Source organism: Cetorhinus maximus, chromosome 19, assembly GCF_964194155.1.
Source record: "Cetorhinus maximus chromosome 19, sCetMax3.hap1.1, whole genome shotgun sequence".
Lineage (NCBI taxonomy): Eukaryota > Metazoa > Chordata > Chondrichthyes > Lamniformes > Cetorhinidae > Cetorhinus > Cetorhinus maximus.
The window spans coordinates 29,090,771-29,162,859 of record NC_135897.1 but is presented as its reverse complement, the minus strand read 5'-3'; the positions used below and the strand labels follow the sequence as shown (position 1 = coordinate 29,162,859).

At 44.0% G+C, this 72,089-nt stretch overlaps 1 protein-coding gene across 2 annotated transcripts; it reads left to right on the top strand.

The window, feature by feature from the left end:
* Nucleotides 1-56,182: 56,182 nt before the first annotated feature.
* LOC144693706 (uncharacterized) lies at nucleotides 56,183-71,578 on the top strand. 2 transcript variants are annotated; one of them, XM_078563620.1, is made up of 3 exons: nucleotides 56,183-56,291; nucleotides 67,053-67,403; nucleotides 70,812-71,578. In XM_078563620.1, exons 2-3 carry the CDS (start codon nucleotides 67,088-67,090, stop codon nucleotides 71,330-71,332), a joined length of 837 nt encoding a protein of 278 aa, XP_078419746.1. In that variant the 5' UTR covers nucleotides 56,183-56,291; nucleotides 67,053-67,087; the 3' UTR covers nucleotides 71,333-71,578. The 2 variants fall into 2 exon arrangements, with proteins under 2 accessions (XP_078419746.1, XP_078419747.1); XM_078563621.1 differs by lacking the exon at nucleotides 56,183-56,291 and adding an exon at nucleotides 58,539-58,623.
* The last annotated feature ends 511 nt before the right edge of the window (nucleotides 71,579-72,089 follow it).

Here is a 72,089-nt window from a genome sequence, read left to right as displayed (position 1 = left end):
TTTCCTAGAATATCATTGAATATCAGAGCATTTGGAGTTTGCCTAAATCCAGGAGAGAGGGAGCAGCTAAATGTCAAAAAAGTCCTTGTGGCTCACTGTGCAGGAATGTGGGTGGAAACTCATGCTTGGATTGAAAAGATCAAATTTGTGGGGAGCTAAAACAAAGTATGAAGATTCACCTAACTTGGCTAGAGGCAGTCTCTCGGAAAAATAAAATCTCACTGTGAAAGGCAATTCTAAAATTGCAAGTTACCAAGCTGAGAAAAGAAAAGAACAGGAATAAACCATTGGAAGCTAAAAATCACCTTGGATTGATTCTGGGAAAATTGAATGTTTACATAAAGGACAGTGTATTGCGTACCCTATGAAGGAAGTTGCTTCGGTTGGGTTAAGAATAAGAAGGAAGATATTCCATTCAGTGGTTTAAAGTATAAGTTGCCAATGAATATATGTTTAATTAATAGCCACTCACCATCCTGACTTGGAAATATATCGCCGTTCCTGCAATGTTGCTGGGTCAAAATCCTGGAACTTCCTCCCTAACAGCGCTGTGGGTGCACCTACATCACATGGATTGGGGCGGTTCAAGAAGGCAGCTCTCCACCACCTTCTCAAGGGCAACTGGTGATGGGCAATAAACACTGGCATAACCAGCGATGCTCAAGGGCAGAATTTTCCCCCCGTTGCGGGGGTTGTGCGGGGACGAGCAGGAGCGACTGCAAAACCGACCGGGCCCCCGATCGGGTCCGTGCCGCCATTTTTTGTCGGCAGGCCAATTAAGGCCCACCCAGTGTGATGTGCACCCAGAAGCACTGAGCGCTCCCTGTATGGGCAGTGGGGGATTCCCTGAGTCGTGGCCTGAGCTCTTTCACACATGCACGCGAAAGAGCGCAGAAATCAACCCTGAGGTTAAAAAGTGCCTCAGGGAGATTAGTTTAAGTTTTAAACATCTAAATAAAGAACTTAAAAACTTTTTAAAAAACACTTTTAATGTGACAGTGTCACATGAGCTAGGACATGTCAATGAATCTTTTAAAAAAATTTTATTGAATTTTTAAACACTTCATGAAACCTCATCCTGCCCGTGGATGAGGTTCCATGAAAAATGTGAAGGCCGCCTGAGCTCTTCGCCTGCCTGCCAACCTTAAGGTTGAACGGGCAGCTCTGTTTATTAATTCAATTAGTTTTTAACAGGCCTTAATAGGCCTTTGACAGATCGGCGGGTGCACAGCCGACTCAGCCCCGTCCCCTCTCACCGACCCGAAAATTCTTCCCCAAGTGTTTTTATTCATTTATTGCAGTCAACATCTTATAAGGCGAAATCTTGATGTGTCATTCTTTCAGATATTAATTGGAAAGTTGAATTTCTTTTTAAAATTTATCAGTCTCTATGGAGATCGTAACACTTGTCAGTCACCCATTCCTCTTCTAATCCCATTCCATTTAAGTCTCTCACCATCACATCTTTCCATCTGGTCGTAGGCTTTCCACTTCTCCTTCTGCCTGGCAGTCCCATCTTCAGCAGATTTTCTTTCTCTCTCTACAACAGATCACCAAACCGTTTCATGAAATCTCTTCTCGGCTACTTTCTTTGATGTTGCATAATCTTCACTGACCCCCTGATGTGTGCATGAAAAAGAATTTATTGATATATTTAAGAGTGATATCCTGGTGTAGTTTTATTAACATACCTGAAAATGGGTTTGTCACAAAAAAAATAAGCAAATAAACAAAGTGCTTTTGTCCACCACCTATAATACCATAAGACCATAAGACATTCGGCCCATCGAGTCTGCTCTGTTATTCAATGAGATCCTGGCTGATCTGATAATCCTCAACTCCACTTTCCTGCCTTTTCCCAATAGCCCTTGATTCCCTTACTGATTAAAAATCTGTCTTTCTCAGCCTTGAATATACTTAACGACCCAACCTCTACAGCCCTCTGCGGTAAAGAATTCCACAGATTGACTACCCTCTGAGAAAATAAATTCCTCCTCATCTCTGTCTTAAATGGACACCCCCTTATTCTGAGATTATGCCCACTGGTCCTAGACTCTCCCACAAGGGGAAACAACTTCTCAGCATCTACCCTGTCAAGCCCCCTAAGAATCTTACATGTTTCAATAAGGTCACCTCTCATTCTTCTAAACTCCAATGAGTGCAGGCCCAACCTACTCAACCTCTTCTCATAAGAAAATCCCTCTATACCCAGGATCAACCTAGTGAACCTTTTCTGGACTGCCTCCATTCCCAGTATATTTTTCCTTAGATAAGGAGACCAAAATTGTTCACAGTATTCTAGATGTGGTCTAACTAGTGCCTTGTATAGTTTTAGCAAGACTTCCCTATTTTTATACACCATTCACTTTGAAATAAGAGCCAACCTTCCATTTGCCTTTCCTATTACCTGTTGAACTTGTATGTTAGCTTTTTGGGATTCATGCACAAGGACTCCCAAATCCTCAGTGACTGTCTCCGTCTCCGACTTACCCCACGTGGATTTCAACTGAAGATCCACCCCTCATGTTTCGAACTCATGCAGGATTACAGGTGTCTCTCGGACATACAGCGCTCCTCGGACTGCTGTTCTCATTGCATCCGGAGATCCACACTCAGTGCCATGCGCCGCCACATGAACACACTCAACCTCTCTGTCCAGCAGCACCACCGCACCCTATTTCTAAGCTGCCCGTGCCCTCAGTTTCATTTTATTCTTCGTCTCATCCGACGCCTCAACAAGAAACTTTGTCTCTTTAATTCAGGTGCAAAGGAACACAAGCTCCAACAACTCATCAACACCAAGCCCATCCAGGACCCTCCACCCCTGCCCGTCCCTCTGTCCCCATCCCGTCTTCCAATCCCAGCCCTGGCCATGTATTCACCATACCCCCTGACCTTCCCCTCTCTGATGCTGAACGTTCAGTGCTCAGCAAAGGACTCAGTTTCATACCCTTACGCTCTCATCTCAATGAATTTCGGGCTCGGCACGATGCTGAACTATTCTTCCGTCACCTTCGTCTCCGTGCTCACTTCTTTGGGCAGGAGTCCTCTCTCCGTTCAACGGATTCTTTTACCCACCTCCAATATTCTCCCTCCACCTGGACCCCTCCCTCTGGATTCTTACCTTCTCTTGATCTTTTCATTAAGAACTGTCGGCGTGACATTAGTCTTCTCTATTTCTCTGCTCCTCTCACCCACTCTAACCTCTCTCTGAACTTGCTGCACTCCGTTCTCTCAGGTCCAACCCTGACATTGTCATCAAACCTGCTGACAAGGGTGGTGCTATTGTTGTCTGGCGCACTGACCTCTACCTCGCAGAGGCTGACCGTCAACTCGCAGACACTTCCTCCTACCTCCCCCTGGACCATGACCCCACCACTGAACATCAAGCCATTGTTTCCAGGACTGTTACTGACCTCATCTCCTCTGGAGATCTTCCTTCCACAGCTTCCAACCTCATTGTCTCCCAACCTTGGATGGCCCGCTTCTACCTCCTACCCAAAATCCACAAACAGGACTGCCCTGGCAGACCGATCGCGTCAGCCTGTTCCTGCCCCACGGAACTCATTTCTTGCTATCTTGACTCCCTTCTCTCTCCCCTTGTCCAGTCCCTTCACACCTACATCTGTGATTCCTCTGACACCCTACATCATATCAACAATTTCCAGTTCCCTGGCCCCAACCGCTTCCTCGTCACCATGGATGTCCAATCCCTCTACACCTCTATCCCCCACCGGGATGGTCTGAGGGCTCTCCACTTCTTCCTCGAACAGAGGCCCGAACAATCCCCATCCACCACTACTCTCCTCTGTCTGGCTGAACTTGTTCTCTCACTGAACAATTTCTCCTTAAACTCCTCTCACTTCCTCCAAATAAAAGGTGTGGCTATGGATACCCGCATGGGCCCCAGTTATGCCTGTCTCTTTATGGGGTATGTTCTTGCTTGTTCCTTATTCCAGTCCTACTCTGGCCCCCTCCTACAACTCTTTCTCCGGTACATCTGTGATTACTTCGGTGCTGCTTCATGCTCTCGTCTGGACCTGGAAAAATTTATTAATTTTGCTTCCAATTTCCACCCCTCCATCATTTTCACATGGTCCATCTCTGACACTTCCCTTCCCTTCCTTAACCTCTCAGTATCAATTTCTGGTGATAGACTGTCCACCAATATTCATTTCAAGCCTACCGACTCTCACAGCAACCTTGACTACAGCTCCTCACACCCCGCTTCCTGTAAGGACTCCATCCCATTCTCTCAGTTCCTTCGCCTCCGTCGCATCTGTTCTGATGATGCCACTTTCAAAAACAGTTCCTCTGACATGTCCTCCTCCTTCCTTAACTGTGGCTTTCCACCCACGGTGGTTGACAGGGACCTCAACCGTGTCTGGCCCATCTCCCGCACATCCGCCCTCACACCTTCCTCTCCCTCCCAGAACCATGATAGGGTCCCCCTTGTCCTCACTTATCACCCCACTAGCCTCCGCATTCAAAGGATTATCCTCCGCCATTTCCGCCAACTCCAGCATGCTGCCACCACCAAACACATCTTCCCTTCACCGCCCCCGGCAGCATTCCACAGGGATCGTTCCCTCCGGGACACCCTGGTCCACTCCTCCATCACCCCCTAGACCTCAACCCCCTCCCATGGCACTTTCCCATGCAACCGCAGAAGGTGCAACACCTGCCCCTTTACTTCCCCTCTCCTCACCGTCCAAGGGCCCCAAACACTCCTTTCAAGTGAAGCAGCATTTCACTTGCACTTCCCTCAATTTAGTCTACAGCATTCGCTGCTCCCAATGCGGTTTCCTCTACATTGGAGAGACCAAACATAGACTGGGTGACCACTTTGCGGAACACCTTTGGTCTGTCCACAAGCATGACCCAGACCTCCCTGTTACTTGCCATTTCAACACTCCACCCTGCTCTCATGCCCACATGTCCGTCCTTGGCCTGCTGCAATGTTCCAGTGAAGCTCAACCCAAACTGGAGGAACAGCACCTCATTATCCGACTTGGCACTTTACAACCTTCCGGACTGAATATTGAATTCAACAACTTTAGATCATGAACTCACTCCTCCATCCCCACCCCCTTTCCGATCCCCCTTTTTTCCAATAATTTATACAGATTTTTCTTTTCCCACCTATTTCCATTATCTTTAAATGTATTTCAATCTATTGTTTTATCTCTACCTTTTAGCCTATTTCGATCCCTTCCCCCCACCCCACCCCCACTACGGCTATCTGTACCTTGCTTGTCCTGCTTTCTACCCTTAATGTCACCTATTAGCACATTTCTTAGCTAATATCACCACCGTCAACACCTCTTTGTCCTTTTGTCTGTGACATCCTTTGACAATCTCCACCTATCACTGGCCCTCTATCCAGCTCTACTTGTCCCACCCCCCCTTTTTAAACCAGTTTATATTTCACCTCTCTTCTATTTTTCCTTAGTTCTGTTGAAGAGTCATACGGACTCGAAATGTTAACTGTATTCCTCTCCGTAGATACTGCCAGACCTGCTGAGTTTTTCCAGGTATTTCTATTTTTGTTTTTTTGTGACTCCCAAATCTCTCTGTGCTGCAGCCTTCTGCAGTCTTTCTCCATTTAAGTAATATTCAGCTTCTCTATTCTTCCTGCCAAAGTGCATCACCTCATATTTTCCCACATTATATTCCATCTGCCAAGTTTTGCCCACTCCCTTAACCTGTCTATACCCCTCTGTAGACTCTTTGTGTCATCCTCACCATTTGCCTTCCCACCTATTTTTGTGTCATCCACAAACTTGGCAATAGTACATTCATTTCCCTCATCTAAGTCATTAATATATATTGTAAATAATTGTGGCACCAGCACTGATCCCTATGGCACTTGTCTAGTTACATTGCCATCCTGTGATTAACCAGATTTTAAATAACTGAAAATTACTTAAACAAAAACTACAGAACCATTTACTAGTTACAGTCATGTTCAATAGTCAGTTTCTTGGTAAACTAAAAAACATCTGAAAAGTTTTATCACATACCTAATACTGCCCTGGCACCTAAAAATACCTTCCTTAATTTTGACAGCCTTGTTGAAGCTTTACAAATGAGCACAATTAGCAGAATGTCGCAATAGTGATTAATTTGATCCAGGCGGCATAGCCAGTTTTTTGGTTGGGGCTGTCTTCTAATACAATGATCATTAAACTAACACAATAGATTGCAGAAACCCGACTTGTGCTGGGCATAATTTACAGTTGAAATTCTTCAATCTTTCGCACTAGTTTGGTCGCTTCTGGGCAAATTGGACTGAGAAAATGGCTCCCTGCCACCATGTTGAGTTGCAGAGTAAAATTTCCTCTATTCTGCCCAATATTGTGCTTCATCCCAGTCATACAAGGACACCTCTACTTCTCCAGAGAAACATTTTCCCATTTTCCACACCAGCAATCCTGTGGCTCATTTGAATAAGATTTGGGCCACATTAGAGTTAGTTTTGTGTCATAGGTCCATTATGAACTGATGAGAATGCTGAAATACATTCTGTGTTTCAGATCAAGACTTTCATTCCATCAGTTTATTATGACTTGAACTAAAGTTAAATAAAATGAAAGATCAACATTAAACTATTGAACGGTCCAGTCCTTTCAATTGGTTATTTTGGAATTTTTGCTGCACCCCATGTTAAACAGTTTCTGAAGGCGTTAGTGCGTGGCATTCCACTTGCAATGTGAAGGTTGAATCACAACAATTTGATCTTCTCTATCATGCTAATTGGAGCAATGAAAACCTGTATTATCTAATGTGCCTTTCAAATCTAATCGCTACCGGCTCTTGCTTTTGATGACTGCACCTTTAATACTTCATAAACCATTGACTATTTTGATCTCTCTCTACCTACTTTGATCTCATTCTTTTTGAATTTTGTTTTTGTGATATCAGTGTCACTGGCAAAGCCAAATTTTCATTGCCTATCCTTAGTTGCCCTATGGTGGTGATGGTGAGTATTCTCACTGAACTGCTCCATATTTATCACTGAGCAGAAATGAAGGAATGATAATACATGTCGAAATCAGGACAATGTGTCACTTGGAGATGATTCCATTCCCTTCATCTCTCTGCTTTCCTTTGTCTTGGTGGCTGAGGTTGCAGAGCTGGGAGATGAATGACTAGAAATACAAAAATCTCATATCTCCTCTTTTTCTGAAACTGCCTCAAAGAAATCTTTCTTCTTTCATGCCGAACACTGCCCTTCCCCCTCACCAATTTCTTAGAGGTGAAGATGGAGAGGGAAGAGAGTAAGCAGTTTAGAAAAGTGAAGAGAAGGAGATGGTGATGAGGGAGAATACATTGCACATGAGCTTTTAAAGACAAAAATCTGAAATCAGTGAAGAGGTGGCAGCCAGATAGCAAAGGGAGGCCAAAAGGGAAATAGCTTGGACAGCTAGCACCAGTGAGTGGCACAGGAGGACAATGGTGGGACCAAACTATCAGAGACGAGACGGGTGGGGGTGGGGGTTTGGAGGGGCGGTGAATGACAAGATCAATAACAACTGGTATTTATATAGCATATTTAATATACAAAAAGAGTGCCAAGGTGTTTTCACAGAAACATAATGAAAAAATTGTCACTATAAAGTTGATATTGGGGCTGGTGACCAAAACTTAAAGGTGGGAGCAGGTTGGTTGGGGTAATGAACTAGAAAGGTTTAGAGAGGGCATTCCAGAACTTGGGGCTTAAGCAGCTGCAGATCTGGCCACCAATGATGGGGCGAAAGAATAGAATGCACATGGGGTTAATAGACAAGCAGCATTCAGACATTCATCATTAATGTGCACAATAAACTCTACTCCTGACATCATATATTAGTTTGTTTCTCTCTATGTTGTCTGCAGAAATATAATAGTTGCAATAGTTGTGGCTATGTTATCTCCAGACTCGTCTATTCCAATGCAGTCCTGGCTGACCTCCCACATTCTACCTTTCAAAACTGTACTGTACATGTGCTCACTCAAATCAAGTCCTGTTCACCTATTACCCATATCTTCACTGACCTATAATGGCACCAGGTTAAGCAACAGCTTTTAAAATTCTCATCCTTGTTTTCAAATCCATCCATGCCTTCCTCATCTCTGTAAATCTCCTCCAGCCCCACAGCCTTCCTGGGTATCTGAACTCCTCTAATTCTGGCCTCGTGCGCATCCCCAATTTTAATCACTCCACCGTTGGTGCCTTGTGCTGTCTAGGCTCTATGCTGTGGAATTCCCTTCCTAATCCTCTCACTCTCTTTCCTCTTTTAAGACAGTCCTTAAAATCTACCTCTTTGGCCAAGCTTTTGGCAATCAACGCTAATTTCAACACACCTACACACAGAGAAACTAATCCAAACCCTACTACTAACCTACCTTTGCATTAAATTACAAAAAATTATGAAAATTATTATAGTTTCATGACAGTCAACAACAAACTGTAAAGGTGAATATTCAGTTAGGTTGCCAAATCTAGTGTAAATTTATATTATATATTATGTTATATTTATAATATCTCCTTTTGTGGCTCAGTGTGAAATTTTGCTTTATAACTCTTTATGACTCTTCTGTGAAGTAACTTGGGACATTATTTTACATCAAAGGTGCTAAATTGATGCAAGTCCTTGCTGTTAAGCGATGAGTTGCTATCTATGCAATTTGTATTGTGTCAGGAATCAAACAGAAAGCCTAATTATTGTACTTCAGCTTTCTGATTATATCACATATACTCAAGTGATCTACCTTGACTTCAGAATATAGTAAAACAAATAGTTAAGCAAACTTTATTTTATGTAGACTTTGTGGGCGTCTTTTTCTGTTGCTGCTCATGCAGAAGGAGATTAAATTGTTTGCTCAAGCAAACAGGGCATCAGTCATTTGCTTTCGACATCTATGTACGGCTGTAGGCTTATATCGTTTTTGTCTCCAGTAGAAGGCAAAAGTTTATCTTGAAGCATAAATCACTGGTAATGCTGCACCTATGGTGGAAATTGGTTCTAAGTTTGGCCAGAGTACATTGTCATAACTGTGCCAGAGTTATCCTGTAAATCTCAAGCACGTTTTGACAACAGTACAGTAGTGCTTCAGGACTTAAACCAAGCAGATTTATTAAACTATAAATGGGTAACTGAACAAAAGCAATCCCACAGTATAAATTTACATTAGATTTGGCAACCTAACTGGATATTTATCTTTACAGTTTGCTGTTAACTTTCATGAAAATATAGTAATTTTCATAATTTATTGCAAAGGTAGGTTAATAGTAGGTTTTGGATTAGTTTCTCTGTGTGTGAATTATAGACAGCTGGTCTAGGTGCTTTGATGTATCAGAAGGGAAACTAGGTTTGAAATGTTAAATACGTAAACATGACTGAAGTTTTAGAATGTGAGGTGTGAAGAACATTTGTATTTTAGATAAACCAGAGTAATTAATTTCAAAGAGATGGTAAGGTGTTATGCCCAGCCAACAGAGGCTAAGCCAAACAGGGTGTTTATTTTCCCCAAACATTACTGATAATATGAATAGTATGAAAGATTTATGTTATGGAAAAAGTAAAGTTGCAAAGACATATTGGAACATGGGATTTACATTAAAAAGGGAGAAACATGTATAAAGGAGATGAGGTTATGTGTAAGGAAGGAGGCATTCTAAGATCCAGCAAGTGTGGAAAGCCTCCAGCCTCTATGTACCAAGCTGCTGTCTCCAGGAACCAAAGTTAAGAAAATTCATTTTAAATGTCACTATCCAGGGTATTTGCCTGGGTCTGTTGAAATCTTTGTTGTTTTACCGTTGCCCTAATGGAGATGTAACTGGGAGATAGATTAATAAAGTGATTTAGGAGTTATCATAGTAGTAATTTGTAGACATGTATATGTGCTTAAAATTATTTCTTTTATTAATAAATGTTTAATTTAGTTTTGTTAAAAACCTCTAAGACTTGGTGGACTTATTATTGCTGAATTCAAGGCACGCATCTCAAAATAAAAATACAAATTGCAAAATAGTTGTGGAAGCTGTTTCAAGTTTCCCTCTAGGATTTGAGCAGCTTAACATTTACCATCCGCTGTGCCATAACATTGATATAGGCTTTGTCTTTTGCCAATGGCTTCAGATAGTTTGCACATTTTTTTCAAAATAGGCTTTTTAGAGGAAGATGAGAAGGACCATTCAGGGATTGCTGACATGTAAGGCTGCGCCAAAGGCACTCCACACCCACCTGCCAGCACCCCACCCCCCAAACAGAATCTACAAAGAAAATAAAACTAATCTGCATTTTTGCTGATTGTTGCTGGCTGTGAGTGGCCTAGCATGTGTTCCATAAAAGTGCCCCAAGAGACAGCTGGAAATCCTTCATAAAAGGGGCAGGAAAATGCTTAATTTCCATTTTGGTGGGGCCAGGTGAAACAGGAGCCCTCCGCCTTGGCGAAAAAAATAAAATCAATGCTCAGATTTGCTCACGTAAGATTTGTCAAAACAGCAATGTGTGCAAAGTCTGACTTACAGGGACACATTTGACACATTTATACCAATATGCCCTGACCAAACTTAGAGCCAATTTTCTCCACAGATGCAGCACTAACAATGACCCTGAATTTTTATGCTTCAAGATACATTTTGCCTTCAACTGAGGACAGAAAGAGTGTGAACCTATCAACATGTACATAGATATATAAAGCAAATGACTCCCTGTTTGCTTGAGCAAACAATTTAATCTCCTTCTCCATGGACAATAAGCAGCAACAGAAAAAGAAATCCACAAAGTCTACACTGAATCATTCTTAAAAAAATGTACTATTTCTACATTTTTAGTAAGAGCAAAAGTTACGTGAGTAATGCCGTTCATTGCATTGCAGGCAATTTTGTTACTGCCTGCTGTTTTATATGAGCGTGCTGTGCAATCCGCACTATCAGCACATTTCATTGACTGCATGTATCAGCTTAGGCCCTGATATCATGAGTGACTAGTGCTACATAAGAGGGCAGTACGTTGTGGCTGTAAGAAGTAGTGGGAATCCTTTGAAAAGTCAATCTGCGCCGTGATCCTTTGAGGAGTGGCTGACCACATAAGAGACCGGACACCAAGGCTTTCAGACAATGGAGCAGAGGCCTTGGTGCCAGACATGGAGAGCAGGGGAGATATCTTATATCTGCCATGGGGCAGGAAGTTCTGAAGAGACATTGGGATAAAGCCGCGGTGGAGGTCAACGCCAGGAATGTAGCTCCAAGAACATGGGTGCAGTTCAGGAGGACGTTTAACAATCTGGCAAGGCGAATGAGATCAATTTTCAAATAGTATATGCTACCAAGTGCCCAACTAGCCTCATCCGTTGCTCAATTATTACACCTCCCTCACCCGTCTACTAACAATTTCTGGCAATACTCAACTGTTCAATTCATATGCTTTACCTCACTCGTATACACTTAGCATTGGTGCAAACCTGGGACCACTCACCACACCGGGATCTATTCAATCATGACAGCCACATCACCCAAACATATTAACATAGCACTCATTAATTTACTTCCTGCTTTCATGCAGGAGAAAGTGGTTCAAACAGCCAGCAGCAGCAAAGAAGTGCAGGAGGACAAGCGAACCTGCATGTTTTAAACCCTGATGAAAAAGGTCATTGGCCTGTAATGTTAACTCTGTTACTCTCTCCGCAGTTGCTGTGAGACCTGCTGAATATCTGACTTCATTTCAGCAATTGCAGTGCTGTATTCCGCTTTTATACAGGAGACAGCTGATGGGTGTACACAACCAAATGTTTGGGGCCCTGGGAACCTTGCAGAAAAGCTACTTTCAATGTGAAGGAACATGGATGAGTCAAGCATCAACTTGACACAGGGCTTTTCACAGAGCTAGCAGTCCATCCTACCCAACATAGAATGGGTAGTCACCTCCAACAGCACACTTGTGGAACCCAGCAAGATGCAGCATCCAGTGTTGTCACAGCTTCCATTGCAGCACAAACAGCTTCCATCAAAGGTCTAGTGTTGCAGAGGAAGCTTAGGCTGCTGCATTGTAAACACCATCAAGGCTCTAGTTACCAGTGTTCAAAGGAACTTCCAGGGCCTCACAGTGGTCCATCAATCTGTTTTTCAACAGATCAGAGGAACTGTTGAGGCACTGCCATGGAGCACAAACTGTTGTCCTGCTCCAACACCTGCCATTCCACAAGTGCTTTTGCTGTTGTCTGTCTTGCAGACTGCTGTAGCCAGGCTGGAGCAGTCTGAAGCTGGGTCCTTGAGGCCCAGAGATACTTGATGTTGCCTGCCACAGTAATCTACAGTCTCCTCAATGGAAGGTCAGCAGCCAAGTTGCAACCAATGATGAAACACCTCCTCAGAGCACTATGACGAACAGACACATGTAAGACAGGCATTAAAGGAATGATACAAAGCTGATTATGCAAAGAATGAATTTATAAAATTGCAAATGTGGAATTTCTGGTTGTTTAATTTTTGTATTGTGGAAAGAGGCTGATACGATGGTTAATGATAGAAGAAAGGTAAGGAGCTTGGAACTGTTGCTGAATGGGGAAGTGTTGTTGAGGTTAATGGTACTGCTCATGAACAGTTTGATCTAGTAGAACAGAAAGGGGCTGTCTAGTTTGTAGCCTCCCTTTCTCTTCCTATTCCAATTCTTTCACTTTCTGTTGCATTTCCTCCTCCAGGTGGTGGAAAGGGCCAAGTTGTGCAGCATTTTTAGTTTGTTGCCACAAATCTTGGCACCCACTCAGCTGAATACTCCAGAGCAAATGTTTTGCTTGATAATATGTCCTCCTGCTGAGAGCTCTTCCCCATCCTCCCTCTTTTAGCAGTTTGTCCTGCCCTGCATGACCTCTCTTCATTCTCCTAATCAGGTTGAATTCTAAGAGGAAGCTTTAGCAGGCCACCCGTGGCTGTAAGCAACTTGTTTCAGGACAAGATTCTAAATGACCAAAAAAATACTTCAACACCAGCCAGGCCACTCCACATAGGGGTGAATTTTTCCTATGGTGGGTGGGCTGTTCAGGAGCGGGCACGGGTGGGTGCGGAGCCAATTAACGCCCACCTAGCGTAATGTGAGGTCGGTAGCGCTCAGCGCTTCCTGTGCGGGTGGGGGGGAGGAGGGAGAGTCGGGGCCTGCGTGAAAGAGCACAGCAATCTCCCTGAGGCACGGAGCTGCCTCAGGGAAATTAAGTAGATAATAAAACATTTATAAAAATAGAGTAAAAAATTATTTAAACATGTCCCCTCATGTGAAAATCTTACATGAGCTGGGGTCATGTTTGTGAAGTTAACAAAACTTATTTAATTATTTTATAAAATCTTCAGGAAACCTCATTCCGGTCGTGGATGAGGTTTCCTGAAAAACGTGAAGGCCGCTCGGGCTCTTCGCCTGCCCACCAACCTTAAGGTTGGACGGGCATCATTGTTAATAAGGTAAATTATTTTTTCAATGGCCTTAATAGATCGCTGACAGTTTGGTGGGCGCACAGCCACCTCCGGCGCCGCCCGCTGAACTTAATATCGAAATGACGCACGATGACATCAGGACGCACGCCCGATGTCATCTCGCGTCATTTTATGCATCGGTGTGTCAGGCTCGCCCCCGCATGCTGATGGCAATATTCTGCCCATAGTGTAGCGAAATTTTAGCCAAGTAATGAAAACTTCAAAAACATGCACAATTGTCTCAGCAGTCAAAAGAAATAATTCATTAACTTCCCTGTAAGTAATTCACAATCCCTTTAAATAGCACTGATGGGAGGTTGTTCATTTCATTTAATTTCATGTCTAGCTGTACAAGGCTAAGAGAGGGTGTTGGTTGGAGTGTGGAATTTGAAAAGGGGAAAACTGATGTTAAATCAACATTCCACATTGGTTTATATCACAATCTTACTGCTTTGCAAGTTGGTAGTTGTCATTAGGCACATGCACACAAACCCAATTTTCAAGATGAAACCCTGCACCACCTCCCATCAGAATTGGGCAGCACATCTTGGACCTCATTTTAAATCATTATTTGGCCACATAGTACCTAAAAATTGGACATTACTTGATGCAATGTATCCCCCAGTGTGACCAAAGAGAATGAACCAATGTAGTGTAAAGCAATAAGAATTTATTCCCCATGGAGTGTAGCAGTATAGAGACATTGTCTTTTCTCCTCTTGGATCATGATCAATTCTAACTCAGATTGAAACTGTCTAGCTCTACAAGCTCTGGAGTTCCTGTGTGGACTATTATAGGTTCACAACTGAGCAGTGAATGAGTGGCGCTATCCATTCATTATACTTACACTTGCCCACAGGCTTCCTGAGAGCTTTTCATTGGATATTGTGGATATTAAAAATCTGTGCGAACAGGGCAAGGAATGCTGTGTCTCCTCTACCAATTAGATTGAAGAAAGAATCCTTGCTGAGGCATGCAGAGTCTAAATCAAGAAGCGTAAATTAGAATATTTAATTCAGGGTGACCAACTCCGAGGGAAAAGTGTAAAGGTCACTTTGGCTATTGGAACGACTCCAGGGGCTGGTGAACCTGTCAGAACATGGTTGGGGGAGTGGGAGGATGGTGTGCTGGCAGCCATTGTGAGCTTAAAAAGCACGGAGCTGCCTCAGGGAGATTGCTGTGCTCTTTCGTTCTTAATGTTTTCTAGTGAGCTTAGTGTGCACATGTCATGTAAGTACCCTAACTTCACACTGTTCCATGTATTTCAGTGGTGACTCTGTATGTAAGATCCTGTTATAACAAAGCTTCTATGGAGGGAAACTCAGACAACAACTTCTGATTTATGTGGTTTAACTGCACATGTGTGGGACACCGGAAGTTGCTGGCTGATTTCCTCAATAACAACTTGAGTGCTGTTAACTTCAATGTTATCTTTACTGCAAAAAAAACCCCAATGTTTTCAACAGCTATAAAAACAAAAAACTACTGCGGATGCTGGAAATCCAAAACAAAAACAGAATTACCTGGAAAAACTCAGCAGGTCTGGCAGCATCGGTGGAGAAGAAAAGAGTTGACGTTTCGAGTCCTCATGACCCTTCAGCAGAACTGAGTATAGTTAGGAGAGGGGTGAAATATAAGCTGGTTTAAGATGGGGGGGTGGGGGGAAGAGAAGTTGAAGGGGGGGTGGTTGTAGGGACAAGCAAGCAGTGATAGGAGCAGATAATCAAAAGATGTCACAGACAAAAGGATCAAAGAGGTGTTGAAGGTGGTGATATTATCTAAGAAAATGTGCTAATTAAGAATGGATGGCAGGACACTCAGGGTACAGCTCTAGTGGGGGTGGGGTGGAAAGACTGACAAGGTATTAGTTGTAGATTTTAAAATAATGGAAATAGGTGGGAAAAGAAAAATCTATATAAATTATTGAAAAAAACAAAAGGGAGGGGGAAGAAACGGGGTGGGGATGGGGGGAGGGAGTTTAAGATCTAGAGTTGTTGAATTCAATATTCAGCCCGGAAGGCTGTAAAGTGCCTAGTCGGAAGATGAGGGGCTGTTCCTCCAGTTTGCATTGGGCTTCACTGGAACAATGCAGCAAGCCAAGGACAGACATGTGGGCAAGAGAGCAGGGTGGAGTGTTAAAATGGCAAACGACAGGGAGGTTTGGGTCTTTCTTGCAGACAGACCGCAGGTGTTCTGCAAAGCGGTCGCCCAGTTTGCGTTTGGTTTCTCCAATGTAGAGGAGACCGCATTGGGAGCAACGAATGCAGTAGACTAAGTTAGGGGAAATGCAAGTGCAATGCTGCTTCACTTGAAAGGAGTGTTTGGGCCCTTGGACGGTGAGGAGAGAGGAAGTGAAGGGGCAGGTATTGCATCTTCTGCATGGGCATGGGGAGGTGCTATAGGTGGGGGTTGAGGAGTAGGGGGTGATGGAGGAGTGGACCAGGGTGTCCCGGAGGGAACGATCCCTACGGAATGCCACCAGGGGGGGTGAATGGAAGATGTGTTTGGTGGTGGCATCATGCTGGAGTTGGCGGAAATGGCGGAGGATGATCCTTTGAATGCGGAGGCTGGTGGGGTGATAAGTGAGGACAAGGGAGACCCTATCATGTTTCTTGGAGGGAGGAGAAGGCGTGAGGGCGGATGCGCGGGAGATGGGCCGGACACGGTTGAGGGCCCTGTCAATGACCGTGGGTGGAAAACCTCGGTTAAGGAAGAAGGAGGACATGTCAGAGGAACTGTTTTTGAAGGTAGCGTCATCAGAACAGATGTGACGGAGGCGAAGGAACTGAGAGAATGGGATGGAGTTCTTACAGGAAGCAGGGTGTGAGGAGCTGTAGTCGAGGTAGCTGTGGGAGTCGGTAGGCTTGTAATGGATATTGGTGGACAGTCTATCATCAGAAATTGAGACAGAGAGGTCAAGGAAGGGAAGGGAAGTGTCAGAGATGGACCATGTGAAAATGATGGAGGGGTGGAGATTGGAAGCAAAATTAATAAATTTTTCCAGGTCCAGACGAGAGCATGAAGCAGCACCAAAGTAATCACCGATGTACCGGAGAAAGAGTTGTGGGAGGGGGCCGGAGTAGGACTGGAACAAGGAATGTTCCACATACCCCATAAAGAGACAGGCATAGCTGGGGCCCATGCGGGTACCCATAGCCACACCTTTTATTTGGAAGAAGTGAGAGGAGTTTAAGGAGAAATTGTTCAGTGAGAGAACAAGTTCAGCCAGATGGAGGAGAGTAGTGGTGGATGGGGATTGTTGGGGCCTCTGTTCAAGGAAGAAGCTAAGGGCCCTCAGACCATCCTGGTGGGGGATGGAGGTGTAGAGGGATTGGGCATCCATGGTGAAGAGGAAGCGGTTGGGGCCAGGGAACTGGAAATTGTTGATGTGACGTAAGGTGTCAGAGGAATCATGGATGTAGGTGGGAAGGGACTGGACAAGGGGAGAGAGAAGGGAGTCAAGATAACGAGAAATGAGTTCCATGGGGCAGGAACAGGCTGACATGATCGGTCTGCCGGGACAGTCCTGTTTGTGGATTTTGGATAGGAGGTAGAAGCAGGCCGTCCGAGGTTGGGCGACTATCAGGTTGGAAGCTGTGGGAGAAAGCTCAACAGCTAACCTGATGCAACAAAGCAGAGAATTGACAGAAATTATATGCACAACTCTTCCCTGTTTCACTTCCCGACTTACCCAAAAAGAGTCTCAGAAGGAAAAAAAACAGTTTGGACCAATACTCTTATTTCTCAGTTTTACTGGTGTTCCATTTTAAGGTATACAAGACCAGTTCAGACCAGTATTCTTATTTCCCAGTTTTTACTGTTATCCCTTCTGGGGCTGACCAAACAAACACTTCCACGAAGACTGGGCCTCTTTAAACACAACTCAAGCTAAAACCAGCGATTTGAGGCACAACTTCAAGCTTCCCTACCCATGAGAGCCAAAAACCCGGTCAATCCCATAAGTGAAATGACAATGTATCGGAGCACGAATAGACCCCAACATGTAACAGGTGGGATGTAGATCATGATTTCATACCTACAATTCCCACATCTGAAAATTTTCCAATCATAGCCAACATGAAACGGGGGAGCAATTCACAGCCACTTCCCTAAGCCATTCCCGCTGACTTCTTCAAGTCAAAGACTGGAAACAGCTCCATAGCTTATCTTCCCTCCTATATGGACATTTGACTGAAGCGTAAGGATGCTTAAACTGTGGAGAAAAGAGAGGCAGACTTCCCCAACAACAACTACTTGCATTTATATGATGCTGTTAATGTATGAAGAAGAGTTTTTTCAGACACTGAGTGTGGACCTTAATATTTATCTTGTAGTGGTGCTTAGTTTCAAGAGGAGCCAGTCTATTCTTGACTCTTTGTGCCCAGAGGTCAAAACTAGACTGCACAGGAAGACTTATTTACAATCTAATCAGTTTTACTGCTTCTATACAACAGCTACAAATGCTTCAGAACAATTAAAACCATTGCTTGTAAATCCAACAGGAAAGACAGAAATCAGAGACAAAACCAAACTTAACATAACACAGTAACAGCTGCCCCCAAACAACAATCACACATAAATAACTCATAAATCCAATTCAGCTACAAGAATTATTCACACCACCCTCCTCAGTCATTCTTATCAACCGCACAGTCACAAGGCCTACACATGAAGACCCAACAGCAATTCTCCGAAAAACATTCAAGATTAATTGTTGTTTGTCCATAAATTATATTTTGTAGCATTTATTCAGAACATACACAAGGTATACTAATCCCTCAAGCACCAAAATAAAATTTGCTATCCAGACCTTTCATTGTAACTTTCCAAACACAACTCCAAAAGCCTAACTTTGTTTACGATGGCCAGCATTCTGTTTATTCCCGCTCTCTGTCCTTGGGGTTGAATTGAGCTCCAAGTAATGATGTGAAATGAGATGGGAAGTTCTCATCTTACTCACACTGCACAAGGATCCACAGTACTGAATGAATCACAACTAAGCATATAAAAAATAGAAAATGCTGGAAATATTCCACAGATTAGACAGCATCAATGGAGAGAAAAACAGTAATGGTTCACATCTGCACAGGCTGAAAGGTCACAGTCCTGAACCATTAACTCCGTTTCTTTCTCTATAGATATTACCTGATCTGCCGAGTATTTCCAGCATTTCGGTTCTATTGCAGATTTCCAGCATTTGCAATATTTTGTTTTTACAATTTAGCACACATTCACAAACTCACCTCAAGGTCTGCTGGTCTTGCGGGGTCAGGCTTGAAGGCTGGAATTTCACAGAAATTGGCATCAGGTCAGCAGGTTGCATGATCCCCCCTCTGCGTGATCTTCCCACTGCCACAACCTTATAAAGTGCAACTCATGAACTTAAAATTAGATGCACTAAACATTGTTTTATTACACCTGAGCTGAACACAAAACAGAACTACCTATTTGCCAAAAGCAATGCGGTCACAGCGGCAGAGGGGGAAATATTGGGCTCAAGTAGTTCTGTTCCTTGGACACTACGAAGCTGCTTAAGATTCCAAAATGACCTCCATGGTGCACATGAATGCTGCTGGGTGCACCTGGAGTGCAACCTTATGTCAGGACCAGTGACCATGGGAGTCGTCCCCAGTTTGCCTGTAGATGGGGTCAACCTGCTCCTCGGCAATGACCTGGCAGGATCAAAAGTAATAGCATCCCCAGTTGGTCTCAGAGAAGCTGACTAAGGTCATATAGACAGAACAGCTGCAGGAGAATGTGCCTGGCATTTTTTCTGACAGTGTGGTAACCCGGCCAATGGCCATACAAACTCCATCAAAGGAAGCTGATGTGGCACAGCAGACAGAAGACCCTATGGTCTGGTTATCTGAAATCTTTATTGGGAGTCTAGAGAATCCTAATGAGGTAAGAAGTAGGCCTTCCTTGGTTGTACTCAGCAAGCCGACCCGTTGTTAAATCTCCGACTGCCCAAACTGAGGCTGAGGCAGAAGCAGTCCCTGCTTCTCATTAAAAATGAAGTGCTGATGAGGAAGTGGAGACCCCCTTCACAGACTTGCAAATGAGGAGTGGACAGTGATGCACCAGGCAATGGCACCATCAAGGTACCCTGGAGAAATATTACAACTAGTACATGGAACTCTGACGGCTGGGCATGTTGGTGTACAAAAAACCCAAGCCCGCCTCAGCCAGCATTTCCCCATACCTGCCAGACTGTGGGGAAACCCCAGCCTCAATAAAACCTGTACCTATGGTTCCCCTGCTGGCTTTTGGGGAACAATTCAGCAAGGTGTCAGTGGACTGTGTGGGGCTCCTGCGCAAGAGAAAAGGGGGCTGCATATATCCTTACCATCATTGACGTGGCTACCCACTTCCCAGAGGCTGTCCCCCTGAGAACCATATCTGTCAAAATAATAGTGGGTGAATTAACACAATTATTTACCCTGTATGGACTGCCCACCGAGATCCAGTCAGGTCAGGGCTCAAATTTCATGTCCCGCATATTCCAAGAAATCATGACTAACCTGGGCATGACCCTGCTGTTATGAAGATATTAATGTATATAATGTTATTGGAAATTATTTTTTTTAAATAGAGATTTAGTGTGGGTGTGTCTGTGTGTTTTAATTGGATTAACGGCAGCTAGCCTGGGTGCTTTGACGTAGAGTAGTTTTGAGATGTAAACACAGAGGTAGAGGACATTTGCATTTTGTTGAATAGAGCATTCAAAGATTGGAGGTGAAATCTTGCACTTAGCTAGGAGACACCAAGCAATATGTTTATATTACTAATAAAATTGGTACTATGAAAGGGGTTTTGTTGTTAGAAGAGGTGGAGTTCAAAGGGCATCGTGATACAATGAGAATTTATATTCGAGGAGAAGTGCTGAGTATAACCTGAGGGGAGTTTGTGTTTGCAGGGCAGAGGCATGTAACAGCAAAGCAGATGTATGCCTACAACTATCTGCAAAGGAACAAAAGTGAAAGGAACCTCATTTTGAATTTGTAAGGTGAAACTGCTTTACCTGGTGTCTGCTTAAAGTCTATGGGTTGTTGTTGCCTTAGTGGAAATTAGTTTGGGAATTTGTCAAAGAGTTATGATAGTAGTAATTTGTAGCCATGAGTACATGTTTAATTTGTTGTAAAATAATAAATGTTTCATTTAGTTTAATATAAATACCTCTCAAGAACTGGTTGTCTTATTCCTGAATTTAGAGCTGCATCTCAAAACACACCAATTGAAAAATAGGTTATGACAGTTGTTTAAAATTTCCCTCTGAGATTTTAAATAACTCAGCCTTTACAAACTGCTGTGTCATAACACCCGCTGAAATCCTAAGCATGTCACCCGCAGTCACAGGGGGCGCCAGAACGGTACCACCAGACCTTAAAAACACTGATCAGGACATACTGCCACAAGTATCCCCATGACTGGAATAAAGGACTAGGTTTTCTTCTGTTCGCTGCCAGAGACTCACCCAATGAGTCCACCAGTTTTACTCCATTTTAATTGGCTTACGGACACCATGTGAGAGGCCCTCTGAAATTAATCAAGGAGAGATTTTCAGAACAGAAGGAGGAAGTCTGCATGTTGGACTATGTAAACGTGTTCCATGAACAACTCATGAGAGCTTGTGATGTGGCTCCAGAACACTTTAAAATCTCCCAAACAGCTATGAGAAAAAATACAGACAAACATGCCAGAGCCCCGAACCTTTCAGCCAGGAGACTATGTGCTAATGCTGCTACCAATACTGGGTGAGCCCCTGAAAGCCCAGTTCAGTGGTCCGTAGAGTAGCAAAGAAGCTTGGGGAGGTAAACTACCTAACGGACACCCCAGATCGCAGGAGAAAGCAAAGGCTGTGTCGTGTCAACATGATGAAACAATGTCACAGCCGAGAAGAGGACAAGCAGGTAATGGTCTATCCAATAACAACAGACCTAGAGGATGCGAGGAGTAGTGATGATGAATTGGAGGGAGATGTAAATGAGGCCCCAGTAGGAAAAAACAGTTCAGGCCAGTACTCTTATTTCCCAGTTTTACTGGTGTTCCATTTTAAGGTATACAAGACCAGTTCAGTCCAGTATTCTTACTTCATAGTTTTTACTGTTTTTCCCTTCTGGGGCCCACATTGAACCCCCTATTGTCCAGCTAGCAAACACAGAAATTCTAGCAAAATGAGACAGCATATTCACCCGCCTAAATGCAGAACAGCAAGGGGACAAGGCCGTTCACTGCATTTAGAAGCAACTGCAGAGATGAGCCAGGTTGCACCACTTTAGCGCTACATGAGGGGTGTGGAACCCCCGGCCCGGGGGCAAGACCTGGCCCGTTGAACTTTTTCATCTGGCCCGCAGGGAGATTTGAAAACTGGGCTTGCCCCCCCACTGCAACCCCGCCCCAACCCCCCCCCCCCACCACCCGGCCCCCGCCAACCCCACCGCTTGCTGCACTATGGGCCAGACCATCCGCATGTTCTGATGCCTGAGCCTTGGCTGCAGTCACCAGAGGCCCAGGCTGTGGGGAGAGAATGAGGCCCGAAATCTGGGTGCAGGAGGGTAGGGCAGAGACGGAAAGCTGCCGGTTGGGTAGTGAAGTGTGAGTAACCCAGGACAAGGAAGAAATGGAGCAGGACACCCAGGACAGAGTGGGAAAGGAGAGGGGGGAGAGAAACAAAGATAAAGTGGGAAAGGAAAGCCAGAGAGACAGACAGACAGAGTGGGAAAGGAGAGAGAGAGAGAGAGACAGAGTGGGAAAGGAGAGAGAGAGACGGACAGCATGGGAAAGCAGAGAGAGAGAGACAGACAGAGTGGAAAAAGAGAGAGAGAGAGAGAGAGACAGAGAGAGAGAATAGGAAAGGAAAGCAAGCAAAGAGTTGAGCAGAATTTCAGGAGTGTTGTGCTTGAGACACAGAAGCCTGTTATTCTGGGCTTTTTTGGGCTATTTAGTGATTTAGCTTCATTACTAGAGGGTTAAACAGCAACCAGTTTAAGGAGTTATTGAAAGACCTTGAATCAGAGTACGGCAATTTAGTTCACTCCTGTGAAGTGCAATGGCTGAGCCGGGGGAGTATGCTGATGGGCTTTCTGAACTGAGGAACGAAGTGAAACTTTTCATGGAGATGAAGGGAACTCCTGAGGCCGAGCTGAGTGACAACAAGTGGCTGTGTGACTTGGCTTTCATGGTCAATATTACTCAGTACCTGTCTGAGCTCAACGTCAAATTGCAAGAGCCTAACCAGCTTCTTACTTCCTTTCTTTGAAATGTGAAATCCATTTGAAGCTAAATTAAAGCTGTGACAAATGAAACTGGAAAAGGGCAACACGGTGCATTTTCCTAACCTTCAGAAACAAAAACCTGCAACAACAGTTGAGTACACCAGGTAGTGTAAAAATTCAGAAATTTTGTGAGCGATTTCAATACCTAAGAGTGAAGGAACTGGAATTTTTGCCACACTGCTCAACATTGAAGCAGTTGATGCACCTGAAGACCTTCAACATGAAGTTACATCATTACAAAGCAACATTGAACTTACAGCTAAATGCGATAACCTGCCTCTGCTGGAATTCTACAGACTCGTGTAAGCGCCGATGAATTTCCAAACTTGAGGAGACACGCGCTGAAATTGCATCGCTGTTTGGAACTTCTGTGAGCAGTTTTTCTCAAAACTTTCTCTCGCCAAGAACCAATTGCGTGCCAGATTAACAGACATGAATTTGGAAAGCCAGTTGCAAGTAGCAACATCATCAGTGCCAGCAGACTTAACAAGGCTCAGTAAGGAAAAGCAAACTTAGCCATCAAATTAAATCAATGGGTGATTTGAACGTTTCTGTATTCTCTCTAAAAGATATAAATTAAGTTGATTTTTACGTGGGAGTGGTCCTTAATTTAAAAAAAAAGGTTCCCCACCCCTACTGTACATGATATGGATGTGGGAGAGACCCCTCTCATAAGGCAACGTCCTTAATAAATACTTTGCTACAATTTTCACCAGAGAAGATACTAATAGCATCCCAAAAATACTAAATAATCAAGGGGCAAAAGGGGGTGAGGAAATAAATACAATAACTATCACTAAAGAAAATGTACTAGGGAAACTAATGGGTCTAAGGACCGATAAGTCCCCTGGACCTGATGGGTTGCATCCTAGGATATTAAAGGAAGTAGCTACAGAGATAGTGGATGCACTGGTAGTAATCTTCCAAGAATCCTAAGATTCTGGAGGAGTCCCAGCAGATTGGAGAATGGCCAGTGTAACACCCTTATTCAAAAAGGGAGACAAAAACAGCTAACTATAGGCCAGTTAGCTTAACATCTGTCATTGGGAAAATGTTGAAGTCTATTATAAAGGATGTAATAGAAGAGCATTTAGAAATACATAAACTAATGAAGCAGAGTCAGCATGGCTTCATGAAGGGGAAATCATGCCTAACAAATTTATTAGAATTCCTTGAGGAGGTAACAAACAGGATAGATAAAGGGGAACCAGTAGATGTAACATATTTGGATTTCCAAAAGGCATTCGATAATGTACCGCACATAAGGCTACTTAGTAAGATAAGAGCCCATGGTGTTGGAGGTAGTATATTAGCATGGATAGAGGATTGACTAACTAAAAGAAGACAGAGAGTTGGGATAAGAGGGGCATTTTTGGGATGGCAACCTGTAAGTAGTGGAGTGCCACAGGTTTCAGTGCTGGGGCCTCAATTATTTACAATATATATTAATGACTTAGATGAGGGAAGTGAATATACTATCACCAAGTCTGTGGATGACACAAAAATAGGTGGGAAGGCAAGTGGTAACGATGACACAAGGAGTTTACAGAGGGATATAGGCAGGTTAAGTGAGTGGGAAAAAACTTGGCAAATGGAATACAATGTGGGAAAATGTGAAGTTGGCAGAAAGAATAGAGGAGCTGAATATTAGTTAAATGGAGAAAGACTGCAGAAGGCTGCAGCACAGAGGGATTTGGGAGTCCTTGTGCATGAATCCCAAAAAGCTAGCATACAAGTTCAGCAGGTAGTAGGGAAGGCAAATGGAACGTTGGCCTTTAATTCAAAGGGAATGCAATATAAAAATAGGGAAGTCTTGCTAAAACTATACAAGATACTAGTTAGACCACACCTAGATTACTGTGAACAATTTTGGTCCCCTTATCTAAGGAAATATATGTTGACATTGGAGGCAGTCCAGAGAAGGTTCATTAGGTTGATCTCGAGTATGGAGGGATTTTCTTATGAGGAGAGGTTGAGTAGGTTGGGCCTGTGCTCATTGGAATTTAGAAAAATGAGAGGTGACCTTATTGAAACATATAAGATTCTTAGGGGGCTTGACAGGATAGATGCTGAGAGGTTGTTTCCCCTTGTGGGAGAGTCTAGGACCAGAGGGCATAATCTCAGAGTAAGAGGGCACCCATTTAAAACAGAGATGAGAAGGAATTTTCTTCTCTCAGACAGTAGTCAATCTGTGGAATTCTTTAAGCAGGGGGCTGTAGAGGCTGGGTCATTAAGTATATTCAAGGCTGAGACAGATAGATTTTTAATCAGTAAGGGAATCAAGGGCTATGGGGAAAAGATAGGAAAGTGGAGGTGAGGATTATCAGATCAGCCATGATCTCATTGAATGGCGGAGCAGACTCGATGGGCCGAATGGCCTACTTCTGCACCTATGTCTTATGGCCTTATCATCTAGGTCCAGAAAAGCTGGCCCAGGTTCGGGAGCAGATTAACTACATGCTGGAGCACCTACTAATTAGAGCCTAGCAGCAGTAGCTGGAGCTCACCAGTTGTGGTCATGCCCAAGCCGATGGCTCCACAAGGCTTTGCACTGACTACTAAAAGATGAATGCAGTACCCAGGGCTGACTCTTAGCTGACCCCCACCTGGAAGGCTGCATTGATAGGGTAGGTAAAGCAGCCTACATTACAAAGATAGATTTACCCAAGGGGTACTAGCAGGCTCCCTAGACTGCCTGTGTAAAGGAAATCTCCACCTTCGTAACTCTGGATAGGTTATACCAGTGTCAAGTCATGCCATTTGGACTCAGAAATGCCCCAGCCACCTTTCAAAGGCTGATGAACCGGGCGGTGGCAGGCTTATCCAATTGCATAGTGTACCTAGATGACCTCCTGGTGTACACTGACACCTTAGAACAACTGGAATCCCTCTTCCAGAAAGTACGGTCAGCTGGCCGAGGGGTCAATCCCGCTAAGGATCAAGTAACCTACCTAGGACACGTAGTGGGTCAGGGACAAGTACTACCCAGAGCTGTAAAAAGGTACAAGCAGTGGTGCAGTTTCCCATCCCCACAACAAAATGGGAAATCATGAGATTTTTCGGCATGTGTGGGTTCTACTGCAAGCTCATCCCAAACTTTGGCATTGTAGCCTCCCCGCTGACAGGAAAAAAACAAAAATAATATGGACCGAGAAATGCTAGGCAGCTTTCGAGAAGCTGAAAGCTATTTTAATAAACAGACCAGTGCTAGCAGCTCCAGACTTTAACCAAGCATTTAAAGTAGCCATTGATGCTCGTGACCTTGGGGTAGGGGCTGTCTTCCTCCAGGAAGACGAATCAGGAACGGAGAGGCCAAATAGGTACTTCTCCAAAAATCTGAACAAACATCAGAAATGGTATTTCACAGTAGAAAAAGAAACATTAGGCTTATTACTGGCTCTCAAAAACCTTGAGATATATGTCCAAAATGGATCCAGAGAGACCACAGTCTACACCAGCCACAACCCTTTGACCTGTGCGGAGAAATTCAAAACTCAGAATGCAAGGCTATTCCATTGGATTTTGTTTCTCCAACCATATCACCTAAAAAGCACCCACGTTGCAGGAAAATCGAATCTGATTGCAGACATCCAGAATCTCATTTCCTCCCTGTGTGATGGGGAGGTGTTTATGAGGCTACGCTCCGTTATTTTTGAACATGTGATTTTTCGACTTTCAAATGACTGGAACTTTTTCAATTTGAACTGAAGCAGAGCAAACTGCTTAAAAGAGCAAGGGTACATTCCGAGGCGAAGATGGGAAACAGACAAATCACCCTCAGGGGAATAAGCAGAGCGAGTCATTTCCTATAACCCAGACACCCGTCGAAACTTGTCTCAGCAAGAGACGTTAAAAATGCAAAGGGCTGAGTATTGAAGCTATGGGCAGAATTTTGTGTCCCGCAGGCAGGCGTGTGCCCGACCCGATTCGGTGTAAAATTGCGCGAGAAGACGTCGGGCGAGTGTCCTGACGTCATTGTGCACTCGTGCGATATTTCGCTCGGCGGGCACGCACTAAAGTTGAAAGCGCACCCGCTGATAATTAAGAGGGAAATTAAGCCCATTAACGGTGCAATTGACTCCGATTTTTCGTTGCCCGCCCAGCCTTACGGTTGGCGGACGGGCGAATTGGCCAGGCGGCCTTTGCATTTTTCATCAAGCCTCATCCAAGGAGGGGATGAAATTTCCATGATGTAATAAAATAAAAATAAACTTCTGTGGACAGCATTTTCATTAGCTACATTTTCAGGTAATTGATTATGATTCATGGATACTTTTTTCAGCTTTTAAAACCTTTATTTTAGCTTTTTCAGGTCTCCAGCTCCCTGAGGCAGCTGTCTGCCTTCAGGGAGCTTTCTCACAGAGCTCACCCGTGCCCATGACTACGTCATCGCCTGCCCTCTTCCTGCCCCCACCCTGGCAGTGCTGAGCATTTCAGCGCACGTTTAATGCTGGCTCACCGTTAATTAGCCAGCCAGCGTGAAATCGCGATCGGGGGCCGATCGCGGCCGACGGTCCGTTTCTCGACCGCTCCCGGGCCCACCGATCGGGCATGCCCACCAAAGGTAAAATTCAGGCCTATGTCTACCATAGACTGATCTACACAAAACCTCTTGGAAATACACAATGAGTGAAGTATTTCAAGGCGAGGCTGCCAGCCAATAGAGAGAGGTTGCAATTGACACAGGTAATGTCCAGAAAGTCTGTGTCCAGAAAGTCTTCAGCAGAGGAAACAAGCTGGGGGATCTCTCTTTCCCTCTCCCTCTTTTAGAATAAACATGTTGCCCGGCCCAAGAATCCAACTCTACCAGAAGCCTACCAGTGAACCGAGATCTCATAATTATTGCAACATCTTCTACATCTGACTGCATCCAAGAAACCAGCTAACCTAAATCAGCTGCAATGTTTAAAATCTACACCTTAAGGGCAGTCAGAGGACACTTAATGTTGCGGTGAAATGGACAAACACCTCAGAGACTCAGGTAAGGTTTTTGATCGTTTATTGAAGTGAACGCAGGGACAGCCTGTCTTAGTCAATCCAATCTAAGTTAGTACTCTGCAGTACAATGTCTTTTATACATTTAGTCCCTGTCCTTTCATGACAGAAGACTTGTTCTTGGTCACATAGGCTCACAATCTATTAGAATAGGTGCAAAGTGTTTCCGATTAACTGTCGCATTTTCTGTGAATCCATTAGCATTCCAGTGACTGACAACTAGTTATTTGTAACCACTGGGTTCACATCTGCTATGGACTAGTCTGGGCTAGTTTTTGCTACGTCCTATTTTTATATCCCATTCCCTTTGAAATAAAGGCCAACATTCCATTTGCCTTCCCTATTACCTGTTGAACTTGTATGTTAGCTTTTTGGGATTCATGCACGAGGACCCCCAAATCCCTCTGACCTGCAGCTTTCTGCAGTCTTTCTCCATTTAAATAATATTCAGTTCCTCTACTCTTCCTGCCAAAGTGCATAACTTCACATTTTTACACTTATATTCCATCTGCCAAGTTTTTTCCTATTTACTTAACCTGCCTATATCCCTCTGTAGACTCCTTGTGTCATCCTCACCACTTGCTATCCCACCTATTTTTGCATCATCTGCAAACTTGGCAATAGCACACTCACTCCCCATATCTATGTCATTACTATATATTGTAAATAATTGTGGCCCCAGCACTGATCCCTGTGGCACTCCACTAGTTACAGGTTGTCATCCTGAAAATGCCCCCCTTATCCCAACTCTCTGTCTTTATATGCCTGGCATGGTGAGCAGGGAAGAGGGTCTGTGAGCAGTATAAATTTAGTAGAATGGAGGCTTGGGCGAGGGTAAATTTTTGTCATCTCAGTTTGAAATGGTTTTTCACAAATGTTTTCATATGTCAAGTATCCCAGCAGCCTTGCTTTACAGGCTTCTTTCTGACACCTTTTCATGGCTAAAACTACTCCCGCTATCATGCTATGCTACTGCTATCCTAGCTTACTTTTGCTAATAAATGACAAACAGCTTGTGCATTCTAACAGTCCCCTTTTGCCAAACCCAAAATGGCTCATGATATCTTGCTCCCCCTGCTCCTCGCCATCCTTGCACTGGCCAGGCACTGACTTGGATTCACAGAGAGCTGGCTATACCATTTTGACCACACTAAGCTCTATTTTTCTTTTACAACACAAAAACAGAAACAGAAATACCTGGAAAAACTCAGCGGGTCTGGCAGCATCGGCGGAGAAGAGTACAGTTGACGTTTCGAGTCCTCATGACCCTTCAACAGAACTAAGTAAAATTAGGAAAGGGGTGAAATATAAGCTGGTTTACGGGGTGGGGGGGTTTGTTGGGACAAGCAGCCAGTGATAGGTGGAGATAAGCAATAGCTGTCACAGACAAAAGAACAAAGAGATGTTGAAGGTGGTGATATTATCTAAAGGAATGTGCTAAACAAGAGTATAAGACAGGACAGATAAGGTACAGATAGCTCTAGTGGGGGTGGGGGAATACTAAAAGGTAGAAATAAACAATGGTGGAAATACATTTAAAATAATGGAAATAAGTGGGAAAAGAAAAAAATCGATATAAATTAATGGAAAAAACAAAGACGGGGAAGAAACGGGAAGGGGGTGGGGATGGAGGAGAGAGTTCAAGATCTAAAATTGTTGAACTCAATATTCAGTCCGGAAGGCTGTAAAGTGCCTAGTCGGAAGATGAGGTGCTGTTCCTCCAGTGTGCGTTGAGCTTCACTGGAACAATGCAGCAAGCCAAGGACAGACATGTGGGCAAGAGAGCAGGGTGGAGTGTTGAAATGGCAAGCGACAGGAAGGTCTGGATCATGCTTGCGGACAGACCGAAGGTGTTCTGCAAAGCGGTCACCCAGTCTGCGTTTGGTCTCTCCAATGTAGAGGAAACCGCATTGGGAGTAACAAATGCAGTAGACTAAGTTGAGGGAAGTGCAAGTGAAATGCTGCTTCACTTGAAAGGAGTGTTTGGGCCCTTGGACGGTGAGGAGAGGGGAAGTGAAGGGGCAGGTGTTGCATCTTCTGTGTTTGCATGGGGAGGTGCCGTGGGAGGAGGAGTAGGGGGTGATGGAGGAGTGGACCAGGGTGACACGGAGGGAACGCTCCCTACGGAATGCCGCCAAGAGGGATGAAGGGAAGATGTGTTTGGCGGTGGCATCATGCTGGAGTTGGCAGAAATGGCGGAGGATGATCCTTAGAATGTGGAGGCTGGTGGGGTGATAAGTGAGGACAAGGGAGACCCTATCATGTTTCTGGGAGGGAGGAGAAGGCGTGAGGGCGGATGCGCAGGAGATGGGCTGGACACGGTTGAGGGCCCTGTCAACTACCGTGGGTGGAAAACCTCGGTTAAGGAAGAAGGAGGACATGTCAGAGGAACTGTTTTTGAAAGTAGCATAATCAGAACAGATGCGACGGAGGCGAAGGAACTGAGAGAATGGGATGGAGTCCTTACAGGAAGCTGTGAGGAGCTGTAGTCGAGATAGCTGTTGGAGTCGGTAGGCTTGCAATGGATATTGGTGGACAGTTTATCATCAGAAATTGAGACAGAGAGGTCAAGGAAGGGAAGGGAAGTGTCAGAGATGGACCATGTGAAAATGATGGAGGGTGGAGATTGGAAGCAAAATTTATAAATTTTTCCAGGTCCCAACGAGAGCATGAAGCAGCACCGAAGTAATCATCGACGTACCGGAGAAAGAGTTGTGGGAGGGGGCCGGAGTAGGACTGGAACAAGGAATGTTCCACATACCCCATAAAGAGACAGGCATAGCTGGGGCCCATGCGGGTACCCATAGCCACGCCTTTTGTTTGGAGGAAGTGAGAGGAGTTAAAGAAGAAATTGTTCAAAATTGCTGCCAGACCTGCTGAGTTTTTCCAGGTATTTGTTTCTGTTTTTGTTTTGGATTTCCAGCATCCGCAGTTTTTTGTTTTTATCTATTTTTCTTTTCCCTACTGCAGTTGACCCTCCTAGGCTAACGGCTAAATCCTACACTCTCAAGCAGTAGCTCCCACTTTTCAGGAATTCTTTCTCTTCCACACACTTCAGAGTCTTAGCCAATGTTTGGGCCTCCCGTTACTTCCTGAAACTACATGTGAGGCATGTCAAGTACAACAGCTGTATTAACTTGGCTGTTACCAAGACGTGGGAGATAATTCTGATCTGTATATTGAGGCCCCATTTCCAGAGGTCCTCCCACCAAGTGGTATTGTATATTTGCTTTATATTATTATCTATACCCTTGATCCTCTGTTGCAGTGTGTAGTAGGCCCTGTGCACCCTCTCAACTTCCTTCCGTAATGCAGTAAGGTGTTCAGGCAAAGATGGAATTGGGTAGGAGAACTGGTCAATATATTGTATCAGGTTATCCATTATGTCTTCTTCGATCTGCACGTTAACCATCTCCCTCTTGTGGATATCCACCAGTTCCACCCTCCCCACCCAGACTGCCACCTGGGGGTGCAAATATACTGTGTGACTGGTCAGTGGGCATGGGCGATTCCCATAGAGGTATTCCCATTGTGGTGTTGTAATACAATATCTCTTATTTCCTAAGTATGCAACATAAGTTGGTTCCATTGTAGTCCATATGGTTTCCATTGTACAATTGGCTTCTGCATTAAATCCACACCTGGCCTCTTCTGTCTCATAAATCCGATGGGAGCACACTACTGAGGAGGATGCTACACTACATCTGTCTGAGGTAGTACCTATCATGTTCCCCTCTAACTCTACTGCATATGATGGCACATTGTGATAACTCACATTCCCTCTAATTACCCCTATATTCTCCACCCTGTATAATGTTCTACATGTTGTCAGTTCTGTTAACACAGGAAATGCCAGGAAAATACCAAGCCACACCTTTTATTTTTCATTTTTCACAACACATTCTGCATTAATTGGATACACTTCTGTACTAAACTTCTGAGCTGGCTACCGGTCACGCTCACCCCTCTCTTTCTAGACAGATTGGTTAGTTATTCATTTGTGATCCACAGGGGTTACCTTCCTCTCAGGTATCTGCCTTAGGTTTTCCTGCATCTGCTCGAGCACCGTGATCCATTGGTACTGCAGATATCATTTCGGGCTGCTTTCTGTGAGACATTATGCCCTTCATTGATTAATTCATTAATAGTCCAAGCGTGATTTTCCACTAGTGTTGCCAAGGCCTGCACTGCCCAGGTCAGATCTTAGTCCCTACCGAGCTGTACATTTTGGACTCCCTGCTCTTTCTTTAGTATTAAATTGGGTGCTTAATTTGTGGACCTTGTGGTCCACCAAGGTCAAATCAATTGAGTTTACTACTGAGGCTCCTGTATTAAATATTGTGGCAGCAGCATTCACTGGGCTACACTTCCTGTGTCCTTTCCTAGGAGGAGGAGCCTGTACACCCTCACTGTTATACTGGGCTGCTTGCTTTAACACTCGCTTTAACAATGTTGGGTAAAATGCCCAGGTTTTAGCTGAACACCACAGGGGTAAACCTATATCTGAAACATTTAGGACCACGGGTACCAGCTCATGGTGTACATTATCATATATTATCTTTGCTTTCTCTTACTAACACTAATCCATTCACCAGACTTAGTTCCAGTTCCGTGCAGGGTAGCACAGATCATCTGTCAGGCCCCGTAGTGGGTTGTCTTCTATTCCCTCCCGAACCACCTGGTGTATGCAGATTGTGGCCAGCAGTCCAATGGATATCATGATCCATGTGTCAGGGCCCACTTTCAACCTGTAATGATATAGTTAGTTTCTGGGATCCACCTTAATCTCCCTTTGGAGTAAACAAATCAGCTGTTAAATTGTTTTACTTGTGACCAATGTTTCCAGTGCCCCTTCCCCTTCATATCAATGCAGGCACAGGTATCACTTGACTTTGTTACCTTGTATGGCCCCACCTACTTTGGTGCAAATCCCAGCTTCTTGGGCACTACTTTTACCACAACCCTCTCTCCTCCATTGGGCACTCTCACCCTCTCCATGCCTGCTTCCATTTCCATATCTGGTTATGATCTGCTGATCTTTGGCCTCCTGCCTTCACCCGTGCAATTGCTTGCACAGTTCCCTCACAAATCGCTTGACCCTTTCCCTCGTGGGTACAACTTCCTCACTCCCCTGGCAATCTCATTGCCCTTCCTGTCATTACCTCTTACAGGTTGCCCTATAAGGTATTGCCTTTAATCCCATTAGGATGCTTTCAAAGTAAATCTGTAATCTCCCTACAGATTGAAACTCTTTCAAGTTATCAACAGTCACAGATTGTAACTCTTTCAAGTACATTCACAGTTCTTGGTTTCCAGGAGTGGGACATGAACCCACAACCTTCTGATTCAAAGGCGAGGGTGCTATGAACTGAGCCACAGCTGACACCTCCCTTTTAATCCCATTAGGATGCTGGGCAACCAATCAGCCCAGTTGACAAAACCTCTATGAAGCCATGCGATCATGGAGTTGTGCGCTACTCCAATTGCATACCTACTTTCTTTGTATATGTTGTAACTTTGGTACGGAAGTTTAGAACTTAAAAATGACTAGAGGATCATCCAGCATTGTGACAATGTGTTTTAGCTTTAGAGTCACACTGAAAGTCACTCTTACCCAGTAACTTGAATCTTTAAAACTAGTTAACTTCCCTCAGCCCTGTAGTTTGCAGGATTTTAGATTAATTGTTAAGTGTCTCCAAACTTCTCAGTTTCTCTTTTTTTTAGTTTTAGATCATCCGCTGTTTCAGACCTAAAATGTTTGTTTCCAAGTTCCAATTAGCAACATCCGGAATTAAAAATAAATCCCCAACGTTCTTTTGAGAACATTGGCAGGAACCAAAATCATCAAATCCTTAAACTTTGCAGGAAGTTTTTAACCCAAGATCAATCCAACCAAACTCAGAATTAATTATAGTAACTCCAACCATTTCAAATTAAAATACACTTCCCTTTGAATCGAAATCATAAAGTCAATAGTTCAAACACACAAACATCATGCACACAAAAATTAAATCCATACGCATACACACAGAAAAGAGTAGCACGTGCTTCTAAAGGAAGGAAAGCACAAATAAATTATATCAGCATTCTCGTGGTTCTTTCTTCAATTGGGTTTCCAACGGCTATAATTTTAAAAATCTAAAGAAAAATGAATTCTCACAAGGAAACCTTACTCTAAAATGCAAAGAAGCCTGTAAGCTTTCGCACACAAGAAAGCCAATCACAGTTTCTCACAGCTCATAAATTTCAAGCAGTCAAGACTTAAGTCTTTCACAGTCACATAGGCTTTTAAAGAGACAGAACACTACAAACTCGCAATTCTTTAGTCAAAATAAGAGAAAAAAAACCCAGAATTTTCCATTCTCTTTAATTTCATTATAGCTTAACCTACCACTTAAACCAACTTCTAATTCCTGGTGTTATCTCTGTTGCCCAATCTGCACTGCTTCAAAATCTCAAACTCATTCTCACCCGAACTCATTACCTCCTGAAAAAGTCATTTTCTTTTGTTTGGGAGAGATGTGATAACACAAAATCCAAACACTCATTCCACATCCCTCTAGACCATGCATATAATTCTCACAACTAACTGGTCATTGAGTTCCCACAAATCTACAATTAAACCTTATGTTAAATTGACATAGACTCACTCAGTAATCATGATCACATTTTCATATTTCCATGCGTCCCTAGAAATATGAACTCCTATAAAGGGATAAACTCAAAGTGCCAAAAGTATTCCCAGAACGCAAGCTCCGGAGGGGAGGGGGGTGGCAGGGGGTGGGGAGAGAAAAACACAAATTAGAGATTAAACCAGTTTAAAGTCTGAAACTGAATGCACATTAAACAACCATAAAAAACTTAAAGCATCATGAGAAACCAGACAACAAAGAGTTAATAACCCTTTAGTTCACTGACACAAAAACAGCACTTACAGGCACCAAGGATATCACATTCAATCAGGGAAACAAAATACACCAAGATATATCCCAGAAGGAGAAAACAGCTCAGACCAGTTGAAGCCTGGGGACCAGCTGGTTGTGAGAATTATATGCATAGTCTAGAGGGATGTGGAATGAGTGTTTGGATTTTGTGTTATCACATCTCTCCCAAACAAAAGAAAATGACTTTTTCAGGAGGTAATGTGTTCGGGTGAGAATGAGTTGAAGCATAATTGGTGCTCAACTGGATTTTAATGGAAGTGACTAATAAACAGGCAATTCTGCTGGACTCTTTGGGAATTCCAGTAGGCTCTTCCAGTTTTCGAGTGGTCACCAGTGTAGGCACAAGTACTCTCAGCCAGCTTAAGTGGTACCTATTGCACCCATTGTCAATTTTACTAGACTGATAATATGCCTCTCTCTCATCCCTCTTTATCCCCCACACCCCCACCCCCATTCCAGAACATCGAGGAGAGAAATGTCCCGGAGCTTCGGGGAGAGAGACGCCCCAGAACATTGGGGAGAGAGAGGCCCTGGAACATCGGGGAGAGAGAGGCCCTGGAAATTTGGGGAGAGAGACGCCCCAGAACATCGGGAAGAGAGAGGCCCTGGAACATCGGGGGGAGAGAGAGACCCTGGAACACTGGGGAGAGGCAGGCCCCGGAACATCGGGGAGAGGCAGGCCCCGGAAATTCGGGAGAGAGATGCCCAGAACATCGGGGAGAGAGAGGCCCTGGAACATCGGGGGGAGAGAGAGAGACCCCGGAACTCTGGGGAGAGGCAGGCCACGGAACATCAGGGAGAGAGAGATGCCTTGGAACATTGGGGAGAGGCAGGCCCCGGAACATCGGGGAGAGGCAGGTCCCGGAACATCAAGGAGAGAGAGATGCCCTGGAACATCAGGGAGAGGCAGGCCCCGGAACATCGGGGAGAGAGAGGTCCTGGAAATTTGGGGAGAGAGACGCCCCAGAACATCAGGGAGAGAGAGGCCCTGGAAAATTGGGGAGAGGCAGGCCCTGGAACATTGGGGAGAGAAAGAGGCCCCGGAACATTGGGGAGAGGCAGGCCCCAGAACATTGGTGGCATCGGTGGGGTCCAAAGCCTGGAGACTGGAGAGAGATAGCAGGGGGAGAGTTTGAAGGCTGGAAGGAGGGAGAGTTTGGAGGCTGGAGGGAAGGATGAGTTTGGAGGCTGGCGGGAGGGGGGAGTTTGGGGGCTGGAGGGAGAGGGGGCAGAGTTGACACTGGAGAGAGAGAAGGAGCAGACAGCCCTCGGGGGGTGGGGAGGTGAGTGGAATTGGTTAGCTGAGAGGAGATATAGGGCAGAATTTTCTGGCTGACGTGCAGGTGGCGGAGCCCACACGTCAGCACTTAAAATGTCGCGCATTGACCTTGCGCAAGCGTCCCGACGTCAGCGCGCGGCATCGCGATATTTCGGTCAGCGGGCGCACACAGCAGCGGGACGCTCGCCCGCCATTATTGAAAGGCCTCGTTAAGGCCCTTGCCAATTGTTCAGGATTTTGAGGGGCCCGTGCGAACTTCGGGTCGGCGCCCAGGCCCAACGGGCAGGCGGGTAGGAGAGTTTTTAATAAAAGTCATGCACTGGCAGGATATGTGGACTCAGAGGGGTTGTTCATGTTTCCCATGAAGTTTTAATTGCAGAAAATGTTTTAAAGTTGCCTGTGTGATTGTTAGCAGTTCACATAAATTTCCAAGATTTTCTTGTGTACTTTGAAACCAGTCTGCAGATAGTAATCTTTATCGGGCCTGCAACTTTCCGGAGGCCTCCATTTAGCCTGGGGATATAGGATCTGACATATCCACTGGATGCAGCTCCTCTGAGGAGGAAGGGAGGGATAGAATAAGGAGGAGACCAGGACTGGACAATCAGCCTCCAGGGAAGCCACCTTTGGGAGGCCAGGCGCAGGCACAAAGGGCGCAGGGCCAAGAGGTTGTCCAAGGTGGAAGGGGCCACAGAAGATGCCACTATCCTGCTGCCAGGGTATACAGGTGGCGAAACAGTTACCTCAATATGTCTGAGGTGCAGTGCCGAAGGAGGCTCCGACTGTCAAGGGAGATAGTCAACTATATCTGTCAGATGATTGGCCCTGAGATCTCCCCTAACTGTGTGGGTGGACACCCCATGCCAGCGGCTCTGAAGCTCACAGTTGCCCTCCACTTCTATGCCTCTGGCTTCTTCCAGGGCTCGGTGGGTGATCTTTGCAGTGACTCCCAATCAGCTGTCCACACTTGTGTCAAGCAGATTACTGACGCTCTGTTCAGACAGGTATCCACCACCATCCACTTCCGCTGCGACCAGGCCAGCCAGACACAGCGAGCCAGAGGCTTTGCGGCCATTGCTGGCTTCCCCCGCGTCCAGGGTGCTATAGACTGTACACATGTGGCCATCAAGGCACCAGCAGGTGAGCCCGGTGCCTTCGTCAACAGGAAGGGCTTCCACTTCATGAACGTGCAGATAGTGTGTGAACACAGGATGCTGACTCTACAAGTCTGTGCCAGGTACCCAGGCAGCTCCCACGACACCTACATCCTCAGACACTTCCAGGTGCCAGCGCTCTTCAGTGCTCCAGCCCGGCTGGATGGTTGGCTGCTGGGTGACAAGGGCTATCCCCTGTGAAGGTGGCTCATGACGCCTCTCCGCCATCCAAGAACTGAAGCTGAGCAGCGGTACAATAGGAGCCAGGGCACCACAAGGGCTGTGGTGGAGAGAACCATCGGTCTTCTCAAGATGCGCTTCCGTTGCCTGGACCGCTCAGGGGGCGCACTCCAGTACCCCCCAGATTGCGTCTCTCTGATCGTGGTAGCATGCTGCGCTCTACACAATCTTGCGCTGGAAAGGGGGGATGCAGTTGACGATGAAGACCTTGACGTACTGGATGAGGCTGCACATGATGAATCCAGCAGTGGCTCAGAGGATGAGGAAGCACAGGGCAATGATGAGGGGCAGCACACCGACTCACTATTACACCAAGGAGGCAGGGACACCCAGGACATTTTAATCCGACGAACCTTCAGCTAGCTCCACACACATGGATCTGCAGGACCAGCATTGCCTGGCGCTTCCACACGTGGCACTTAGGTGCTACATCTTCCACCTCATCAGCTGCAACTAAGGGCTTAGTACAGAAACATCAATGTCCACTCAAACACTCATGAGATGTCTTTTCCCACCTATTTCCATTATTTTTAAATGTATTTCCATCCGTTGTTCTATCTCTACCTTTTAGCCTTTTTCGATTCCTTCACCCCACCCCCACTAGGGCTATCTGTACCTTGCTTGTCCTGCTTTCTATCCTTAATTAGCACATTCCTTAGATAATATCACCACCTTCAACACCTCTTTATCCTTTTGTCTGTGACATCTTTTGGTTATCTCCACCTATCACTGGCCCTCTATCCAGCTCTACTTGTCCCCCCCCCCCTCCCCCAAACCAGCTTATATTTCACCTCTCTTCTATTTTTACTTAGTTCTGTTGAAGGTCATTCGGACTCGAAACGTTAACTGTGTCCCTCTCCGCAGATGCTGCCAGACCTGCTGAGTTTTTCCAGGTATTTTTGTTTTTGTTTTGGATTTTCAGCATCCGCAGTTTTTTGCTTTTATCTAAGGATTTATTGGGGCTGATCGCTCATGTAGTCTGCACGCGCACGCCGCACCCCAACCCATCTGAGGCCTCTAGCGGTTCCTGTCCACATTACTGTGATCAGTACCCAGAAGATAGTACGGCTGGTCCCAAACCCCTCCCCCAGCGGCCACCTTGGACACATTCGGCATCCATCACTTTGAATAGCACATGGGTCTTAGCGCCCATGGCAAGGAGGCGCAACTAAGTGCAGCAGATGCCAGCAGATGGCACTTGGCCATGACACCTTGAGGCTTCCCTTCCACCATCTCATCACCATCAGTAGTGTTGGAGTTCTGAGTATGTGTCTAGCTGCCTCCCCTGCATGTTGCCCCCAGACTACTCAAATGCCACAAAACACCAACACATGCTGTGGGGAGAACCCATCTTCTCCTCAACCACTAAGGCTGATGTAAGCATGGTCAGTACCCGTTTGCCCACCCAGCGAGCGCCAGATGCCCAATGCAGTAACTACAGCAAGACATGGGAGGGGGTTCAAAGGCTAAGGCTGCCTTCTGGGTCAAATGGCCAAGGCCGACATGGTACTCACCCGTCCAGAGCGCAGCAAATCATTGAATCTCTTGCGGCACTGGGTGCCTGTGCGCCGCACATCATCATGGGCGCTTACACCATCACCCACCTCCTCCCACGCCTGGCTGGTGACATTGGGGTCCCTCCTCCTCCCATCATCTGGATGCAATACATCCCGACGGCTGGGCACCTCTTGGAGGGGGACATGCATCGGAGAATCAAGGGGCACAGTGGCCCCCCGCTGGCCTCTCCTGCAGCCTGCCCCCCTCCTCCTGCTCATGCTCATGTCCTGTGACAGCTGCCTCTCTCTCTCCCCGAGTGGCCATGGTGCCTCAAGCAGGCTGCCTGGCCACTCTTTATACAGGCTGCCAATTCCCCATTGGAACCGGCGGTCTGAGCACGCCCGCCCCTGCGACTATTTTCCCGTTCTCCACGGGAGTCGCTAACCCGGTGGGCGGGCCTTAATTGGCCTGCCCGCGGAAAATAGCGGCACGGCCCGTTTCGACGGCGGAAATCATAAGACCGTAAGACATAGGAGCAGAAATTAGGCCATTCGGCCCATCGAGTCTGCTCCGCCATTCAATCATGGCTGATAAGTTTCTCAACCCCATTCTCCCGCCTTCTCCCCATAACCTTTGATCCCTTTACCAATCAAGAACCTATCTATCTCGGTCTTAAATACACTCAATGACCTGGCCTCCACAGCCTTCTGTGGCAATGAATTCCATAGATTCACCACTCTCTGGCTAAAGAAGTTTCTCCTCATCTCTGTTCTAAAAGGTCTTCCCTTTACTCTGAGGCTGTGCCCTCGGGTCCTAGTCTCTCCTACTAATGGAAACATCTTCCCCACGTCCACTCTATCCAGGCCTTTCAGTATTCTGTAAATTTCAATCAGATCCCCCCTCATCCTTCTAAACTCCATCGAGTATAGACCCAGAGTCCTCAAACGTTCCTCATATCTTAAGCCTTTCATTCCTGGGATCATTCTCGTGAACCTCCTCTGGACCCTCTCCAGGGCCAGCACATCCTTCCTGAGATACGGGGCCCAAAATTGCTCACAATATTCTAAATGTGGTCTTACCAGAGCCTTATAAAGCCTCAGCAGCACATCCCTGCTTTTATATTCTAGTCCTATCGAAATAAATGCCAACATTGCATTTGCCTTCCTAATTACCGACTCAACCTGCAAGATAACCTTAAGAGAATCCTGGACTAGGACTCCCAAATCCCTTTGCACTCCAGATTTCTGAATTCTCTCCCCATTTAGAAAATAGTCTATGTCTCTATTCTTCCTACCAAAGTGCATGACCTCACACTTCCCCACGTTGTATTCCATCTGTCACTTCTTTGCCCATTCTCCTAACCTGTCCAAATCCTTCTGCAGCCTCCCCGTCTCCTCAATACTACCTGTCCTTCCACCTATCTTTGTATCATCTGCAAACTTAGCCAGGATGCCCTCAGTTCCTTCATCTAGATCATTAATGTATAAAGTGAAAAGTTGTGGTCCCAACACTGACCCCTGCAGAACTCCACTAGTCACCGGCCGCCATCCTGAGAAGGACTCCCTTATCCCCACACTCTGCCTCCTGCCAGACAGCCAATCTTCTATCCATGCTAGTACCTTGCCTCTAACACCATGGGCTCTTATCTTACTGAGCAGCCTCCTGTGCGGCACCTTGTCAAAGGCCTTCTGGAAGTCCAAGTAGATAACATCCATTGGCACTCCTTTGTCTAACCTACTCGTTAGCTCCTCAAAGAATTCTAACAGATTTGTCAGGCATGACCTCCCCTTGATGAAACCATGCTGACTTTGCCCGATTTTACCATGCACTTCCAAGTATTCTGAAATCTCATCCTTAATAATGGACTCTAAAATCTTACCAACGACCGAGGTCAGGCTAATCGGCCTGTAATTTCCCATCTTTTGCCTCACTCTCTCCTTAATCGGCTGCCCACCCGCCCACCAAGCGGGAAATGCTGCCTATAGAGCTGGAATAATGGAGGCATGCTTTTCGCAACATGGGAGAAACTAGCTTGTTCTTGGCACTGATTTCTTTAATCAATCCAATTCATATCTCTGCAAACCAAGATGGGCTGGTGCCGCAAAGTTTGCTTACGTCCAACTCCTGAGTGATAGGCAAGTCTGCAGGATTGTGTCGATTAAAAAGGACAGAAAAAAGTTTGATCTCAATGTTCACCATGACTCAAAGGTGTACAAGATAGAGGGGGGGACGGACGCGGTGCAGGGGGTTGCGAGGGGTCCAGCCAAGCGCTGGTAGCTCGATTGGCTACAATTTGCCAGGGTGAACCGGTTGCAGGACGAAGCCTTTTCTAAGACACAGATCTTTTTGCTTAGAGATAAATCTCAATGAAAAAGCTGTAACTTTGTGCTCACGGCCCCTGCAAATTAACTGCGTCTTTGAGACACATGGAGGTTTTCTTTCTTTGCCTGTAGAATCTCACGAAGACCTCAAGGAGCAGAAGGAATCAACAATCAAAGGTTTGCCACACCACTGTAGAGAATGACACCAGTGCCGATGATGTAGCTCTCGCAACTCTTCAAGTGAAGAGGGCATTGGAAGATGCTACAGTGACCAGGGTACATGTGCAGCTCTCTACTCATTGTTCATCATCGTCTTTGCTAATATTGTTTTCTCACAGACCTGCATGAACAATTATGTGACTAAAAACAAGTAGTGCATGGAAACATTTATAAAAAATTCATTCAAGGGATGTGGGCTTCGCTGGCTAGGACAGCGTTTATTGCCCATCCCTAATTGCCCTTGAGAAGGTGGTGAGCTGCCTTCTTGAACTGCTGCAGTCCATGTGGTGTAGGTACACCCACAGTGCTGTTGGGAAGAGAGTCCCAGGATTTTCACCCAGCAACAGTGAAGGAACAACGATATATTTCCAAGTCATGATGGTGAGTGGCTTGGAGGGGAACTTCCAGTTGGTGGTGTTCCCATGTACCTGCTGTCCTATTCCTTCTAAATGGCAGTGGTTGTGGGTTTGGAAGGTGCTGTCTAAGGAGCCTTGGTGAATTCCTGCAGTGCACCTTGTAGATCGTACACACTACTGCTACTGTGCGTCTGTGGTGGAAGGAATGAATGTTTGTGGATGTGGTGCCAATCAAGCGGGCTGCTTTGTCCTGGACAGTGTCAAGCTTCTTGAGTGTTGTGGGAGCTGCACTCATCCAGGCAAGTGGGGAGTATTCCATAGCACTCCTGACTTGTGCCTTGTAGATGGTGGACAGACTTTGGGGAGTCAGGGGTTGAGTTACTCGCCGTAGAATTTCCAGCCTCTGACCTGTTCTTGTAGCTACAGTATTTTTTTATATGGCTAGTTCAGTTCAATTTCTGGTCAATGGTAAACCCCAGGATTTGATAGTGGGGGATTCAGCGATGGTAATGACATTGAATGTCAAGGGGCGATGGTTAGATTCTCTCCTGTTGGAGATGGTTATTGCCTGGCACTTGGTGGCACGAATGTTACTTGCCACTTGTCAACCCAAGCCAAATGTCATCCAGGTCTTGCTACATCTGGGCACGGATTGCTTCAGTATCTGAGGATCATGAACGGTGCTGAACATTGTGCAATCATCAGAAAATATCCCATTTCTGACCTTATGATGGAGGGAAGGTCATTAATGAAGCAGCTGAAGATGATTGGGCCTAGGACACTAGGACACTACCTTGAGGAACTCCTGCAGTGATGTCCTGGAGCTGAGATGACTGACCTAAAACCACAACAACCATTTCCCTTTGTGTTAGGTACGATTCCAACTAGCAGAGAGTTTTCCCCTTGAGTCTCATTGACTCCAGTTTTGCGAGGGCTCCTTGATGCCACACTCAGTCAAATGCTGCCTTGGTGACACCTCATCTCAGCAGTCCAGTTCTTTTGTCCATGTTTGAACCAAGGCTGTAATGAGATCAGGAGCTGAGTGGCCCCGGCAGAACCCAAACTGGGCACAGTGGGCAGGTTATTGCTGAGTAAGTGCTGCTTGATAGCACTGTTGACTAGACCGCTGGGGTGGTAATTGGTTGGGTTGGATTTGTCCTACTTTTTGTGGATGGGACTTACCTGGGAAATTTTCCACATAGCTAAGTAAGCCTGGCAAAACCCAAACTGGGCGTCAGTGAGCAGGTTATTGCTAAGCAAGTGCCACTTGATAGCACTGTTGATGACCCCTTCCATCACTTTACTGATGATTGAGAGTAGACTGATGGGGCGGTAATTGGCTGGGTTGGATTTGTCCTGCTTTTTGTGTACAGGACATACCTGGGCAATTTTGCACATAGCCGGGTAGATGCCAGTATTGTAGCTGTACTGGAACAGCTTGGCTAGGAGGGCAGCAAGTTCTGGAGCACAAGTCTTCAGTACTATTGCCTGAATATTGTCAGGGTCCATAGCCTTTGCACTATCCAGTGCCTTCAGCCATTTCTTGATATCACGTGGAGTGAATCGAATTGGCTAAAGACTGGGGACCTCCGGAGGAGGCCGAGATGGATCATCCACTCGGCACTTCTGGCTGAAGGTGGTTGCAAATGCTTCACTCTTGCCTTTTGCACTGATGTACTGGGCTCCCCCATCATTGAGGAAGGGGATATTATGGATTGTTTCTACCACACATAGACATTATTGCTACACAAATGGATGCCTGGGACTGGATTACCAGAGGCGTCATTTTTTGAGTTGAGGTAAAACTCCAAGACTACGCCTCGGAGTAACAGAGACAGAACATCCTTATGACCAAAGTGAAAATTATTTACTGGTTGGCGATGCTCTCTGTGCTAGATGCCCCTTTGGATCACAGATGTTACGGAACAGTATTGTGGCTGTTAAGGAAATTCAGTTGAGCAGGTAGAAAGTTGTTCAGTTTTATTTACAGTGGTTGAGAAATGGTCACGTTTTTAAAAACTGTAGCTGAGTTAGAAGAATCTCCTTCCACAGGCTGTTAAATTACAGAATACATGGTTGTTTTAACCTGAAGTCAGTAGACTGCTTTTTTTCCCAAGGGAAGGAATTGGAGAGATTCCCATTACCATTGTGTATAGAGGCTTAGAATATGAAATGCCACCAGTTTTTGGCTGTGGATAGATATTACTCACTCATCGGCCAAGTGATTAGAAGGCTGTGATTGTTATTCTTCTACGTGCAGCGCATGTTAGCAACTGAGTTTAATTGCCAACATGTGTTATTGTGTTTTTCTTTTTCTGCATATAGTGTCTAAAGTTAGTCCACCACATTGCATTTCACGTGGACACTTTAATAGGGAAAGTTTAACACTCATACTACAAGCAGAGAAGTAATAGCAAGTGGTACAATGAACAGGCATAGTAGCTATTCATCAGTATACTTACCAGATAGCTTTGTTCAGTCCAACCTATTGTGCAGCAATGTTTAGCAAATTCAAACTTGTCCCTACCTTATTCATTAACAGGTTAAATCCTTTAGCTATGAAATGCAAACCTTCTGCTCTTTTCTGACCTCGAAACTCATCATGTAATAGAACACAATAGAACTGTGCTGAATTGTTTGTATCTCTATTCATCATTTTAAATGCGAAAAGGATTAACTGAATGCAGATATGTAGCTCAAGTAGAATAATAGCGGTCTAGAATAATTTCTGCTTTCTTGTCGTAGAATTTAATTTTATATCTACATGCAGCAACCCACAATCCAGTTTTTGAAAGGAAAAGCTGCACAGCAGTAGAGAATGCTGCAATGTCTATACTCAAATTGTGCTTAAACAATGGTGCTCACTGAAGTTAGGTGCTATTTATAAATTCTTACATTAGAGCATTTCATTTCCCTGTCTTCAAAAGAATAAGTATAACAAAAGTATAATTATATTCTTGTCTTTCATCTATTCTTGGTGATTTTGTAACAAATTGGAGTCATTGGCCAGGATTTTCCTGTCAGCGAGAGGGGGCGGGGCCCGCTCGCCGACGTGTAAAATGACACTCGGTGATGTCAGGCGGAACTCCCGACGTCACCGCGCCCCATTTAAATTTTCAGGTAGGTGGGGCTCAGCAAAATCAGCTGTGTGCCCGCCTACCTGTCAATGGCCACCTGAGGCCATTGACAGAGTCATTGAACTAATTAATGGACCTGCCCGTCCAATCTTAAGGTTGGTGGGCAGGCCAGGAGCCCTGGCGTGAATTAGAAAAAGCATGAAATCTCATCCATGGGCCGGATGAGGTTTCATGTAGGTTTTTAAAAATTTTATTAAAGTGTTTTTAAAAGTTATGGACATGTCCCGATTCATGTGATAGTGTCACATGAGGGGACATGTCAGGGAATTTTTTTTTTATTTTTAATATTTTTTACAGTAGAGCCGATCTCCCTGAGGCAGCACTTAGCCTCAGGAAGATGAGTGCTCTTTTTCATGCACATGCGCGAAAGAGCACACTCTTGGGTTTAGGGATTCCCCCATGCCCGCACAGGGAATGCATAGTGCTTCTGTGCAGACGTCACACTGGGCGGGCCTTAATTGGCTCACCCACATAAAATGGCGGCGTGCCCCCGATTGGGGGCGCTGATCGGAGGAGCGCCTGTGTGCGCCCACTCTTTAACTTCCCCTCCCAGTGGGGGGAAAATCCTGGCCGTAGAGTCATAGAGGTCTACAGCACAGAAAAAGGCCCTTAGGCCCATCGAGTCTGCGCCAGTCAAACAAGTACCTAACTATTCTAATCCCATTTTCCAGCACTAGGCCCATAGCCTTGTATGCCATGGCATCGCAAGTGCACATCCAAATATTTCTTAAATGTTATGAGGCAGTGAGTTCCAGATTTCCACCACCCTCTGGGTGAAAAAATTCTTCCTCACATCCCCTCTAAACCTCTTGCCCCTTAGCTTGAATCTATGCCCACTGGTTATTGACCCCTTTACTAAGGGGAAAAGTTCCTTCCTGTCTATGCCCCTCATAATTTTATACACCTCAATCATGTCCCCCCTCAATCTCCTCTCCTCTAGGGAAAATAACCCCAGTCTACCCAATCTCTCCTCATAACTAAAACTCTCCAGCCCAGTCAATATCCTAGTAAATCTCCTCTGTACTCTCTCTAGCGCAATCATATCCTTCCTATAATGCAGTGGTATACTGCAGAAAAAATACTGTTTGTTGATGAGAATCTCTACTTTGAAACCAATAATGATAAAAATATACAAAAGCAAAATACTTTGGATGCTGAAAATCTGAAATGCAAGGAGAAAATTGGTGGAAGGCAGGAATGCTTAAAAATGACAAAAGCAAATGGTTGCACAAGGCAAAATGACCACCCTCTTTTGCTTGAAACATTCATTGGTGAAACGTGCCCTCAACATTGTGTGCAGCGATCCTTGGAATCGATCACTTTACTTGTGGAGGAACAGGAATCTCCTGTTACTGGTCAGCCTGAGAGGAGAACACATGATAGGTGCCTTGGCCTACTTACTCCCCCACCAGTAGACTTTACAGCAAACTCAATGTAGATGTTCAAAATTGTAGGGCAGGCAACACACAAGTCCCCCTCCAAACACTCACGAGAAGTTTGAAGTATCACAGGTGCTGCCATTTTATTGACCTGAGGAGGTGATGAAAGTGGGCCTCTCCTTAAACCACTGCAGTACGTGTGCTGATGGTGCTCCCTCCACGGTGTTATTTAGGAAATTCCAAAATGTTTACGCAATGACAATGAAGGAATGGTGATATATGATGATATATGGCTGTGGCCCGGTGGAGATAGCATTCCCATGTTATTTCTGTTCTTGGTCTGCTCTTGGTAGAGGTCGTGAGGTGCTGTCACAGTAAGTAGATAGAAAGTAAGAGAACTTTATATCAGCATATTCAGTGTTCACCCACCATTATGACAAAGCACCAGTAGGTTTCTAAATGCACTGGGCCGAACTCGCCTCAGTCCCTTGTTCTGGTTACTTTCCTAATACTTCCAAGCAAATCTTCGGTAGCTTTCTTTGCACAATACTCTGTGGGGAATCACTGTCGATTCTTCCACTAGTTTCATACTAGGCAATCTTCCAGTTTCGGTTCCCTCACAAAATTCAAACTGAGATTAAGCCTCACCCGAATCCCAGGCAGTGAATAATGAAGTTTTTTTTTTCTCTGCTTACAGCGTGGCCTAGCTAATTATCATTTACTTCGGCTATCTCTTAGTGAGCTGCAAACCACACCAGGTCCAAACTGCACCTACTGAGCTAGGATGGCTCTGCATCCCTCTATATAACTTCAACCAGTTTCACTCTGCCTAAAAGTTTTTGTTTCCAAATCTCAGGTTCAGTTTTTGTTTTCCTTAGAAACTGGGAAGGCCAGTTTCCTTTCTATGTTCCACTTTTCTTTTTTCCATTTTCAGTAGCTGTTTTCAGTGAGGTCATGCATTGTTTAAATTTTTCTACCTGCTCTTATATAACACGATCTCTCAAACCATTTCTCTGAACTGCCCTTCTTGCAAGGACTGCAGGCCTTTCATGAAGTAAGCCTACCGGTTGTTTTATAATCTTACTTTTCTAGCTATGAACCTCTTAAGTTAACATGGCCTGAACCTTTTAAGTGTAATAGACTCCAAGCTTGCTTTAATTGTGTTTATCCCATTTCCTACAGTTAAACTTTAATTCCTAAAACTAAAAGTTATATTCTAAAATGCATGAACCATGAACTAGATATTCCCAACACCGCTGATTCACCCAACTAAGACCAACCCATTCATCCACAGGCTCAGAAAGCATTGTACACCCAGCCTTCAACAAAGACTAGAAGCTAGGAGTAATTCTCCCTGTACAGTAGTCACCATTGATCATTGATGTGAAACCAGGCAGTTTTCATAGTTCTTGACATTTTCACTGTGTGATAATAACTCCAGTCAAATGTGAAGCCAGATTTCAAAGGTGCTCAGGTGAGTTGTTGGAACAATCATTCCCCATTCCCCTAAAATTAGGAATGATCACCATGGAAACCAAACCTTATCAAGGTGAGTACAGGGTCAGTCACAACCTTCAGTATAACTCTCCTCTTGCTGGCTGCTTCAGAGAACACGTAAAGCAGCGGGTATTGGAGGGGATTGGCATGGAAACTGACCAGCTCAATTTCATCAGCAAAACTATGTGCAATGACAATGCTGACGTGGAATGGAAGAGATGGGACACACATCAACAAAAAGAATAATCATTACCTGGGGTGGAGTCATTGAAGCAAAACTGCTGGAAGTTGACAAGAGTGATGATGTGTTGGGAGGTGCCTGTGTAGGTGCCAGAATGAGTATGAGTTTAATGTGGCGAACAAATAACATTCACATTTATTTTAACTACAGTTGTATAATTACTTAGGTTTGCCTTGAATTTGTGTTGCTTTTCATCTTAATGCAGTGAAGTAATCTCGCTTAATTTGACAGGGATGACTCAATTCATCTACACATTGCTCTCAACCGCTACTATGGTGCATGCACACTGCTGCCCTCAAGTGGGTAGTGATGGTACAGCAGTTTGATTCACATAAACAAAAAGATTATGTTACAGGAGTTTGCAAATGGGATGGGTCCATCTGTCCCCATTTGCCCATTCATACAGACATTGAGATAACATAGTATCACTCAAAGAAACACAGGAAATGTTTCTCATGTCCAGGTTTACATTCCTCTCAACCAACACATCAAAAAACTATCCACAAAGCTCACTGCCATTCATAGGATCATGCTGTGAACTAAATAGCTACCATATTTGCCTATGGGAAGCGAGAGGTGAGAAGGCAGGTGTTGTATCTTGTGCACTTCCATAGGAGAGTGCCACAGGAAGTGGAGAGGATGTTGGGGGTAGTTGAATAGCTGATCAGAGTGTCGCAGACAAAACAATCCCTTGGGAATTCTGAAAGGGGAAGGGAGGGGATGGTGAGTTGCTGATGGCATTGGAATGATAAACCATGATAAAGTTCCCCTAATCCTCACTTTCCACATTCAATGGATCATCCACGGCCATATTCACCATCTCCAGCATGGTGGCATTGCCAAACACATCTTCCTCTCCCTTTTCAGTATTCTAAAGCGACCGCTCCCTCTTAGACAATCTGGTCCATTCCTTAATCACATCCTCCCCTTCCCATAGTACTTTCTTATGCAAGTGCAGGAGATGCAATTCCTGTCCTTTTACCTCCCCCCTTCCCTCTGCCCAAGGCCCCAAACACCATGTGAAACAGCAATGTACATGTGCTTCCTTCAATTTAGTATATTGTACTTGCTACTCACGATGCAGTCTTCTCTACGTTGGAGAGACCAAATGCAGATTGGATGATTGCTTGGCTGGACACCTCCATCCAGTCAGCAAGTGTGATCCTGAGCTATTGGTTACTTACCATTTTAATTCTCCACCTCACCCTGACCTCAGCCTCCTATACTATTTTAATGAAGCTCAACAGAAGCTTATTCTATGAATAAGCACTTTGCAGCTTTTGGACTCAACGTTGAGTTCAACAATTTCAGATCAATGTCTCTGCTTGCATTCTTTCAGAAAGAAGGTGCTGGGATTGATGTAGCTGTTGTCATTCACACCTCCTCTAGACCCATCTTGTTTTTTTTACTTTTCCCATTACAACTCACTTTTGCTTTGCACTATTATCCCTTTGTCATTTAATCACTCTTGGCTTTTACCTATTACAAATCTTCCCTTTATTCTTTCCTCCGCTCTCCCTATTTCTGCCTTTGTGTTTACTTAAAACCTGTTACATCTCTAACTTTTGTCCGTTCTGAAAATAGGCCATTGATCTGAAACTTTAAGGGGAGAACTCTCTCCCCATGGCGCGGACTGGGTGGGAGCGGGCGCGCAACCGATCACCACCCGCGATCGGCTGTGCGCCGCCATTTTACGTAGGCGGGCCAATTAAGGCCCGCCCAGTGTGACGTGCACCCGGAAGCGCTCAGGGCTATCTGTGCTGGTGGGGGGAGTAGCCTGAGTCGGGGCCTGCGCTCTTTCGCGCGTATGCAGAAATCTCCCTGAGGCACAGAGCTGCCTCAAGGAGGTTAATTTCATTCTCAAAAATGGGGGAAAAAATGTTTTAAATTACTCCGACATGTCCCCTTGTGTGACACATGAGCTAGGACATGTTTATGTATTTCAATAAATTTTTAAATTTAATTTATAAAGCTTTCATGAAACCTCATCCCGCCCATGGATGAGGTTTCATGAGAAATGTAAAGCTTGGTGCTGAAGTAGGGTGCATCAAAGGCATCCTGCAGGACAATGGCTACCCTGATCAGATCATTTCATACTGTGTATCGCACAAGCTCATGGTCAAGCACAAAGCCATCACTTTCGGCCCTGAAAAGTACCAAGTCTATCTCAGATTACCCTGGAAGGGCAAAGTATCTCAAACATTTGAGCAACAGGTGGAGCTAGTTGTTTCACGCTGCCACAAGGTTGGAAGGGCAGCCCTGTTAATGATTTGAATTGGTTTTTAAATGGTCTTAATAGGCCTTTGACAGTTCAGCTGGTGCGCAGCCGACTCTGGTGCGTGCCCGCCGAACTGAAGGTGGGAATGACGCGTGATGATGTCGGGACACACGCCCGACATTACCGCGCGTCATTTTACGGATCGGTGAGCGGATCCCGGCCCTGCTGGCCGACCAGAAGATTCAGGCCTAAACTGCCTGACCTGCTCAGTATTTCTGGCATTTTCTGTTTCAATATATTTAAATATAGCTATATTTAAATCCGCAGCTGCATGTAATAATTTCCTTGTATGACTTAATAGGCTCCATCCTGCGCTCAAATTCACCTATGAAATGGAGCAGTCATATGAACTCCCTTTTCTTGATATACTAGTTGAGGAATCTGCCAGGGGATTCTCTACCACAGTCTACCACAAGCCTACCTTCACTGGTCAATATACGCATTGGGATTCTTACAGTTCCAAGTGCTATAAGAGTGGCCTTATCAGCAACCTTACAAATAGGGTCCAAGCCATTTGCTTACCATGCAAGCTTGGTGCTGAAGTAGGGTGCATCAAAGGCACCCTGCAGGACAATGGCTACCCTGATCAGATCATTTCATACTGTGTATCGCACAAACTCATGGTCAAGCACAAAGCCATCATTTTCGGCCCTGAAAAGTACCAAGTCTATCTCAGGTTACCCTGGATGGGCAAGGTATCTCAAACATTTGAGCAACAGGTGGAGCTAGTTGTTTCACGCTGCCACTATGCAGTAGTGACACGAGTGGTATTCGCCATGAACAGGATACTGCCATCAAGCCAAAAAATGCTCTGCCTATCTCACAAATGAGTAATGTGGTATATGAATCTCAGTGCCAGTGTGATGCTAGGTATGTAGGCCGTACGTCCCAAAGACTGGCGGAACATACCAAACAGCATGTCCCAGCCGCTGTTCGCAATGGTCAGGGTACAGACCGTACCCAACCAGCCCAGGCTTGAAAAACTCAAAACACAGTGTCCAACATTAGATGTGACTTCACAATTAGACAACATTTGCTAAACAATCCTGAATGTGCTAAGAATTACGTCGACAACCAATTTAAGGCTGTCAGTCAGTCTCACAATGCGACACATTTACGTATACTAGAAGCTACATATATTAATACACAGGGCTCTGTTCTTCGCTAGCAGAAAGAACAGGTTGTGCCTGTTTCAGCTAAACAAAATCATTGACAGTCATTTTCTGGTTCATACCCCAGGGCAATGTCTTGACCAATCAGAGTCAAGCTGCCTGGTTTAAATTTCAAACAATGTTTGACAGTTAACTGCCAGTCACCATCAACTGGTGCATTCTCCACAGCAATTCCGCTGCCAATCAGAGTCCAATTGCCAACCAATCAGCATTCTCTTCTCATACAGTATAAATATGTTACTTCCCCTGACATTGGTATTCTCTTGTGAATTGGCCTGATGAGTGTAAGATGAAAAGTTTCGACAAAAAAAAATCTCTTTTTTCATCAGTTCTCAAGTTCTGTACTGCAAAACGACTATTATCTTGATTTCATACTTTAATGCACAGTTCTTCAACCAAAAGGCACAAACCCTCACTATCAATCAGACTTTATCTTGCAGTACTCCTTCCCCTGTATGCCAAGTACAAGATAAGCAGAAATTCCTAAAACTCTACTGGTAAAAACCATGAACAATCAATGACTAACTTTAACTTCTGAACAAAGCAGTAGCTTCACATCAAGCTGAATAAATGAGACAAGGAGAAACCTCAAAAGCACAATTAGCCAATTGGATACCTGGCATTAAGAAACATTCAAAATTTACACAAAATCTGCTGTGCGAAATTAACTTCTAACATTGTTAAATAGATCGATGAGTTGACTCAAAAAACAAAATCCTGGAGCCCAGCATCAGGGCAGATGCTGGGGCAGAAAATGGGGCAAATGTAAAAAAAATCTTTTTACCCTATTTGCATTTCAGATATTTACATTTTTTATTCTTTCATGGGATGTGGGTGTCATTGACCAGGCCAGGATTTGTTGCCCAGCCCCAATTGCCCTTGAGAAGGTTTTGCTGAGCCTCCTTCTTGAATCGCTGTAGTCCATCTGGTGTAGGTACACCCACAATGCTGTTAGGGAGGGACTTCCAGGATTTTGACCCAGCGACAATGAAGGAACAGCAATATATTTCCAAGTCAGGATGGTGAGTGGCTGGGAGCGGAACTTCCAGGTGGTGGTGTCCCCATGTATCTGCTGTCTTTGTCCTTCTAGATGGTAGTGGTCGTGGGTTTGGAAGGTACTGCCGAAGGAGCCTTGGTGAATTCCTGCAGTGCATCTTGTAGATGGTACACACTGTGGCTACTGTGCTTCGGTGGTGGAGGGAGTGAATGTTTGTAGATGGGTTGCAAATCAAACGGGCTGCTTTGTCCTGAATGGTATCAAGCTGCTTTAGTATTGTGGGAGCTGCACTGATCCAGACAAAGGGGGAATATTCCATCACATCCTGACTTGTGCCTTGTAGATGGTGGACAGGTTTTGGGGAGTCAGGAGGTGAGTTACTTACCACAGGATTCCTAGCTCCTGCCTTCCCCTTGCAACCACAATATTTATATGGCTAGTCCAGTTCAGTTTCTAGTTAATGGTAAGCCCCCAGGATGTTGATAGTGGGGGATTCAGTGATGGTAATGCCATTGAATGTCAAGGGCAATGGTTAGATTTTCTCTTGTTGGAGATGGTCATTACCTGACACTAGTGTGGCACAAATGTTACTTGCCACTTGTCAGTCCAAGCCTGGATATTGCCCAGGCCTTGCTGCATTTGGACATGGACTGCTTCTATTTCTGAAGAGTTGCAAATGGTGCTGAACATTGTGCAACCATCAGCGAACATCCCCACTTCTGACCTTATGATGGAAGCAAGGTCACTCTTGAAGCAGCCGAAGACGGTTGCGTCTAAGACACTTCCCTGAGGAACTCCTGCAGTGATGTCCTGGAGCTGAGATGATTAAAGATGATACATTCAAAGTAATCCATATAAGCAAACCAAAAACGAATTGAAACTGCCCAAGCAAAGCTCTCTAATCTTATTCGCACGACACTGTAACATTTTGCTTTCTGCCTATTTTAGCCTCAAATCTACCAGCTCCTTTCCCAGTCTCCAACTCTCATATTTCTCTCTTCCCCATGCTTCCTCCATGCTACAGAGCACCATTTTAATGTTGATAGTCCATAATGCAGTGTAGGTCATGCACATGGACCTGAATTTCACTTTATTCAGAAAATATTTCTCAGTATTCAAGCAGTATAACAACTTAGCCTCGCTGTAATGTACTTTAATGAGTGCAATTATGCAGACTTTACAGGTGTAAAAGACAGGTTATCTCCTTAAAGCACAGAATCAGGACCCAAAAAGTATTTTCACCTCCATCCATTAGAGGCGTCCCCCAGTGAAGTGAATAACACTGCTGGTTTTTTCAAACACTCTTGCAGGCTGGGCTACTCCAGGAGAGCAACTGGAGGTTATAATCAGAGTGACTATTAAGTAAAGTGCCAGCTTTTGTAATGAAGAAGGGCTCTCAGTAATAATCCACATGGACAGCAGTGGACAATACCAATACAACATCTGAGTGCTATTCAACACAGTGCTGCACCTTCTAAAAGAATGGGCCATCATATTGCAACTAGCAGTGAGGAAAGAGTCAGGTTGAAGAGTGACATGAATAAACTTTATGGTTTTGCTTATGGCGCCCTCCTCTGCCTTCTAAATACACTGACTCAGTTGGAAAAGGTCCCAAATTCATTAGATCATAAGCAATAGGAGCAGGAGTAGTCCACTCGGCCCATCGATACTGCTCTGCCATTCAACAAGATCGTGGTTGATCTGATTGAGGCCTCAACTCCACTTTCTGCACCACCCCTTCCCCCCACATCTTTGACTCCCTTGCATATTCAATGACCCGGCATCCAATGCTCTTTATGGAAGAGAATTCCAAAGACTAGTGACACTCTGAGAAGAAATTCCTCTTCATTTCCAACTTAAATGGGAGACCCCCTATTTTAAAACTGTCCCCAAGTTCTAAATTCCCCTGGGGGAGGAAACATCCTCTCAGTTTTTACCCAATCAAGCCCCCTCAGAATCTGAATGTTTCAATAAGATCACCTCTCATTCTTCTAAACTCCAATGAGTATAGGCTCAACCTGCTCAACCTTTCTTCCTAAGATGACTCCTTCATCCCAGGAATCAGCCTAGTGAACTGCATCCAATACAAGTATTTCCCTCCACAAGGAGACAAAAACTGTACACAGTACTCTAGGTGTGGTCTTACCAATGTGCTGTACAGTTGTAGCAAGATTTCCCAGCAATAAAGGCCAACATTCCATTTGTCTTCCGAATTACTTGCTGCGCCTGCATGCTAGCTTTTTGTGTTTCCTGTACAAGGATGCTCAGATCCCTTTGTACTGCAGCATACTGCAGTTCCTCTCCATTCAAAGAATATTCTGCTTTTCTATTCTTCCTGCCAAAGTGGACAACTTCACGTTTTCCCACATTATACTCCATCTGCCAAATTTTTCCCCACTCACTTAACTTATCTATATCCTTTTGCAGACTCTTTGTCTCACAATGTGGTTTCCTATCTTTGTATCATCAGCAAATTTGGCTACAAGACACTCGGTCCCTTCATCCAAGTCATTAATATAGATTGTAAACAGTTGAAGATCCACCAATGATCACTGTGGCACTCCACTAGTTACAGTTTGCCAACCTGAAAATGACCCACTTATCCTGACTCTGTTTCCTGTTAGTTAGCCAATCCTCTATCCATGCTTATATATCACCCAACAGCAGGAACTCTTATCTTATGCAGCAATGTTTTACATGACACCTTATTGAATGCCTTTTGGAAATCCAAATATACAACATCTACTGGTACCCCTTTATCCACTCTACACGTTATAGCCTCAAAAAGATGTCATAAATTTGTCAAAGATCATTTCCCTTTCACAAAAACATGTTGACTCTGCCTGATTGTATTCGTATCCTTGATAATGGATTCTAACAATTTCCCAATGGCAAATGTCAGGCCAACTGATCTACAGTTTACTGCTTTTTGTCTCCCTATTTCCTTGAATAGAGGTGTTACAGAAATTGCCAAAGCTTCAAGTATCTTCACAAAAAATGGTCACTCTTCAAATGTGAGCCCTGATAATGCCTCTGCCTGATCTGTACTGACAGAGTCTCATAGTGATTTGAATCTCACCATACCCTCTCTTCTGATTTCACTGGCCTCCTGTTCTCCTTAACAACAGGGAATAGGTCACCTTTCAATCACAATTATGCAAGATGAATAAACCTACAAAGAAAGGGTATAAAATGAAAATGAGGTACTTTTTCTCCCAACTCTATGTAAGTGAAGTTAATCTTTAGCCACAAGCCATGCTGTCATTCTCCAGGATGTGCTATTTTTATATCTGAGCTGTGCAACCTCCATCTATGAGCTGGCTTGACCTTTTGCAGCAGATATAAATATAATTGTAAGATCTCATATTTAAATATAGTTCTGTAATGTGTCAAACACTGTAACATCCAATAATGGTAAAAATACTGCTGATACAATTGCTCAAAAATATGAACCTTCACAAATGTTAAACTTAAAGCACAGTCAAAATATTAATTGAATGATGCTAAGCTCTATTTTACTGTAAAGCATTTTAAAATCAAAAGATATTGTGCACGCGGACACAGAAAACATTATGCTAATGGATTTCATTTTATCCTATTTGCAAAATATTTGAAACAACGTTTTCTGAGTATTGCAGATTATGTATTTCCTATGTATTGCTAGCTTTCTCAGGCCTTATGTCTATAAAAACACTATTAATGATTATCATGTTATCAGCTGCCAAATATGATCTCAGTTCAGAGTGACAGACAATTCCATTTGGAGCAGGAACAGGACAGCCAGATCATGTAACTTCAGCCTCGGATACTTTGCAAGGAGTCATCTCCCAGTGAAAGGGAAGGACAACGTGAACTGACGGGTAACATTCAGCTTTTTTTTCCATTTTAAAATGTCTCTTTCATGGAGAAATATTTTGAGTTTTCATTTGAACAATTGATTAAAACACTGTAATTCTTCTTTCTGTATGGTCATTGAAATAATTATAATCTACAGTATTCACAAATATGTTCAATGTTAGTTGACACTGCACTTTGTATACACTGCATAGGGTGTTCTATCTGTAAAACATTTTAAAATATAGTTTTATAAATTTCAAACATACTGATTGCGCACTCTCAATCTGATGTCTGTCTCAGACCGTGTCAGATGATTACATCAACGAGAAAAGCACAATTTTTAAAGAGTTGCACTGTGCCACCTCTATTGAAGTATCTGTAGAAAACCTACTACAGTGCTAACCTACAGTAAATGTAACATTAAAAACAGCCATGTTTGGGTTAATTGGAGGTAGGCATTGCTAATATATGCTCTGTGCTAAAGCATTCCACTTCAGTGGCATTGCTCTATTATTAGAAAGGGTTAAGTTACACAAAGAATGTAGATGTCTGCTTGATTCGCTTGTGATAAGACTTGAATGGTTCAATTGATATGAAAACTGTAATGTGAAAATATGTAAGAGATCTGCCAGTATTGTTTACCAGATATGAACATTTTAAGATTGGTGGATACTTGCTACTTTTTAAAGACGAGTGACTGTGCTTTTAGGGAATGCAACCAGAATAATTTAGAGACTCATCAGCTTTGGGGGATCACCCAAGATAACCTTACCTTTTCATTATTGCAGGGAAGGAGCAAATAGAATCGGTTTCTTACTAGCGAAGAATGCTTTCCAGTTGGAAAACTGATGTTAGGACAGTTCACATCACATGCACATCTTCTGACACAGATATTACATTTAATAAAAAGCTGAAATGACCAGGAGAAGAACGTAAAGTAGGCAACATCAATTGATTAGAGGGGAGACTTTAGCCCAGTCCGTCCAGCAGAAATGGACAGGGATTTTGCCAGCCCATTGGAGATGTGCTGGGAGGCAAAAGGGGTGGGAAAATGGCAGCAAAATGTGTCAGGAAGGAAACCTGACTTATTTACATCTGTTACGACCAAGTGGGAAAGGATGAACTCATTCCCTTCTATTCAACCTCCTCAGTTGGCCACAACAAAGACTTAAGTTTTTTTTCATGAGGATATGCCTTTAAAAAATCAGAATGTATTTAACTATTTATGCATTGAGCAATAAGGAGTCAATCAAACAAGATTTTCTTGATTCCTTGAGTCAAAGAAAGAGCAAATTTATTAAGTACTAAACCCAAGAAAAATAATAAAAATGTGATATCAAGCATGCAGTCATTCTGGCACACACACGCACACACAGACACACACACAGACACACATACACACACATATCAGAAATAAAGGGACAGTCCAATAAAAAATATAAAATAACATGTAGTTAAGTGTCATTTGATTGTCCTTGAGGTGTAGATTTTAAACATTGCAGCTGATTTAGGTTAGCTGGTTTCTTGAATGTGGTTAGATGTAGAAGATATTGCAACTATTACGAGATCTTGGTTCACTGGTAGGTTTTTGGTGGAGTTGGCTTTTCGAACTAGGTGACACACTTTTTCCAAAGGAGAGAGAGGGAGAGAAAGCAGCCTTGAGCCTGCTTTCTCTGCTGACGACTTTCGTGACACCGTCTGTGTCACTAGCAATCTCTCTCTAGTGGCTGGCAGCCTTGCCTTGAAATACTTCACCTGTTGTGTATTTCCAAGGGGTTTTGGATGGGCCCGTCTGTGGCAGCCATTGTTTCACTATCCAGTACCTTGCATTTTTAATGTCTCTTCCTTAGACAGTTATGAGTTTCGAAAGGTCTCTGGATTATGGGAAAGGTCTCTCTCTTCACACTCCCCTGAGGGTGATTTGTTATTTCTCACCTTCACCTTGGAATATTGCCATGCATTTTTAAGCAGTTTGTTCTGTCTCAATTAACACTGCAAAACTTCCAGTCAGTTCGAAAGTTGAAAACTCATATTTTCGAAAACAAAGGAGCACAGCCTCATAACACCTCTCTATCACCAGAAAATGAAATGAGATTCACTCTCATTTCATATCAAGGTATAAAAACACAAAACAAAATAGAACACATTTGCTTCCATTCACTCTCTTGATCTAATTGCATCCATTTTGCTCTACTATGGTCTTGATACCCAGATGTCCCTAAACTGTGTTAGATCCTGGTTAATGTGCTCTTACATTGTTTTTTTCCTTTCCAGGTGGTTGGTTAGAAACAAAACCTTTCTTCAATTGAAAAGATTAGGCTGGCATCAGGATTCTGAAGTTGCTTTATCTTTTTGGTATGACGGATAATTTTGTCAGAATGCTGTGCCTGCTCCTTGATGTCACTCTGGATTAAATATTGTCTAAGGGGTTTGGTTGGTTCATCTGGCTTTTAGCTTCCAGATTGCTGGTAACAGCCAAGCTGCTCTGGGTTACCTGTAGGAGTATTCTGTGCCTCCCACTGGTTTGGTCTTCATACTGTTTAGCACAGAGGCTTTTAATGTGCAAATTTATCTGATTGCTAGCCTAGTTTGCTCTGATCGGTTTTAACCCCTCACTGTCCATCTCTATAGCCTGTGAATTTAGTAGCTCAAACCCAGGCACTTCTTCAAATCTGATTTCTAGGAGATTAGTGGGCTGTAATTCGATTTTTGCCTCCTGTAGGAATTCTGGCACTTCACTTGTAGTGAGTTTTCCATCAACACTGTTCTGTTTGAGGTTTAAAACTTGGTCTGTTTCATTTTGCTTATTAGTGATTGACTCTGCATGAGTTTCCCTGTTGTTCCCCTGGTCATCCCCACAAATGTTGTCTGCTTTGGGGTAGGTTCCTTTCTCTTCCTCTTTTGTTTTGGGAATGGGCATTCCACTAACCTGTCCCATGTCCCCTGGAACACTACTGCACCCTGCTCCTGCTGTACTCCCCTGTGGATCTTCAAATAAGCGGGCCATCACCCTCACTCTTTCTTAGTCTATTTGGGAACTTCCCTGGCCCCCATTTAAATCTGCCATGAAAGCGTCTGCTAAACCGATCACTGGCTCTCTTCCTACATCCTTTTTAACCTTTACAGGTCCCTCACGGACCTATTTTACTTCGGGTGGCCTGACTTCAGCCCTTTTAACTTGACCTTGCATTTTTAAGTAGTTTGCTCTATCTCAGTTCAAATTGCAAAATTTCCAGTCAGTTTGAAGGTTGAAAAATCATATTTTCAAAAATAAAGGGGCATAGCCACATGACACACCCCTAGGATATAGTCCCAGAGGCAGCCATCTGCTGACCGGAGGCAGGGAACTAATTTACATTATTAAAGGGACAATTATTAGCCATTTTCCCAGGTCACTGGCACTTTGCCAACTTAGCACAGCCCTTCTCCATGTGGGAAGGCCACCAGCTGCATGGAAGTGGCCTCCCAGTGGCTTCCTGGGATGGGGGAGGAGGGCTTGGTTTCCAGAGGCTCCATGCCCTGAAGAGGGGGACCCTCAGCAGGAACAGTTGCCCCTGCAGCCCTCCCGGCCTTATCACAACCCCTGGAGGATTTCACCATCAAACACTGGAGCCTGCCTGCCTGGCCCTGTGACTTCAACATGTAGGAGCCCTCTCCATCTCCTTGCAGCCTTAGCAGTGTCCACCACTATCGGAGATGCTGCCAAGGCTGCAGTGTTGCCACCCAGAGGATGGCAGTCATGGTGGTGGCCGCTGTAGGGAATTGGCTGCTGCCGGGAAGAATGCTGTTGCAGTTCTGCTGCCCTCTCGCGTGGACCTGAGACCCACATTGGGTCCCAACATTAGGGATTATCTTGTGCCAACAGAATCTCAGCCATGGACTTCAACTTTAACCTGCCCAACCGACCAGGTGAGGACACCCACCAGAAACTGGCATGATTCTTTAAATATGCAGATCAGGCTTAGATTAAATTAACATGGCCCGACTCCTGTTCTAACCTGCGCCTGAGCGAGGAAGAGATGTGAATTTCCCACCAGGTTAACCAAGCGGCAAGAGAAGTCAAGGCCAGAAGTGAGCCAACAAAGTAAATCTTTATTTTTATTTTTAATCATTTTCCTTATGGGGTGAGGAGGGCTCACCCAGGACTTACCTGAGTGCCAGGGACCATATTGTTGATCTCTGGTCTCTTGCCGCACAACATTGCACCTGCCTCCTATTTCCTGTTGGTTTGGGCAGCTTCCTGACCAAGCGCATGTGAATGAGGTCCAGGCATTAAAATTGTCCTGACCACACACTGGTAATATCAAGTGGGGGTGGGTGGAGGTTGGTGGGGAAGTGGGGTGGCCAAAACCACAAGTTCCATCCATTCATGTTAAAATCGGGTTTAATGTCTTGCTCTAATTTTTTTTAAACCATAGTTATGTGGTGAAACTAATTTCCAAGAGTCTACTTACAGATAGGTTTTTGGTAATTTTTATAAACAGGTGGCCTTCTGATATAGATCCTATCTCATTAATTCTATTACTCTCGGTACTAAGATTAAATGTTCCTGCCATCTCTGGTGCCTGACATACAGCTTTCTTTAAGCTGGCATCCCAAGGGGCTCTCTAAATATATTTATCCACATTTCGTGCAGTGCTCCACATTGTTGGCAGCAATTTTACATTCTTCCATGCTACAGCTTGGCTTTGACATTAGCACAATAGATTAAACCATCCTCTGTGGGTTAGAAGATTGTAGGTTTGCCTCCTGAGTTAGAAGGTTGTGGATTCAAGCCCTTAATCAGGAGTTTATAATTAGCGCTAAGACTAATGAAGATTATGAATATCGATGCAGTGTTGAAATTACATCCTTTGGATATAACATTCAGCTGAGGCCCTGTCTCGTCCAGAGATTCAAGTAGATGTAAAGAGCAGCAAGTTCAGATGAGGCTCAAGCAACATTCCCAGCACAACCAGTAGCTTCAAAAAGTACAATTAACTAGTTGCTTAATTTATTGAAGTATGTGAGATCTTGCGGTATGTAAAATAATTGCTCTATTTGCTTACATATTAACCACTCATTGCAATGGAACAGACCCCGATATTCATTGTGGTGGCATTTTGAAGTAGGGTGAGGGATTATGTTCAGGAAACTGAGAAAGCTGGGTTTCTCCAGATGCCATGGAGCATTGACTCCATGACATGGTGTTTTTTAAAACAGATTTGCCACCCAAAAGCCAGCCTGATCGATAAGCTTGGCTGCCTGTCAGGTGGAGAGTGTTGTGTTTTTGAATTGATATAAAAGCACTAATCACTCATAAGTGATTGTGTAAACATGTTGTGGGTTCATTTATTTAAACTAGGCACATAAGAACAGCTATACAAAGGTTTTTAAAAGACTTAAAGACATCAGCAGCGGAACTGTGTGTGTGCTGCGTTCTACTCGCAGGTCAAAGTGAAAATGAAACTGGATCACATGACACACTTCCCTTCTAATTTTGCCATGTTGCTATCGCTTAAAGGCATATTACAGCAGGGAGGCTCTCTTAAAAAAAAAAGGCTGAACTCATGAATCAGATAAGTTTTGTGATTCTTGTGAGTCAGCATTGTGGTTGGGGGTACACAGGGGTCAGAGATTGCATGGATGCCAGGGAAATTCACGGGAGGTTTGGAGATTGGGGAAAGGAGATGGATGGTCAGGACTAGAGTTGGGGATTATGGGAGGATTGTCCAAGAGGGGAGCCAGTGCTCGTGGGAGGGGGGGAATGGGGTGGTCAGGGGGAACAGTTGGTGATTGTCAGGGGTTTGGAGAAGTGAAGAGGTAGTAGTGAGGGGTTGAGTACTCATGGTGGGGTGGGTGATGGGGTGTCTGGAAGGCAATGGGTGGTTTACAAGATTTTTCTACTGAGCCTTGAGAAAACACTCCTGCTCCCCCAGCCCACAAGCAGTGCTGTAAAGGCAGTTACCGGATGGATCCAGCACTTTTCACCTCCTTTTACCTTCTTGATTTCCTGAGGCATGGGAAACTGGTCCATCATCATTTAAAATTTGAAACCCTTTAGAAACGGAGCTCCTTAAAAGATTTCATTGACAGGTCTGCCTCCTGAAATAGTTTGGTCGCCTACCCTCCTCCTACCTCTGACAGGTACTGATCAGCTTTGAGGCTGTTTGGATTCTGTTCCAGATTTTTATCATTTTAACTTTGCACTCAAACCCAAACCCTCCCATCTTTGGGGTTAGGATTATACGAACATATAAACAAGGAGCAGGAATAATCCATTCAGCACCAGGAGTCTGCTCCACCTTTTAATACGATCATGGCTGATCTGATAGTAACCTCAAATCTGCATCCCACCTACCCCCGATAACCTATCGTCCCCTGGCTTACCAAGAATCTATGCGCTTCTGCCTTAAAAATATTCAAATATTCTGCTTCCACCAACTTTTCAGAGAGTTCCAAAGACTCACGATCCTCTGAGAGAAAAAAATTCACCTCATCTCCATTTTAAATGCTTCAATCAAACCACCTCTTACTCTTCTAAACTCCAGCCCAGCCTGTCCAACCTTTCCTCATAAGATAACTCACCCATTCCAGGTATTAGTATGATAAACCTTCTCTGAACTGCTTCCAAAGCATTTACATCTTCCCTTAAATAAGGTGACCAACACTGTACACAGTACTCCAGATGTGGTCTCACTAGTGCTCTGTATAACTGAAGCATAACCTCCATACTTTTGTATTCAATTCCCCTTGCAATAAATGATAACATTCTATTAGCTTTCCTAATTACTTGCTGTACCTGCATATTAACTTTTTGCGATTCATTCGCTAGGACACCCAGATCTCTCTGCACCTCAGAGCTCTGTAATATTTCACCATTTAGATAATATGCTTTTATTTTATTCTTACTACCAAAATGGGCAATTTTACATTTTCCCACATTATACTTCATTTGCCAGATCTTTGCCCCCTCATTTAATCTATCTATATCTTTTTGTATCCTCCTTATGTCCTCTTCACAACTTATTTTCCTATCTATCTTTGTGTCATCAGCAAATTTGGCAACCCATCCCCTCCATCCCTTCATCCAAGTAATTTATATAAATTGTAAACAGTTGAGGTCCCAGCACCGATCCCTGTGGCACACCACTCGTTACATTTTGCCAACCTGAAGAAGTCCCATTCATGCCTACTCTCTGTTTCCTGTTAGTCAGCCAATCTTCTATCCATGCCAATATGGTACCCCCTATACTATTAGCTTTTTTTTTCTGCAAGGAAAGACATTTCTGACAGTTATGAGATGGTGCTGCACTAATGCAAGTCTTGCTTATTTCTTTAAAGTTCCATATTGTTTTCATTTGGGCATTTTAATTTCCCCCCACTTTTCTTTTCTGCAGATTTGATTTCAGATGATAGTTTCAGCGCTAATCCTTCCCTAAAAAAAAGACTTGTATTTATATAGTGCCTTTCATGACCTCAGAATATCCCAAAGCGCAATATACAGACAATGAAGTACATTTGAAGTGTAGTCACTGTTGTTACATAGAAGATGAGACAGTCAATTTGCACACACAAAACAGCAGTGCGATAATGGCCAGATAAACTGTTTCTGCACTGTTGATTGAGAGATAAATATTGCCCAGGACCCTGGAGATGACTCCCCTGACCTTCTTTGAAATAATGCCATGGGATCTTTAATGTCTACCTGAGAGGGCAGCCTGAACATCTGTTTAATGATTCATGTGAAAGCCAGCACGTCCAACAGTGCAGCACTGCCTCAGTACTGTAATGGAGTGCCAGCCTAGATTTTTGGCTTAAGTCCTGGAGTGGGAGTTTCAGGCTGCCCTCTCTGTTGGACTATAAAAGTGTGGAACCCATAGCACTCTGACTCAGAGTGCCACCTAATGAGCCACAGCTGACATTAAAACTTTAAACGTTAAATGGTGTGACCAAACACTTATCAGTAAATCTTTCACTGGCACTGCATATTATGGTAGAGTTCTTCAAATAATCCCCACTTAATGAACCAGTTGAATAGAATAAAACAAAAACAGAATTACCTGGAAAAACTCAGCAGGTCTGGCAGCATCGGTGGAGAAGAAAAGAGTCGACGTTTCGAGTCCACATGACCCTTCAACAGAAGGCCAATTAAGGCTCACCCAGCGTGGAACGTGAGTGACAGCGCTCAGTGCTGCCTGTGCAGGTGGGGTAAGAGGGCGAGTGGGCCTAGCGCAAACTTCGAGCATGCACGTGAAAGAGCAATTCAACCTCCCTCAGGCACAGAGCTGCCTCAGGGAGATGAAGCACTGGTTAGAAAAAAATAAAGAAAATAAAAATGTCATAAAACATGTCCCCACATGCGACTCTGCAGGGACATGTTCTTAATTTAAGTGTTAAATTTTTATTTTATTTTTATTTGCTCCGGGAAACCTCATTCCGCCCATGGATGAGGATTCCTAAAAAATGCAAAGGCCGCTTGGCCTTTTCACCTTCAGGACAATTGTTAACTTGACTATTAATGGCCTTAATAGGCCTTTTAATTGTCAGGGGGCACGCTTCCGGCTCCAGGACATGCCTGCCGACCTAAGTATCGCGAGAGTGCACGTTGACGTCAGCACGCTCGGCCGACCTCAACACGCTTTGTTTCACACTCAGACGTGTCAGGCGTGTGTCCACATTCGAAACGCAATATTCTGCCCCAAAAGGTGAATCTAACCTACAGTCCTGTATTTTTTCATAGGCACTCAATGCACCTTTTAATTAAGTGAAAGAAGAATTTGCACATATGTAATGCCTCAAAGTGCTTTACATTTAATTGATTTAAGTTTCAAATTAGTTATTATTGTTATGTTGACAAATGCAACAACCAATTTGCAGGCAGCAAGTTCCCAGAAACAGCAAATTAATGAATAGCTGGATAATTTGTTTTTGATGTGAGCAATAGGAGTAGGAGCTGCGGATTTATTTTTCATTCCCCACTTCAAACTCTGTTCTTTATCTGCCGATTCCATCCCTCTGGCCGACAACAATCTAAGGTTAAGCCAGTCTGTTCACAACTTTGGTGTCACATTTATTCCTGAGACGAGATTCCAACCTCATATTGTGCCAACACTAAGACCGCCTACTTCAACCTCAGCAATATTGCTCGACTTCACCCCGTCTCAGCACATCTGCTGCTGAAACCCACATCCCCATGCCTTTGTTACCTCTAAACTTGACTATTCCAAAACGCCCCTGGCTGGTCTCCCACAATCTACCCTCTGTAAACCTGAAGTCATTCAAAACTCTGCTGCCCGTGTCTTAACTCACTGCAAGTTCTATTCTTCTACTACCCTTGTGCTCGCTGACCTACACTGGCTCCTGATCAGGCAATGTCTTGATTTTAAAATCTCATTTTTGTATCAAATCCTTCCATGGCCATGCCCCTTCTTATCACTGCAATCTCCTCCAACTCCATAAACCTCTAAGATATCTGTGCTCCTTTAATTCTGGCCTCTTGTGCATTCCCAATTATAATTACTCCACCATTAGTGTCCATGCCTTCAGCCTGCTCAGTTGCATTGTCTCAATCCTGGAATCATTTGTCAATGCTGCAGATGTATTATCAATAAGAATGTATTTTTACAGAGAGGCCTAAATGTTATAAAACACCCCAAGCAGTATTATCAGACAAAATTTGACACTGAGCTGCACAAGGAGATGTTATGGTGACCGAAATCTTCATCAAAGAGGTTGGTTTTAAGGAACAACTTAAGGGAGGAGAGAGGTAGAGGAATGGCTGAGTTTAAGGAGGGAATACCAGAGCTTAGGACCAAGGCAGTTCAGGGTGGATTTGCAATGTAAGAGTCAGGCCTGTGCCCCTGTGTTCATGTCAGGCCCAGTGTATTCCAGGCACAATCTGCCTGACTTGTTTCTAGCCAGCAGCAGAAAAGTCAGCCCTGTTGAGTTTTGATATAGTAGTTGTGTCCAGCCTAGTCAGCATCAGTCAATAAGCTTTTCCATATTGATGCCCATCTTCCATTAAGGCCCCTGACTTTGAGTTCATATCCCATTGTTAAATTTTCCTCTGCAATTTGTGATGATAGAAGCCAGGAAGTTATGTTAAACCTATATAAAATTGGAGGATCGTGTCCAAATCAGTCCTTCACACTTTAGGAAGGACATGGAGGCTTTGGAGGGGGTGCAGGAGAGATGTCACTAGAATGGTTCCAGGGATGAAGGATTAGTTATGTGGATAGGCTGGAGAATTGGGACTTATCTCCTCAGAACAAAGAAGTCTAAGAGGAGATTGGACAGAGGTGTTTAAAATCACAAAGGGTTTACTTGGAATAATTAAAGAGAAACTGTTTACAGTGGCTGAAGTTTTGATAACCAGAGAGCACAGATTTATGGTGATTGGCAGAGGAACTAGAGGTGACATGCTTTTTTTTAATGCAGTGAATGTTTAGGATTTGGAATGCACTGCCTGAGGGGGTGGTGGAAACAGATTCAATGGCAGTGTTCAAAAGGGAATTGGATAAATACTTGAAGGAGAAACAACTGCAGGGATATGGGAAAACAGCCAGGAAGTGGGTCTAACTGGATTGCTCTTTGAAGGAGCCAACACAGACTTTGTGGCCTGAATAGCCTCCTTCTGTGCTTTAATATTTATTGATTCTATAAGAGATTTTGTAAGATCACTATGATGAAAATGTTCTTTGTAAATCAGAGTTGATTATCTTGGAGGAAGGTTTACAAGAAAGTAGAATGTGTTTACTGTGGATTTTGATATCTTGCATTAAGTGTTTATATATCTCTTATAGGTCACTTGGAACAGAACTTGGTTATCACAGTGAAAATGATATTTAAACAACTCATCTGGCTGGTGGCTTTGGTTGGGCTGGGGTATTCTAATGAAACAACTGTTGAACCAGATGTCACTGAAGTTGAACCTGATGTCACTGAAGTTGAACCTGATGTCACTGAAGTTGAATCTATCCCTGACCTCAGTGAACCTGAACCTCCAGCAACCACTCCACAAGAATCCCCCCATGTAATTCATGGTTGCCCAAACTGGATGGCAGGAATACCTGGCAGTCCTGGCCATAATGGCTTTCCTGGCAAACCAGGCAGAGATGGTCATGATGGTGCAAAAGGAGAAAAAGGAGAAACAGGTAATAGGCATTACTTGAAAATGGATATTAAGAACCTGTTGGCATAAGTGAAAATCAGCATTGCAGAATTTGAGGAAACTGGCAAATTCATTTTCTCTGTTTCTAGTTTTGCATTAAAAATTATTTCGCACTTGCTTTGTAGGACCATTTAATCTTTGGCGTTTGAATTAATTGCACTGAGATTATGGTCAGAGCTTTATACTTCTGCATTTGCCAACTTGAAGTTTTCCACCTATTCACTGTAATGGACTGAGAGTCACAGGGTGAGAAAAGTGGGAAACGCTGACAGATAATTTTCATGTTTCCTGTGGATGGACCTTTAGTGTGGAATACACCCTCTATTAATTAAATATTCATGTTCCAATCTTATTTAGCCTATTGACCCCTTTCTCTATTACATCAACGATATGTTGGCGTAACTTTTTGGCATCTACCTGATCTAAAGAATTTGATTGACTACACTTCCCATTTCCACATATCTCTCACCCTTGTGCAGTTCATTTTTGTCTCTTCCCATCCTGGACTTTTCCCCTTTTCCCAACCCTCCCTCTCAACCCCACCCCCTACCTTTGACAGTAACCTTCCAAAGACATCCATTACCCCCACAAATTTCAGGATTACTTTCCCATCTATTACATCCCTTTCTCCCAGATTACCCATTCCTGTCATATTTGCTCAAAATGATCCATTTTGCACATCAGGAATTCTCCTTCTGAGCCTGTATGATTCATTAATAAACCAGGTACTGTATTCACCTACTGGTTAATTAGCGGGGGAGATCAATGGTGAAAGAAAGAAAGAACATGCAGTTATATGGCCCAGATTTTGCAATAGTAATGAGGGTGAAAAGGTTAGCATTTACCATCATTACTTTTCTGAAATTGACAGCAACTGCTGGAGTCCACAAATGTGCAGTTAAACATGGAGATCCAGGAATCACTGTCAGTGATTTCATGCTTTTCCAAAGAGTGCCCTGTTCAAGACCACCGTCTGCAATCAATTAGAAGCCACTGAACTGACAAGAACTTGTCCTTTAACATCATTAGTCTTGCTGTAAAAACCTTTGAAAAAGTTACAACCTGTTGAATGTGGTGTAGTCTAGCTTTTAACGGTGTACTACATTCGTAATTAGAGCTGAGCAGCCTCAGCGGCACTGAAAAACTAATTTTAGTTTTTTGAAATGTCAAATTTCTGCACTATGATAAAAAATCCCACATATTTTTAACATAATATATTTATTTACATTTTGTTTATGCTATTTCATCTGCTACCTTAATCACAGATACATGGGCCAACCTTCACTTCACTCTCTGTAAAATGATATTAAAAGTTGAAAGTTAATCAATGCCTTTTACTCCCTGGGTTGTTGTCTGTGAGAACACTCCAATGTGATTGGCTGCTTATCCTTGTTTAGGGACAGCATTGTTGCTGGGTACCGAAGATACCTTTGACTTTGTGCCAGATTCAAACTAATGTTGTCACAGAATCACACAGTGCAGAAGAGGTCCTTCGGCCCATCGAGTCTGCACCGACACGTGAGAAACACCTGGCCTACCTACCTAATCCTCTTTACCAGCACTTGGCCCATAGCCTTGAATGTTATGACGTGCCAAGTGCTCATTCAGGTACTTTTTAAAGGATGTGAGGCAACCCACCTCCACCACCCTCCCAGGCAGCGCATTCCAGACCGTCACCACCCTCTTGTGAAGGATGAAATTCACGCCACAGTGATTGTTAAGTCTTTGTAGGCAACTTTTTTTGAGGTCAGCAGCAAGCGCCATTGCTTCACTGCTGATCAAGAAACCCAAGCCTATTACCGTGTCTTAGGGTGATTCTAAAAATGTTAAATGCTTTGGAGTCACTATTCTTTTGTAGCAACATGATAGTCTTGCAGCACACAGCAAGACTCCAGAAACAGCGATTTGAATGGCTAGTTAATCCATCATTAGTGATGTTGATTGTGAGAAGAATATTGTCCGGGGCTGTGCGTAATTTCCTGTTCTTCTTCAAGTAATGCCATGGGATATTAATATCCAATTCCTAAAATTTACCTCCACCACATGTACCTCACAGAAATTTGGATTGGGGACATTATAAAAAAAGGCTTGTTGTAAAAAGAACAAATGTTATTGATGTAATAAAGAGGATTGAGGATATATCAGAGTGGGCATTGGAGTGAACTACTAATTATCACATAATAATAAGTTCAGAGCAATAATGTGTCCAGGGACTGGTGAGAGCATAACAGACCTGATGGATTTTGCTTTGTATCATGTCAAGCCTTGGAACAATAGCCCAATCAATATACTGAATGATTTGAACAGGAAAATGCTTTCTGGCTTTCTGTGTTCAAGTTTTTATCTTAATTTCCTTCTTTTCCCTTTTATTTCCTTATTTCTTATTTGACTGGGTCTCTTATTTCTGTATTGTTTTCTTTAATTGAATATCTGTGAACTTGTGTAAATGAATGTTTTGTGCCCTAGGCCTAGCTGCATTGTCCTATAATCTGTTTTTGAATGGGATCTCTGGTCTGGATTTGTTACATTAACTTTTTCAGTTAGAATTTTACTGTTCCTAGACAACATGGTGCAAGGATTTTACAACTGATGTGTCTGTATACAGTATGATGCCTTTTAGATGTTATGCTCTGTATACAATTCTTGTGCAGTTGTGACTGGATCCCTTTCAACATCCAACTCCATACAACTTAAAAACAGGTTCACATATTTTCCCTTCATGGCTCACTGGATTATTGCATGGCCTAATATAGCACTGATCAAGAAGGTGCCAGGTTTACTTCCTTCATTGTCTGTTCTGAGTTCAGTGGGACAGCAGTAGAGATATCACAGTTGGTCGCAAAGACCTAGACCTGGAAAAATACTCGATTCCAAGAGTGGCCCTCCTGGTTGCTGTCCAGTGGCACCTGCTGGAAAGTGAACATCTGAGGTCATTGAATGATTGGGCTTTGTCTGCATGTCCACCTTGATTGAGGGTCTGTCAACACTCACTGGGGTAAATTTTCATGCCTTTGCACCAACAACAATCTGGCAGAGTGGATTGCCTGCTCATTGTGGAACCCATCCAATTATCATTCTAATTCCACTAAAATCAATAGAATGAAAATTCTATAATGGACAGGGTATCTGGCCCACCAGATCAGTGCCCACTCTCTGCTCACACACTTGGGTAAGGAACTAAAAGGGCACTTGACAAAAATGGAATCATATTTTGGCACAGCCCATTACTACTCCCAGGTCAGGCAGCTGAGACAAAATAGAACCACATAAACACCGTTTAATTCAGTGAAAACACATCACCATAAAATTAAAAGATGATGAAGTTTATGGTTTGTAAGTGTATAAATTGTAGAGCTTTGGGTAAATCATTTTACTTCTCCTTTTGTTTTAGGATTGCCAGGACCAAAGGGTGATGAAGGAGAGCATGGGCAACCAGGTGTGGATGGAGAACAAGGGCTTCCTGGACTGCCAGGGCATAAGGGAGAAAAGGGAGACAGTGGCTATTATTACCGCTCAGCATTCAGCATGGGGCTGACCACAAGGAATCCTGTCCCAAACATCCCCATTAAATTCTCCAAAATCTTCTACAATGATCAAAGACACTACAATGAAGAGACTGGTAAATTTACTTGTCCATATTCAGGGGTGTACTTCTTTTCATATCACATCACTGTTTATACTAAGGATGTCAAAGTTGGCCTGTACAAAAACAACAAAGTTATCATTTTTACTTATGATCAATTTCAGAATAATAATGTAGACCAAGCTGGAGGCTCAGTTGCAATTCATTTAGATGAAGGGGATGAAGTGTGGTTACAGGTTTATGGAGACAATACATTTAATGGGATTTATGCTGATAACAATAATGATTCCATTTTTACAGGATTCCTTCTGTACCCAGATTTGCATTAAACAAGTTTTATTATTACACTCTGAATACCATTACACAATGTCTATTTACACTACTTTGACTTTGTCACTACTGATGATTTCTTTTTCCAGTTATGAGTTAAAAACACTAACCAAGTAGCAAATAATAGTTAAACAATTTGCTCGTTTGTATTGGATCAGCAAGCTCCATTATATATGCAGTTTTCATATATTCACCCTATAAGGCTGTCAATGAATAAATGAATAAATCAGATATTTAACTAAGAATGGTTATCAATATTGACTTTTTAATCCTGCAAATCTGCATATCAAGTTATAAACTGAAATTCCTAGCTGTGTACCATAAGCACAGTAAAAGTAGCAAACATGAACTGCGAGTGAGTCTGTCACATTTCACGAATTATCACAGACATACACAGCAAAGGTAGAAACAGCAGCTGTACTTCACATGGTTGTAAAGGTAACAACAATGGCTACAAGAAAGATTAAATATTCATGACCACCCTGTTTTACAGTATGAATTTACCTGAGGATTTCATGTTAATATTTATGAAGTTGGCCACTATCACTGAAGTTCTTGTTCACAAAACACCTGGGGCAGAGTTTTGCCCTTGGCGGGCGGGCGGGCTTGGCGGAGGGTGGGCGGGGCGCGCCGCCGCCTACGATCGGCACCGTGCCGCGATTTCACACTGGTGGGCCAATTAAGGCCTGCCCGGTGTGAAACACGAGCAGCAGCGCTGAGGGCTGCCTGTGCGGGGGAGGGGGGGGGGGAGTGTGA

Coding starts and splice junctions, on each gene's coding strand:
- LOC144693706 (XM_078563620.1), top strand. CDS start 67,088: ATGATATTTAAACAACTCATCTGGCTGGTGGCTTTGGTTGGGCTGGGG. Junction 67,404..70,811: donor AGGAGAAAAAGGAGAAACAG/GTAATAGGCATT, acceptor CTTTTGTTTTAG/GATTGCCAGGACCAAAGGGT.